At 37.6% G+C, this 72,089-nt stretch overlaps 1 protein-coding gene and 1 long non-coding RNA gene across 2 annotated transcripts in view; one reads left to right on the top strand and one right to left on the bottom strand.

Moving 5' to 3' along the window:
- Window positions 1–122, top strand: part of LOC121990454 — a 1,270-nt gene extending 1,148 nt beyond the window's left edge. The window contains exon 4 of the long non-coding RNA XR_006114601.1: window positions 64–122. This is a non-coding gene — a long non-coding RNA (uncharacterized LOC121990454). The remainder of the gene's footprint in view (window positions 1–63) is intronic.
- A 19,689-nt stretch (window positions 123–19,811) lies between these two features.
- Window positions 19,812–55,055, bottom strand: LOC121993270 (structural maintenance of chromosomes protein 1-like). Its single transcript, XM_042547998.1, has 18 exons — window positions 54,453–55,055; window positions 49,039–49,275; window positions 45,214–45,447; window positions 44,879–45,117; window positions 36,863–37,129; window positions 36,438–36,708; window positions 32,246–32,370; window positions 31,289–31,398; window positions 31,093–31,200; window positions 30,870–31,009; window positions 27,017–27,106; window positions 26,739–26,947; window positions 25,863–26,032; window positions 24,254–24,363; window positions 23,709–24,088; window positions 21,003–21,254; window positions 20,269–20,496; window positions 19,812–20,178 (listed from the first exon to the last, which is right to left on the bottom strand). Exons 1-18 carry the CDS (start codon window positions 54,888–54,890, stop codon window positions 20,133–20,135), a joined length of 3,654 nt encoding a protein of 1,217 aa, XP_042403932.1. The 5' UTR covers window positions 54,891–55,055; the 3' UTR covers window positions 19,812–20,132.
- Between the last annotated feature and the right edge of the window lie 17,034 nt (window positions 55,056–72,089).

The raw sequence follows: 72,089 nt of genomic DNA, 5'->3' as shown, positions 1-72,089 counted from the left end.
GTTTGGGGTTGAGCTAGTTGTTGTATTTGTAATTAGCTAAACCATATATCGTATTAATTGCAGGACGTTGACGCGAGACGAGTATCTCAGTGTCTGATTAGAACCATTCTATTGGAGGCGAGTACTTTTGACTTATGTCATTTGATATACATTGTAGTGAATATAACAAATTGCATTAATTATGTTTTCTCATTCTGTTTCGGTTAATCACTACCCAAAACTTGATACATGCTTGATTGATTGATTGGTTTGCATCTTGTAACGACCCAATTTTCCTCATTAGGAGTTCTAAAAGTTCTTAAAAATATTTAGAAATATTCTAGAGATTTTTAGAAATTTTTAGAGTATTTTTATGTAATTTTTGGAGGTCATTTGGTATTTTTACTAAACGAAAGAAGTTTCGACAAAAAAATGTCCAAGCCGAGAATTGAACCCACGACCTTTGACTCGGTCAAAACCCGGCTGACCAGGTGGGCAAACAATTTTTTTTGTTTAGAAAAGGTAACGAATTTATTTAAGATAGTTAATAGAATATTATAAAAGGGATAAGTTGATGTTGGATTTGTTTGTTTAGAAAAGGTAGCGAATTTATTTAAGATAGTTAACAGAATATTATAAAAGGGATAAGTTGATGTTGGATTTGTCTGTTTAGAAAAGGTAGCGAATTTATTTAAGGATTTAACAGAAATATTAAGTTATAAAAAGGGATAAGTTGATGCTCTGTTTTCCCGTGACTTAAATCATTCTCTCCTTCTCTGCTGCATACGATGGCGGAGCTCGGGCAGAAAACGAAAGGGAGTTAGGACATCATCTCCGGCGGCCGACCAAGGTCCTAGATGCCCTTTTTGTTCGGTTGTGAGTCCAAGAAGCAAGGTAAGTGCTTCTCACCTGCAGTAGGAGTAGTTTCGGACCTTTGTTCTTCTTGAATTCGAAGCATAAGAAGCGCTTATAGTGCAGATTTTTAATTAAACCTATAGTGCAGATTTTAATTAGGTTTATAATGCAGATTTTTATGTAGAGCTTATATTGCAGATTTTAATTAAGCGCTTATAGTGCAGATTTTTAATTAAGTCTATAGTGCAGATTTTAATTAAGCTTATAATGCAGATTTTTATGTAGAGCTTATATTGCAGATTTTAATTAAGCTTATAGTGCAGATTTTTAATTAAGCCTATAGTGCAGATTTTAATTAAGCTTATAATGCAGATTTTTATTTAAGCTTATAGTGCAGATTTTAATTAAGCCTATAGTGCAGATTTTAATTAAGCTTATAGTGCAGATTTTTAATTAAGCTTATAGTGCAGATTTTAATTAAGTTTATAGGTGCAGATTTTAATTAAGCCTATAGTGCAGATTTCAATCAAGTTTATAGTGCAGATTTTTATGTAAGCTTATAGTGCAGATTTTAATTAAGCTTGTAGTGCAGATTTCTTCGAGCTTAAAATGCAGATTTCTTTAGAGCAGTTTCTTTAGAGCTTGTAGTGCAGATTTCTTAAGAGCTTATGGTGCAGATTTCTTTAAAGTTTATAGTGCAGATTTTTGGTGGAACTTATAATGTAGTTTTTAAAGAAAAAGATTATAATGCAATTTGGTTAAGTATTATAGTGCAGAATTTATGTTTGCATAGTATGTAGAAATAGTGTAGCATAGAATGCAGAACCTTGATTAGAATAGTATGCAGAATTTTGATTAGCATAGTATGCAGATTTTTGTTTATGCATTTCAAAGTTAGAATTTGTTTAAACATTTTAGTTTTTAAAGAAGCATTCTTTTATTAGAAGTATTAACAAGTGTAAGAAAGATAAAGAAAAGAAAGAGAAAGGCCAAGGCCTTAAGTAGATCCCAAAGTTAAGACTTTAGGGATTTTGGCACACAAGGTGTTTAAAGAAAATGCCGAAGCATTATATATTAGAAGTAATAAAAGATAACAGGTATTTTACTTTATTTAAGAGGCTAGTACCCGACTTCCGAGGTTGTCGTTAAACAAATCCAGGTGTCCTTTGGCCCTGGTAGACCGAGGTCTGCTCTTTTAGGATTGGTGGCTCGCTACCCCAACCTATTAGGGAACGCGCATAAGATGGTACTACGCCTGGGCTCAAGAAGAAGTTGATTATTATTTTGAAGTATTATAAGTATAAGTTTTTGAACAAGTAAAACGAGTTTTACATAAACATAAAGTATTAAAGATTAAGTTTAGAACAAATGAAATAAGTTTCATATAGTTCTAAAAATCAGTAAGTTTAGTTCTTTATTCTACCATGTTTATCTAGTAGATGAGTAGTTTTTTATGTTTACCTATTAGATGAGCAGCATGATTAGTTATTAGAATTATATGAGTAGATTCCTTAGCTTTTCTTTGCTATTAGTTTGATATGAGCAGATATATTTATGCTTTACTTTCTTTTAGAGCATATAGTTTCTAGTGCTTTCTGTAAACATGCATATTCGTGTTTTTGTGAGTTAGATAGCGCTTACTAAGCAAATTTTGCTTATAGATTGCACTTCCTCTTACTGCAGATACAGGAAAGGAAAAAAATATAGAAAGGAAGGCGACAAGGCGGTGCGGATGGATGTGTGATGCCTGGACTATAGAAGCCTTGGGATCTAGCATAAGAATTTATTAACAAAGAGTTGAGTAGAATGTATTAGATGAGTCATTTAGTCTTCCGCTGCTAGTTAATTGTATGTTTTGAGTTCTCCGAGAGTTTTAGGAATTTCTATCAATATGTGAACAAGGATAGTTAAGTAAAGTTAGTAGTCCCGTAGCTCTCCGCCCTCACATACCAGTAGTGAGGAGGGTGGGGTGTTACACATCTCATGTATACATTACCTGTTTATACATGCTTGTAGGGTAGTGATATACCATGCTTCACCCTGTTCAGGACCTAGGTTTTATACCTTCTGTGTACCTTTGATTTGATTTGACTCGTTGACCTATGATGCACTTTTATATATATATGGATTAGGTCAGGAGATTTTGTGGTTAGTGTCATGCACCATTTGCATGATTGCATGCTATGCGATAGTTCGCTCCATTATTGTTGAGCGCATCGCCAGTTACATGGATCTGCACACACCATCACTCATGGGTTAGTGGTCGATTCAGGCAGAGTGTGTTGCAACAGGGACTTTGTTAGGCACCGTTGGTCCGCTCATGGGTAGTGTGACACAACGTGTTAGCCGACAGGGATTCCTCCCCGTCATCGTGTACCAGGAGTTGAGAGCATTGCGATCCCCCATTTATGATTTGGGGTAGGAGGATAGGTGTACTCCGACAGCATCCCGTCCACTCGGTCACTCATCAGGAGTAGTGATGACAGAGTGCACGAGCACTACCCACTCGGCCTCACTATTGTGTGAGATGATCGTGAGCGTCGGGGTGACCGGGACATCATCGCATCATCGTGATGCATTTATTGCTGTGTTTGTGTTTTATCTGCTTTATATGGATGCATATGTTTGACATGCAGACAGGATTTCTATACCACTCTGTTTGTCCTTATACCGAGTCCTGATTAGTACGGTTTCTCTCCTGTTTACTTCGGATGCATTTTTATTCTTATCAGAACACTGTACGCATGATTAGTGCTAGGTGTTATTTCCTTACTTTGTATATCAGTTGTACCTGCTGAGTGTTGGACTCACCCCGCCTTCATTGTTATTATTTTTCAGATTGATGCTGTCAGGAGAGAGTTCCAGTTGCTAGTCCCCTGTAGACCACAAGCTGTTTTTGTCTTTTGGTTTGTTATTTAGACTGTGTTAGACTTATTCTGTTTGAGGATTTGGATATTGTATGGATTCGTATGATCGATGTATTTTCGTATGGTTTGGATTTGTTCTACTACATGCCTGCCTAGATGGCAGAAGAGGTAAGTTGATCTTATCGTCGGATTTGAGCTTTACGAGTGTAGTTGAGTAGGGTTGATTTCGAGTCATGGTATTATTATTCTGTTTACTTATTATATAAACTGCGTGGGTGATTGTTTATTTATTGTTATTATTCCAACCGCATGTGGCTGAGGTATATGGATATGTAGAAAGTTTCAGATTGTCCGCCGTAGAAGGGAGATGTTGTCGAAATTTCTTCGGACAGGGATTCCTCCGGGGCGTGACACCAGGACAAAAATCGGAGTTGCAGGTTCATTCGACATCGAAGGAGTGAAAGACATACCAGTTGTGTGCGGGGTACCATATCCATGAACAGCCGACGGCGTGAAATACGGATGACTCATGTTTTGCCAATATTCGGCTGGAAGCGGTTGATATGGACCTCAAGGGGTATAATTCAGATGATTCATAGAATTTTCAAAATCTTGGAAATTTTGAAGATTTTGTGGAGGAAATGACATATTGGGAAATGGATGTGGGTATAGATAATTTGGTGGAATTTGTGGATTTTGGGAAGATGAATATTCTTGCGAGTTGTTTATAGAATTCAAGAAATTTGTAAAAAATGCCCTATTATTTTCATCCATTTCGGATAGAAAATAAGATGGTAGGAACTTGAAAAAAATAGATGGGGAGAGAATTTGGAGAGTAGAATTGAAAGAGTAGTGAGTTGGAATGAAAATATGTGTGCATATTGATGGTTATTTATAGATGAAATTTCGAACTAACCGTTAACTAACCGTTAAAAAGTAACTGTTAAATAACTAACCGTTATTTAATTTTTAATTTAAAAATTTATATTTAAAAAATCTGTTATTTAAAAGAGTCGTTGTGTAAAAATAAACATTTTAAAAAAGTGTTACATTTTAAAAAAATTTAAAAATTAAAAAACATTATCTCTCGCTTTAAAAAAATATAAAAAAAAAAGTTTGCACATGGGGTGGGCCCGCCCTGGCCCACCCCATGAACACTTGAACGCGTTCAAGTGTTTTAACGCCATGTCAGCGTCCACAACGCGGCGTTAATGCACAGTAGCATTATAACGCGGCGTTTAACGTCGCGTTGTGGATGCTATAAGATCATCATCTCAAGTATTCTAAACTAAAATTTTATTTTAAATTTTTTATTTTATATAGAAAAAACATCTGTTATCCTATGTATTTCCTAAATATATATTTTATGAATAGTAATTATCTAAATTTAAAAATAATTTTCATTCCCTAAATATTAAATAATATAATATTAAAATTATGCACTCTATTATTTTTTAATTATTAAATCACTTATTAATTTATCAAAAATACTCTTCTCCACTCTCTCCTCCTTGAATCCCTATTGTTAGATTAGGGCTGTAAATAAGTCCAGTCAAGTCGAACTTTAGAATGTTCAAATTTATTTAATAAGGTAATCAAGCCGAACTGAGTCAAACTTAAAATGAACTAAACTTTTGAAATAATTATTCAATCTTGACTTCGTTTATTTTTTATGATCTTGAGCTTGTTTGAAGTTTGGCTTAAGCTTGGTTCATTTAGATGTTATCTAGCTCTCAATTCAAGCTTGGCTTGAATTGGTTCAAGTTTAACTTGAGTTTGGTTTGTTTAGATGTTATAGAATTCTTAATTCAAACTTGTTTGATTGGTTGAAACTTTTAATTGTTTCATTAGTTATTGAACTTAATAACTTAAATTTATTTATTTTATTTTATTATTTATTTAGCATATTGAAAAGAGTTTTATTAATAAATATGGTTCGTGAATATTGTTCATGAACATTGTTTATAAACTTTTTCACGAACGTTAACAGCTGAACCCATATATGTTCAAGTTTATTTGTTTATCTTAACGAACTATTCAAGATTGTTTATTTAATTAATCTTATGTATATTAAACAAACATAAATAATCTCTTACCAAGTCGAAGATTAAATTTATTCACGAACACTTGATTCATTTATAGCCCTAGCAAATTACTACATCCGCTGGTAGAGACAGATCTCTCTGATTGAAGCTACTCTACGCAGGCAAGCACACTAAAATTAGATCTCTCCTCTAACTCTGTTCCTTTAGTTTTCACCCATTTTCATCATCGAAACCGACATGGAGATTTCCTAATCCGATTTTATATATCTTCAAAAGAAAAGTCCTAGATTTTCTCTTATCGACCCGTTTACTATCTCATTTTCCTAAGGTCTGCGAGAGAAGCCGATTGGAGGTGGGTTTTACTTTCGAATTTGACAACAAGATGACATCTTTCATCAGATCTACCTTCTGGTTCTTTATTTTCTTCTGTCGGACCTTACTTTGATCGAGCGACGGGATTTATTTATCTGAAAAATCAAGGTCAACGCAGAAAATATAGAGGAGCTCCTCATAGGGGATGGATATATAGCAGGACTGGGCTGAAGCTCAAGACAGTCCTGCGATAGATCCGTCTCTGGGTCTCGCAAAATTGACTGTTCTAATTATATCAAATTAATCCTTTATTATTCAAATAATTTTAAACATTAATTTTTCACACCTGGAAAATTAATTTGCAGTCTACGAATTTGTCATTCTATCCTTATTCAAGTTACTTGTTACGAGAAACAAATTTTCAACGTTTGAAACCTAGCCAATTGATTGAAATTAATCAAAGGTCTAAAAAAAAGTAAATTTTTCCTACCATATCTTAAGGAAAATTTTACCTTCATTGATTTATTATTTGTCTTGATCACTTTTCTCATTTCAAATATTTTTTATGTTTATGTTGCTGCATGTGAAATTTATTTCTCTCATATTTTAGTTGTTTTTATTTATGCATCAAGCTAGAACTCCATAAGGAAAAGATGAAAAGTTAGGGAGAGGTATTATTTAATATCACTAGCATTTTTCCTAAGTTAAATAGTTGACAAACAGGAGTGGATTTGGTTAGTTATACTATTGGAGATGAAATCCTCTGTCTGAAAAATATTGTGTCCTCATGTCTCAGTATTGATCGGATGAACTAAATCATATTTCAAGGATGTAGTGTACATCATGAAAATGTCACAGCTGTCCGATCGACGCTGAGACACGGGGACACAGCATTTTCGGGACAGAGGATCTCATCTCATTCTAATGTGGTTGATAAAAAGTAAGTCATATATTTGTCAAGTGCGTAGGTATGGATGTTGAGTTTTAATTTAAACTATTTTTTATTTTTTTGTAATGCATAGATGTATGCATTTAGTCACACATTGCTAAGCAAAGAAAGGTTGAAAGACCTTATATATGGAGCTCTTCCATCCTTGCTTAGCAAAGTTAAGGGGACCTACACGCATGCGCGGGCCGAGCCCAAATCAGGTGGTTTCGGGGGGTTCGAGCCGGAAATTCATAAACCGGGCGCGACACACGCGATCATCGTGCGCAAGGGGGTGCAAATCCCCCGCTCGTAGGCCTCACGCTAAACCACACACTCAAGCATTCTGCTTTCTCCTTCTTCCCTCTCTAGTGCGTGCACTGCCTTCTTCTTCTTTTTTGAGTTTTCCCTTGTTCTGAGGCTTGGTTCCACGATCTATGGTTGAGTCCGAGTGCGACGTTCATCTTGGAGTGCACCTACGGACGACGCGAGTGGTTGTCGGATCTTGGGAGAATTTTACCGGAGAGCCTCTGCACCGTGGATTCTCTAAAGACAGTCGGCACGCCGACGCTTCAATCAGAGATAACATTTTCTCGACCTCTCTTTTATTTACATGTTTACTGTTTTGGTACAATTTTACTACTATGTTAGTGCTCTCCTACAACAACAGTGGAAGCTTGATAGGTGACTACAAGTGCAACAATGGAGAAGTATAAAAAATTATGATCAACCAATGAAGAAGTATCAAAGGACATTTTTCCCTTCTTGTTTAATGGCGTAGTCAGGATCTTTAACCCTGGCTAAATTATGAGAGGTGACTATACCCATCACTGATTGTATTCTTATCGGAGAATACAAGAGATCGGTCATTTATACCAAAAAATAATGCCGATAGTGGTAGTGATAGTTACCAACATTTGGAGGATTACATTGGGTTCACTATATTAACCTTAAATCTTAAGAATTACTGAGTTGAACTGGATATTAACTTAAAAATTACTAGATTACACTGAGCTGGACTCAATATTTTAACCCAAAAGTTACTGGGTTACACTGTATATTAACCTAAAGGTTAAAATTATTGGGCTGATACTCCTATTAAGTATGCCAATTTATATATATATTGATCCTGTCCAGAAATTGAGTCGATGGATACTGGAGACGCAGTGCTCTCTGTTATCTTCAGATGATGCGGACCTCCGGCGAACTTGCAACAAAGCCGAGCCGGGAAGGGGTTCCCGGCGACGACCCTTCGACGCTCAAATCAGGTAACGACAAGAAGAAGCAGAGTAACAGGATGAGGACTGTAGCTACAGTAAAGATGAATGCGTACCTCCGTCGAAGTCTGGGGGTTCTTATATAGGATCCCTGGGAGGCACGCGCATGCTTCTCGAGGCGTGCACGCTCCTCAAAGCATATCTTGTAATGAACGTGTCAGAAAAGTGTGTCTGACGCCATACCGCAACTGTCCGAGCATATCTCTGACATGACAGTGGAAACTTCCACCGTACGATTCTCTGTCCGGTCCGGCTGCTGACCATGTTGTCTGTCGGGGGCACATGTCTCGAGAAGGATATCACTAGCTGCCCCTTTTATCCTCTTCTGAGTCTTTTGTTGGTTACTAGGCCGAGCGGGAGGACCGCTCGACCATCCTGGCATTCGGAAGTGCAAGCGTATCGGACCGAGTGAGAAGGTCACTCGGTCACATACTCGGACGGGCTTGCAGCCTTAGTCGATATGTCGCTCAGCCGAGCAGATAGGTCGCCCGGCGGATCAGCTCTTTTATACGAGCACTCATGAGCGTCGGAAACCCGACCTGAGGTCGAGTTGTCGTCGTGTCGGACTGGGCGCTATTCCAGACGATCGGCCAAGTGAGTCTCTTCGCTTGGCCAGACTCTTAGGTTGACCATCTTGACTTCGACCTCCACGTATCGTTGACCCCTACTCGTGCGGGCCCCCCAATTCTTACCACCGGATCACGTGTCTTCCCTTCAAGTCTAGTTGAAGGAGGCCTTACGTCCGACTGACAAGACTATTAGTTTGGTGGCCCGGCAGCCGCTCCGCCGTTAACGTAAGTGCTTCTTTGCTCGGTCGCTATGAAGGTGACACACAACCGCTCGGCGGTCTAACCATTGAGGAACTACGCTGGTCGCTGATTGTCTTGCCGACCCGGTGGCGGTCAATGCTGACGTCTTAAAGATCTTCTCGGAATTCGTGCAAATCTTCGCCATTAAGGCTGGGCACGCGGCCATGCCTGCGTAATGGAGCTCATTAAATGTGCCCCTATGAGTGGGCGACGCGTGGCGATGCCACCGTCGCCGCAAGATCGGATCGTCAGGTTGATGTGACCTTTGGCCTTTTGAATTATATGGTGGGATCCGGTCCTCGGGTCCTGTGACCTGAATCTAACGGCTCGACGGAATCGAGCCCAACCTTTATAAAGCTTTCACCGCCCCCTCCGCTGCAGCTTTGTGTTCATGCGTCCAGAGGCTTCCGATTGCGTTCAGTGCTACGGCAAATCCATTCCTCCGCATTCCGGCAACTCTTCCTCTCCTTCGACCATCCTCTTCTCTGTAAGGATTCTCCGCCTTTTGCCTCTTCATTCTTTTACGTTTCTCTTTGCATTCTCGTAGTGTTTACGCTCGTTTTCTACTGTTCCGATTATCTTCTTCATCAACCCCTTTGCCTTTCTTTGGCTTTTGCTCTTTCTACGGCTCCGGTGATGGCTAGTTCTTCTCAGCCTTCAAAACTGGCTCCATGCCCATGGTACACGACCATAGAATCGCGGTTCGACGCGAGTGACGCAGAGAGCCTGACCAATGCCTTCGATTTTCCTTCTGATTTTGAACTCATTTTGGCCTCGCCTTCCGATTGGCCACATATGCCGCCATGCGGCACGATCTGTGTCTTCAGATATGAGTTTGTGGCCGGACTACGGTTTCCTATCCACCCCTTCATCATCGAAGTCTGTAACTTCTTTCACATTCCGATCGCCCAGCTCGTACCTAATTCCTTTCGCCTCTTGTGTGTGGTTGTGGTGTTGTTCAAAATCCACAACATACCTCTCCATCCTGAGGTTTTTTTACTATTTTTATTATCCCAAGCAGTCCGAGCTGGGCACTTATCTATTCCAGTCTCGGATCGGCTTAGTCTTTTTGATAAGATGTCTTCCTCTAATAAACACTGGAAGGATTACTTCTTCTACCTGCGACTCCCCGAGCTGTCGCCTTCCGAACAAAGTGGCAGGTCGGACTTCCTACTCCTCCCGTGCTGAGGAGATATAAAACCCGACCGGATTATCTCCAAGATGCAAGTATGCTAGCCGGCCTGAAGTTCGATATGCATAAGCTGCTACCAGAGGAAGTGATGTATATGTTTGGTCTGAGTCCGAGCCGAACCAAGCTCCCGAACAGCTTTGGTAAGGAATTTACTTAATTATTTGTTTTGAGTCTAACTGTTTTTCTTCCTTTTCTTTCGCAGCGAGCATCGTGATGGAGTCCGTGTTGTTCGGTATCCTGAAGCAGAAAACCAACGCGATCGAGGCGGCAGCAGCCAAGGAAATGGAGCGACTTGACATTGCTCCGGTCGGCTCTCATGAGGGTGGGAGTGAAACGACTGTGGGGGAGCCCGCTGCTCGGACCTCTCCCGTTGAGATGGGCGCAACTTCTAGCAAACAGCCTGCCGCTCGGGGTGACGACTCTGAGTCGGGGGATGATCTTCCCCTTATCGGGCGGAAACGACGCAGATCGGGGGTGCCTCTGCGATCGGTCGCCTCAGCAGTCCAATCGTCCGAGTAGATGGCCCCGGTCTCCCCCAGAGACAATCCTTCCTCTGTTGAGGCCCTCTCCTCCGATCGGACCCCTTCCCAGCTAGATCTGCCAACGGAACCCATCGTGGCGCAGCCGGTTAGCTCCTTGCCTTCAGCGCGTCAGAGGCTCCGCCGCTCGGGTATACTCTCTGCACCCATCAACCAGCTGTCCGGTCCCTCAGTGTCCGTTCACACAACACCGGGTGGGCGCCGAACAATAAAGGTCGTTCTGCACCTTCCAACGGAGGCATACATGGCGGAATCTGATCGGCTTACGACCCCTAAACACATTATCACCATCCGAGGACCACTCGCCAAAGTATGGGAGGACGCCCGCGCTCGTGTCGCCGCAATGCCTCCCGGTCTGCTGGCCAACAGCTACCTGCAGCACACCATCGGCGTAAGTTTTCTGTCAAGAACTCTTTCGCATGATCTTTTCGAGCGGTATTCAACAACTCCTTATTTGACAGAACTGGGTGGAAAGCGTGGTTGTTGCCAATCGTATGACGATGCTAGAGGATGAGTTGAAGAAGCTCAGAATCTCCGGCGGGCCGTCTTCCTTTAGGGGACCGTCCTATGCCGAGCTGCAGGCAAAGCTGACCAAGACGAAGGGACTGTTGGAGGTCGAGCGGAAGAAATCGGCTGATCAAGCGTACCTGCTGGGCCAGTTCGAGAAGCAGGTCAAAGCCTTCGACCACAAGATAGAGCTAGCGACTACTCAGAAGAATAGTGTCATCGCCGATCTGGACCCGAAGAACGTAGAAGCCCGAGCCTTGGAGTAGCGGGTGAAGGAATTGGCCGACCTGTTAGACGTCGAGAAAAAGGGCCGCTCGACGGAGGTGGTAGATCTCAAGGAGGAAATGAAGACCCTCAAAGATGCACTCGAGGCTGCCCTCAAGGAGTATCAAGAGGCCGAGCCGAGCCGCTTCGTTGTAATGAGGCAAAGTTACATTCGTTCAACCGAATTCGTTCAGAAGGTCTGCGACCGGCTCGTCCTCGCCTTTGAGTTGGCCATCACTGCTACGGCGGATCATCTGAAGGCCAAGAGTCACCTCCCAGAGTCTATGACCATCCCCGTCCGGGAACACGCCGTGCTGCTCCGCACCATAGCTAAACATCTTTTAAACTATCTCGAGTAAGGTCCCAGTGTTCGTGTAATCCCGCCGCTCGGCCGGAAAACCTTATTTTCAATGAAGCTATCCTGTTTGCTTTCTCTCCCTCTTAGTATGCTTTTTCTGGTTGGTGTAAATAGTCATGCGACTCGATAGGGTGCCATGCCAGAGGGTCATGGTTCTTCCCTTATCCCTGAAATTTATGGTCGTCACTTGTCCATCACTAAATGTCGGGCCATATCGTAGCCGCTTGTATGATGGAGCTCGATCGTTCGGCGTGAATTGGTATACCTTTGTGTTTCATGATTTCATTCCTGCAGTCAAAAGGTGCCGCAGAACGGAAATATACAAAATGAATTACATTGGCGCACCTTTCACCCAGCTCGGTACGGCTGGAGATGGTTAGCGCTCCAGGGCCGTTCTAGCTGCCGTCCATCTTCATCTTCCAGGTAGTAGACGCTCGATCGGAGCTTCTCGATGACCTTGAAAGGCCCAACCCATGGAGCCTCCAGCTTGCTCACATCGCCGACCGGCTTCACCTTTTTCCATACTAGGTCGCCAACTTGGAATGCCCTGGGGATCACTCGCCTGTTGTAATTCCGCTTCATTCTCTGTCGGTACACCATTAGCCGAACGACTGCTTTGGCTCACGTCTTGTCTATCAAGTCCAGCTCTAGCTGCCTACGTTCGGCGTTATCCTTGTCCTATCGTCGCACCCGATCAGACTCTATTCCGACCTCCACGGGAACGACAGCCTCTCCTCCATATACCAAGTGGAAAGGTGTAACTCCCGTTCCCTCCTTTGGTGTTGTGCGGATCGCTCATAGTACACTTGGAAGCTCGTCCACCCAGCTACCTCCGACACGGTCGAGCCGAACCCGAATAATACGTAGGATTTCCCGATTGGCGACTTCCACTTGTCCGTTGCTTTGTGGGTAGGCAACGGAGGTGAAGTGTTGCTGAATGTCGTACCCCTCACACCATTCGCTAAGCTGTTGGCCGACGAACTGTCGACCATTGTCGTACACGAGTTGTTGTGGGATGTTGAACCGACATATTATATGCTGCCAAATAAACTTCTTGACCATCTGCTCAGTTATTTTTGCCAGCAGCTCTGCTTCGACCCATTTGGAGAAATAGTCCACTGCTACAAGTAGAAACTTTCGCTGCCCGGTCGCCATAAGGAAAGGTCCCACAATATCCATGCCCCATTGATCGAATGGGTAGGATACCGTGGACGCCTTCATCTCCTCCGTTGGCCGATGGGTGAAGCTATGATATTTCTAACAAGAAAGTCAGGTGGCGACGGTCCGAGCGGCATCTTCCTAGAGGGTCGGCCAAAAGTACCCGACTAGTAGAATCTTCCTTGCCAACGAGCGGCCGCCCGGGTATCCTCCACAAGACCCGTGATGCATTTCTTTTAGTATATATTTCGCGTCCTCCGAGCTGACACACTTTAGTAACGGACAGGAAACAACTTTTTTGTAGAGCTGATCCCCGATGAGGGTGAACCGACCAACTCTCTTTCTTAGCAACCAGGCATCTTCCCGATCGGAAGGCGTAGCTCCCGATCGCAAAAATTCCATGATCGTCATCCTCCAGTCGCCCGGAAATGCAAGGCCTTCCATCCTGTCGATGTGAGCCACTAAGGACACCTGCTCGATCGGTTGTTGGATGACAATCGGCGATATTGCACTTACAAGTTTAGCCAACTCATCCGCTGCCTGGTTCTCCACTCAGGGGATTTTCTGTATAACGACTTCGCAGAAGTTGGCTTTGAGCTTTTCAAAGGCCTCCGCGTAAAGCTTGAGTCTTGCGTTGTTTATCTCGAAAGCTCCTGAGAGTTGCTGGGCGGCAAGCTGAGAGTCTGAGTAGATCACCACTCGGCTCGCTCCCACATTCCGAGCGGCCTGCAAGCCAGCTATGAGGGCTTCATACTCTGCTTCATTATTGGTTGCCCGGTATTCCAGTCAAACGGACAGATACATCCGTTCTTCTTGAGGAGAAAGCAATAGGATACCTATGCCACTCCCGAGTCGGGTGGATAACCCGTCCATATATATCCTCCATAAAGCTTCGGGTTCGGGACTCTGCACTTCAGTGATGAAATCTGCCAAGGACTGCGTCTTAATTACCGTGCGGGGCTGATACTGGATATCGAATTCACTGAGTTCGGTGGTCCACTTAATCAACCGTTCGGATGCCTCCGGGTTGAGGAGGACTCTCCCCAGAGGGTTGTTCGTCATGACGATTATTGTGTGCGCGAGGAAATAAGGTCGGAGCCTCCGAGCGACGAGGACTAGTGCGAAGGCAAGCTTTTCTAGACCAGTGTAGCGAGACTCGGCATCCTTTAGAATGTGACTCAGAAAATACACCAGCTACTCTTCGTCGTCCTGCTGCACTAATGCCGAGCCAACAGCATGCTCGGTCGAGGATAAGTAGATGCGGAGCGGCTAGTCGGCAATTGGCTTAGCTAATACAGGTAAAGAGTTTAGATAAACCTTTAATGCTTCCAACGCCTGATCACATTCTCTGTCCCACTGAAATTTGGTAGCTCGGCGCAGAATCTTGAAAAAAAGCAAGCTCCGATCGGTCATCCTGGAGATGAACCGCGATAGAGCCGTTATACGACCGGTGAGGCGTTGCACTTCCTTCAGGTTTCTGGGAGGTGGCATGTCCTGCAATGCCTTTACTTTGCTAGGATTCACCTCTATGCCCCGCTCGGTAACAATGTAGCCCAGGAAGCATCCACTTTTTGTTCCAAACAGACACTTCTGAGGGTTCAGCTTGACTCCATACATCCTCAGCGTCCGGAAGGTCTCCTCTATATCTGCACAAAGATCGACCGCTTGGAGTGATTTAATGAGTATGTCATCAACATATACCTCCAGGTTGCGCCCGATCTGCTTCTGGAACACTTTGTTCATCAGCCGCTGGTATGTGGCCCCGACGCTTTTTAATCCGAACGGCATCACGTTGTAGCAGTATGTGTCGTCTGCCGTAATGAAGCTCACTTTCTCCTGATCGTCCCGGGCGAGCGACACTTGGTGATATCCCTGATAGGCATCTAGCATGCATATTAGCTCGCATCCAACAGTCGAGTCCACCATTTGGTCAATTCGGGGCAGAGGGTAGAAGTCTTTTGGGCATGCCTTATTTAGATCCCGAAAGTCGATGCAGACCCTCCACTTATTAATCTGCTTGGAGACCAGTACCACATTCACGAGCCAGCTTGGGAACTGCACCTCCCGTATATAGCCGACCTCCAGAAGCTTCTCGACTTCTGCTCGGATGATGACGTTATGCTCGGCACTGAAGTCCCTCTTCCTTTGCTTCACAGGCCGAGCGCCAGGTCGGACATGGAGCTCATGTTGCGCGATACTTGGTGAGATGCCTGGTAGCTCGTGTGTCGACCATGCGAAGACGTCATGGTTCTGCTGTAGGCACGTGATCAGCTCTTCCTTTTGGCCCACTTCCAGGTCAGACGCGATATAGGTGGTGGCTTCCGGTCGGCCAGGCTGAATCTGCACCTCCTCTTTTTCGTCATGAACTAAGGTCTGAGGCTTCTCGATTATGGTGTTTACCTCAAGGCGTGGTGTTTTCCGAGCGAACCTAGATTCAGCTTGGACCATCTCCACATAACATCGTCGGGCGACCAGCTGATCTCCCCGAACTTCTCCTACTTGATCCTCTACAGGGAACTTGACATCCTAACAAAAAGTGGAGACGACCGCCCGAAACTCATTGAGAGTCGGTCGCCCCAATATCACATTGTATGCGGAGGGAGCATCGACCACGATGAAGTTGGTGGTCCGCGTCCTCCGAAATGGCTCTTCTCCTAGCGAGATAGCCAACCTGGTTTGCCCGACCGGCATAACCTCGTTGCCAGTGAACCCGTACAGGGGGGTTGTCATCGGCAGCAGCTCGACTCGGTCAATTTGAAGCTGGTCAAATGCCTTCTTGAAGATGATGTTGACCGAACTGCCTGTATCAATGAATATGCGGTGGATAGTATAATTTGATATTACCGCACTTATGATAAGGGTATCGTCGTGCGGCACTATAACACCTTCTAAGTCTCTGGGCCCGAAGCTTATCTCGGGCCCCTATGCCCGCTCTTGACTGCAGCTGACCACGTGAATCCTGAGCTGTCTGGCGTGCGACTTCCTTGCTCGGTTGGAATCGCCGCCTGTTGGTCCACCAGCAATGATGTTGATCTCGCCTCGAGCAACGTTACTTCTATTCTCCTCCTCTCAAGCGGTCGGCCTTGCTTGCTCATGCGAGGCTCGGGAATTGGCCCTTGGCTAGTGATGATGCTGTCGCTCAGGTGACTCCCTAACCACCCGTCGCCCGGTACTTTGGGGTCGGTTTCGTCGATCAAGTGAAGGCGACCGGCGGCGGTAGCTTCTTGGAGCCGGGTGAGCGATCGGAGCGAACCCCCGATAATCACGGGTGTTGTGGGTTGCAGACTGGTGGAGTGAACAAAACATGGGGGTCCATACCTTTCCTTTTTGCCTGGGTCGATCGGCCGCTACATGTGGGACGGCGTGCGACCTTGCTTCTTGATGAGGACGTACTCCCTTAGCACGGGGTGCTCTCGGTGGCTGATGGCTGACCAGCAACCTCCGCTCGGCTTGTGCTAAAGGCTCGGACGACGCTTCTTTCCTCCTGGTCGCCTGAGCTTCCTCCACATTGATATACTCACTTGCCTTTTTCAGCATGTGGCCGTAGTCGTGGGGCGACTTTCTGATGAAAGAGCGGAAGAAGTCCCCGTCGGTTAAGCCCTGAGTGAAGGCATGCATCATTGTCTCTGATGAGACCGTGGGGATGTCCATGGCCGCTTGGTTGAAGCGATGGATGTAGGCTCAGAGGGTCTCTCTCGGCCCTTACTTCATGGAAAATAAGCTGACGCTGGTCTTCTGATAGCGTCGATTGCTGGCAAAGTGGTGGAGGAATGCCGTTCGGAAGTCCTTAAAGCTCCGAATTGATCCGTCCGGCAATCTCTGGAACCATCATTGTGCCGAGCCGGATAGTGTGGTAAGGAAGACTCGGCACTTAACTCCGTCAGTATATTGGTGGAGAGTAGCGGTGTTATCGAACTTACCGAGATGGTCATCCGGGTCAGTCGGGTCGCTGTACTCCCTGATGGCCAGAGGGGCATAGTGCCTGGGGAGTGGGTCCTGCAGGATCGCCTCGGAGAACTGATGATTAATCCGCTCGGGAGACGACACGGTTTGAGGCGCCTTTCCCTTTTTGACGTCTCGAGCAAGGGCTTCATCAGATGACCCCTGGTTGGCTTGGGCTAGCTCAAAGGGAGTCTGGAAGAGGGCCCGATGGAACGGAATAGAGGCGGGTGACACGTCTCCTGGTGTGCCGGTCTGCCCTTTATTCTGCGCCCAAGTGGAGTGCTGCTCTGGTCGATCTTCCTGCGCCGCTCAGCCACCTGATGCTGAGGCGACCTGCTGTGCCAACCGCTCGGCTTGAGCCTTCTGATGTTGCTCCACTATTTTCGCCGCTCGCGCTTGGATGAGCGCGTCGAGTTCTTCGGGGGAGAGCGTCGCGGTATGTTGGCGTCCAGCTTCCTCCATCTTCTCGGCCCAGATTCAGGTACGTTCCCACAAACGGCGCCAATTTGATCCTGTCCGGGAGTTGAGTCGATCGACACTGGGGACGCGGCGCTCTCTGATGTCTTCGGATGATGCAGACCTCCGGCGAACCTGCAACAAAGTCAAGCCGGGAAGGGGTTCCCGGCGACGACCCTCTGACGCTCAAATCAAGCAACGGCAAGGAGAAGCAGAGTAACAGGATGAGGACTGTAGCTACAGTAAAGATGAATGCGTACCTCCGTCGAAGTCTGGGGGTCCTTATATAGGATCCCTGGGATGCGCGTGCACACTTCTCGAGGCATGCACGCTCCTCAAAGCATACCTTGGAATGGACGTGTCAGAAAAGTGTATCTGACGCCATACCGCAACCGTCCGAACATATCTATGACATGACAGTGGAAACTTCCACCATACGATTCTCTGTCCGGTCCGGCCGCCGACCATGCTGTCTGTCGACGGCACATGTCTCGAGAAGGATATCACCAGCTGCCCCTTTTGTCCTCTTCTGAGTCTTTTGTTGGTTACTAGGTCGAGCGAGAGGACCACTCGACCATCCTGGCGTTCGGGAGTGCAAGCGTACCTGACCGAGTGAGAAGGCCACTCGGTCACATACTCGGACGGGCTTGCAGCCTTAGTCGATCTGCTGCTCAGCTGAGCAGACAGGCCGCCCGGCGGATCAGCTCTTTTATACGAGCACTCATGAGCGTCGGAAACCCGACCTGAGGTCGAGTTGTCGTCGCGCCAGCTTGGGCGCTATTCCAAACGATCGACCAAGCGAGTCTCTCCGCTTAGCCAGACTCTTAGGTTGACCATCTTGACTTTGACCTCCACATGTCGTTGACCCCTACTCGTGCGGGCCCCCCATTTCTTACCACCTGATCATATATATATATATATATATATATATATATATATATATATATATATATATATATATATATATATATACTTATTGGAAAAATGTGCATGCAGTCTCCATTGATAAACATAACTTTGCATGTACTTCTCATTGGAAAAAATCTTTATTTTCACGCCCTAGTCTAATATACTTACCTAATTGCCCTTGATATTTTAAGTATAAAAAGTCTAAAAATGAGTATAATCAGTCTTAAATTCAGTATATTAAACTAGAATCTAGTATATTTTCTATTAAATTGAGTATTATTCTTTTTCCACCTCAATTAGATGGAAAATATACTAGATTTTCTTTAAATGATACTCAATTTGATGGAAAATATACTAGATTTTCTTTAAATGATGCTAAATTTAGAAGGAATTATATTAAGTAAGAAAAAAGTCATGCTCAATTTAATAGAAAATATACTTGATTCTAATTTAAAATGTTGAATTTAATAGAATTATACTTGTTTTAAGACTATTTGTACCTAAAAAATATGAGGGGGAATTTTAATAGACAATATACTTGATTCTAGTATAAAATGTCGACTTTAAGAGGAATTATATTCATTTTAGTATATTTTCTATCAAATTGTGCACGATTCTTTTTCCACCTCAATTAGATGAAAAATATACTAGATTTTCTTTAAATGATATTTTAATTGGAGAGAAAATATACTAGATTTTCTTTAAATGATGTTAAATTTAGAAGGAATTATATTAAAACAGGAAAAAAATGTGCTCAATTTAATAAAAAAATATACTCTTCTAGTGTAAATTATTAATTTTAAAAAGAATTATACTCATTTTTAGATCTGCTGTACTTAAAAAATTTGAGAAACAATTAGGTAACAATATTTACATGAAAAGAGTGGAAATAAAATAATTTTTTTTAGAATTGAAGATTGTATACAAAATTAAAATTAAAATTATGATTAAAATTTTTTTTTCTACTTTACCGATAAGTTAACTAATATACAATTTTAAAATATATACAGAGAGAAAAGAGATATGTAACTTCCATCCGTGACTTTCACAGACATCCGAGTGCATGGACCATTTCCTAATGCCACCACACACCCAAACAAGTACACTAGTCTGACACGAAGATTGATCGACACATCATTTTTCTTATATATATATATATATATATATATGTGGGCACGTTATTTCCAAATAAATAGTTATTCCTTCATAAGGTTGTAGAAGACAATGTAATCAATAAAAATAATTATTTCAAAAAAAAATAGCGGTATCCAATATTAAATACCTTATTCATATGTAAGGCAAATTTGCTGGCTAGAACGTTATAGTATACTTACTATTGAAAACCCAATTGAATTTACATAAAACCAAACAGCAAAATTGAAAATGTTATTAGCAACATTTTCATGCACTTTAGTAATTGCTAGAGGTAAACAACCACCCTCAAATATGAAATCAAAAATCCCAAATCAACATTTGCATACTTATGAACAAGAAGTATCTGTAGCAAACAAAGCTAAGACATCCTAACCGCTAGTGTTGAAGAAACTCTTCCAAATGGTTAGACGAGAAGACATGTAGCTATGGACGAATGGACAACAAAGTGGCAAACAACGCAAGGACATTCTACCTTTTTACAATATATTCATCAGAAACTAACAATTTGTGTTGGATCAGGGTCAATCATCTTAAACAAATAGGCATGTAGCAGCCACGATGAAGCTCTCCTGACGAAGCTTCATTACTCCCTGTACTTGGTTAGGTCAAATGTTAAAGTTCTTGAACAGCTGAAATGGCAATTTAGGACAACAAAAAACTGAGTTAGATGTGCTTGCTGATATATATTTAAATTACTAAACCCTACAAAGTAGACTCACCTTTTATCAGAGTCTCTATAAACTCCAACCAATGCCTCAGCTTTGTCATAGAAACTGTCCTTGAGTGAAATCACGATACTCTGGAAACCACATCCTCCATCACTTTCTTGGCTGCTCCGAGCACCATCACATGATTTGGACCTAATGAACCCAGCAACCTTGGCAACATTCAGGTTATCTAAAGCTGCATCAACTTCATCAAGTATAAAGAATGGAGATGGCCTGTAACTGAACATTAAGAAAAAGATAAGAATGAATTTTGCATTGCAGTGATTCTGCATTACCAGGGCTTAAAAAGAATGTTTTGACCACTAGCTTAGCAGTTGGCATACTGTAGACATTTAATTTAAATCAAAGAATGATTAGTTTAAAAGGTCCACATCGAGTTGCATAAATTTATATAAAATCTCTTAGACAAGAATATTGAAAGTTCTGGAGCAAGATAATCTTAAGAACATACAGCTAGACAAAGTTATCCATCAGAGCAGAAAATAATCACATTACCTCAAAAATAATTATGTTTTAGAACCAATAATTCAACGGGCATTAAAAAGAAATCGAGTAGTTTTCATATAGAACCATACAATTTTCTGTATTGTCTAAAGGTTGAGTAACGAGATTAGTTGGTACTAAGCAACAACCAGCATACTCAGGAGCAAGTGAAATCAAGTCATCATCTCAAGAACACAAAAATTTGCTGCTCAGAAAATCAGAATATTGCTGATGAGAAATACCTGTGAATTGCAAAGAGCAAGGCAAGGGCTGCAACAGTTTTCTCACCGCCTGATAACTGCTCCATATCTCTGAACCGTTTGGTAGGGGGCATGGCTGTATATTTGATTCCATGTAAGAAAGGTTCATCTTCATTTTCTAGGTTCAAATAAGCTGTCCCGCCGAGAGGATGTGTTTGACTCTTCGTCAATTGCTTGTAAATTTTGTCTATACTTTTAGATATATGATCAAAGGCCTCCATGAAATGTTCATACCTGAAAAGTTCAAAAAAGGGGAAATGTACAACAGGTTGGTAAAATGTGATTGATTAGAGGGGAAGAAAAACTTAAACCTGTAAATAATTAAACTGCAAGCAAAGTACTTATTGTTAGTATTAGCCCTAGTACCAATTATGAGATGATTGTAAATGGCTCCTTTTGTATCATGTTTATTATTAATAAAAGCAAAGTTGGTTATTATATTTACTTCAATTCAGTGCCGAACGAATAAGTATAATAATGTCCTAGAGTAGGAGGTTCTAATCTACAACATATCAATTGGTTGAATTGATAGTGAGATATTGTAGATATACATAGAACACTACTCTTAACTGTTCCTAGTCGAGCATTAATATACAAGGACAATATTCATGCGTTAAGACTAGCATGTAGGTCAACGGATGACTTGATCTCATAAGTCATGGATATGAGATATCAGGTTGACACATGGGTATATATTAGAGAATATGTACTAAATGACCCGTCATGAGAATGTTTCATGGATCGTCATATGAGTGTCATAAACATTCTCATATGACTATTGGTATAAATAGTCCTTAGACCTGAAATCACTACAGTTCCCTACATAAGAAGTTGTATACTTTGGTATCGTCAAACGTCACCCGTAACAGGGTGGACTATAAAGTCGATCACTAGGTATGCAATAAGTTATACGGAGGGATGTGAGTGATGTAGATGAGATATATCCCTTCTATATGACGGAAGTGATATCTATGACCCCTTGATTAGTAGGACACAAGAATGCATGACCATGCTTAAATAAGTCAATATATGATATTGAGCTTATTTAATTGAGTGTGTCTACTTAGAGATCAAGAAACATAAAGATTGATAAGAGGATGACACGATCTATGCCTCATTGATCAATCTAGATATCGAGGATAGAAGGATTGAGTCATACAAGATAATAGCCACGGAAAGGTTAAGTCGGATCTCGACATTCTCGTCACTTGGGTAGCAATGATGCCTTGCTAGATGTCACTCATTGCTTATGTATCTAAATGTTGATTTGGATACATTGCCAACGTTACGAGAACCTATTGGGTCACACACAAAGAACAAGTCAATGGAGATGGATTCATATGATGAATCATTGGATTAAGTCTAATTCAAATTGGACTCATTGAGTAAGACTCAATTAAATCCAACTATTGGATTCAGTCCAATTCAAATTAGACTCATTGAATCAATTGGATTGATGATTAATGAGTTGGACTCATTATATGATTTCATATTTGATGATTAATGAGTTGGACTCGTTATATGATTTCATGAATTTGAATTCATGAAGAAAGAGGAGTGTACAACTTTTATTACTCATGCATTGGATGCATTGGATGAAAGAGTGAACAATTTGAATTGCTCATGCATTGGATTCATTGGATGAAGAGTGAACCATTTGAATTACTCATGCATAGGGTGCATTGGATTCATTGGATGAAGACAAATATTAATGTCAATCAAGGCAATTGACATTAAGGCATGAGGCAATTTCATGAATCTATAAAAGGGAGTTTTTGGATTCATTTTCATGATGAATTTTTGTGTTCTTGCTCTTCTTCCTCCTCCTCTCTTCCACTTGGCCGAAACTTCCAAGAAGGGTTGCTAGCACAACCTTTGGTTGTTTCATTCTCCACTTTGTGAGTTTGTGAGACAAACGAGACTTGTTCGTGTGGATACCATAGAGGTGTGGCGACTTGATCGCGCTAAGATCCGCATCTAAAGAAACGTTGCTGTCGGGATTGCGAAGGACACGCAACAAAGGTATAACTTTCTCATGTAGAAAAATTAGGACTTAGTATATGGTTTCCTTTCGCATGGATCTTCTGGAAAGGAACTAGATGTTTTCCGCTGCGCTTTCGCGTGTTTAGCGTCCTAGTTCCTTACACTTATCTCCGACCTAGAGAAAGCACAAAGAGATAGTTCTAGAAGTGCAATTTGTGGGCATCATTCCGTCTTTTTTTAGCTCCAATTATCAAGTCTAGTTGGAGTTCTCTAATATTTTTTTATCCAATTTGAGAGAAAAGTGTTGGAAATTTATTTTACATTATTATGCACGTATATGGGTATGATTTTAAAATTGTAATAAGGAAATATAGGAATAACTATAAAGCATAACCTAAGGGGGTAAAAACCTAGAATAATTTCCCCACATTAACATTTATTATGGATCTGTTCATCAGAATTAAAACTCCACTAGACAATACTTGCATTGGATATTAAATGAAAAAAAAATAATTAAATTGTAACTAGAAGTTCAATCACAAATGCCTTAGCTACAAACTAATTTTGTAAATTTGCCTCACATAGTGCAGACATATCAGACCACATAACTAAGTCGTTCAACAATATGCTGCAGAAGCCAATTATAATACTTGCTAAAGAACTCAAATTACAATGGCATTCATTTTCTGCATACAAAATGTGTACCTTTTTTGTCTAACAGAGTTATATCGTTCAGATATTTCCTTCTCTTCTTTCCTAGTTGCTTCAAATTTATCAATTACTTCCTTTTCTTTCTCTTGTAGTGCTTCATACTGATCAAGTGCTTTTAAGTTAGGAGCGGTTCGTTCAATTTCAACCATCAAATTGTCCATCCTTTTCTTGAAATCTAACTCAAGTTTATCTCTCTCAGAAGCTCTCATCTCCTGCAAATATGTTCTTCTCAGCTGAGTATAGTCGAAGACAGGTTGTGTGCTAGAAGATTCAATTTCCATTCCATCATTGGCCATGGGGAGTTTCAACTGCTCAAGCTCGCACTTATCAAGCACCTCTTGCTTACTAGATCTAAGCTGTTCAAGTCGTGCCTCCTGTTGCAAAAGAAAGCCTTCTTAGTATGACATCAATAGACAAGTTTAATTTACTGCCATGATGTTAAGGATGAACGAAAATCATTTTTTTTTCCCCATAACATTTCAAGAGCAATATCTTTATAGGAAATTGAAAGACAAAGTGGAAAAGAAACATCATCCAACCTTAGAATTTATAACTCGCTCCAGCTTCCCAATAGTTCCTTTGAAACTGTCACTCTTTTTTTTTAGTTCGTCAATAGCATCTTCACACGCATCTGACTTGACCTTCCACTCTACAAGAAAAGAAAATCAATAATGTGTTGTCATCCTAAATTGATAAGCAAACTAGAAATTATCAAAATCTTAAGCATACGCCAACATTGCATTTAGATATCTACTCTCGAGACACTGATTAGAATAAAGCATGGTTTAAAATGTCACACCAAGTCGGTTAACTTAGATGAAATTTACTGTTCCGCCCAGCACCAATGTAACATTCACGATATTACCATACTACGGTGGGTGAACATTATGGTGACGGTCAAATGCCTTGCATGAGTTTCTGCAACATCGATAAGGTCGCATTCTTACTTTCATGGCGTCGGGAGGATCATGCAAGCATTGGTGAGGTCATGTAAGGTCAAGCAAGGGTTTGGCAAAATAACTTCTCTTTTTTGTTCAGAATCTTCCTATTGTTGTTTGTCTTCTCTCGGTTTCGTCACGTCATCCCAAAATATTGTTTGCTTTCTCTCAACTTCATCATTGCATCCTGAAATGGTGAAGGTAATATCCTTCATTCTCCTTTCCTTACCCTCTTCTCCTCCTCAATGCCTTTGGTACTGCACCTCACACGCTCAGCATGGCATGAAACTGTCTTGTTCCGGCTAGGGATCAAAACCCCATTCAAGATTTCAAACCATGGTACAATGAACATTTTGTTTGGACATTTGTAAATTGATGTTGGATTCAAATGTAAATGTAACTGCAAAATGAATTAATCTTGATCTGAAAATTTCAAGTTCTGAAAGCTGATGCAGACACATTTTCCTTTTGAAGATAATCACTCAGTATCCATAAAAAAATTTATCAGAAACAAAAAGATCTAATAAATGAAAACGTATTCAATTTCACAACTAAAGGGCATGCCTGAGTTCACATTATAATTATTTCCAGCTAGTATTAATGGCTTTCACCCTATCATATAGGACAAAGGCTCTGCTTGATGGACATGCTGCATAAGGGGCAGTATATCCTATTCATAGACCTCATGGATGAATATTTTTGTCACTATTTGTTTGAAAAAAAATAATATATATAAGTTGATACAATTATCTTGTGGCATGGCATGTTTAAAGGCGATGCAAAATCATACAGTGACTTTTTCAGACTGCCTTTCTCTTATTTTAAAGATACCATGTGGAATATTCTGCATAATAAACTGAATCTACCCCTCAAGTTGTAGGAGTCACTCTCAAGATTAGATAGAATGACAAGCTTCGAACCAGAGAGACAAATTAGGAAGCCCTTCCAATCCATCAGAAGAGATTCATTCTGTGATTCAGATCTTTTTCCTGAGGTCAAACAAATCCAACTTAATGTATGCATTTCGTTTTACTTGGATAGGAATAAATGTAACCAAAAGGGAGTGATTTGCTGGTTCCTAAATATTATAATCCTGATAAGAAAATTAGAGCAAACAAGCAACAAAAGTAATTACCACTAGCATAGATGACATAGATGCTAAAATACTTGGACATTCATTTGCATAGAGAAATAAAACTTGTAAGGCTACCATCAGCTTTTTGTTCTATTATTTTCATCTGGTCTGTAATTTCTGCTGCTGCTTTCTCCGCATTAGATTCTTTCTGTTTTACATCTTTCAAGTCTTCCTTTAAAGAATCAATTGAGGATTCCAACTTTGCAATTGGGGCCTTCATATCCCGCTTTTGTTCATACTCTAGTCTACAAGAGAAGCAAAGCAATTTGAGTCACTTGACATAACTTCAGCTTACTTACTATCCAAATGCACCATGTTCAGTGACCATTGATGAACCATTCGAAACAATGCAATATAATACAGAACAAATGGATGTAAAACTGAAAACATGATTTTGATGGCCAAACGGTCAAAAACATTGTCAAAAAAAAAAAAAAAAAAAAACCCGCCCTTTTTATTAGCCTACAAGAGAATAAAAGAAATTTAAGTCAATGAGGGCAACTACTCCATATCAAAACACTGCATTTAGTGATGATCAACGAAAAATTGGTAATAAGACAGCAAAGAACTAATGAATTTCAAAACTAAAAAAAGAGATGATTTTGATGATCAATTAGAGGAAAAAAACCTTAATCAAGTGATTCTAACACACTTTTGTTCTAGCCCACAAGAGTAGCAGATCAATTCAAGTCGCTGGGTAAGCTTGGCCTATGATACAGTAACTAAATGTACAGCCTTAAATGATCATTGATGAACGACAGGTAATAGGCATGATAAAACATAAAAATGTTACAATTGAATAACATAATTTTGGTGGCTAATCAGACAAAAAAAAAACACATATAAAATCTGGTTAGTAAAAAAGATAGAGTCGAAAAATTAACGGTAGATTAACTTTGAAAATTTGGATCGATATGTTGAAAAATAAAATGTATAGAGTTGAATGCTTACTGGTACTTCAACTTTGACATTTGATTGCTTAAGCTAAGCTTTCTCTCATACATTTCTTGAGAAGCTTTAAGTTGTTCCTCTTCATACTCACGAATGTTCTTCACTCCAACAGATTCACTGAAATCCTTGTAAATTCGATCAACAATTGTATTGATCCTTTTCTCAAGCTTTTGGATCTCTTCAGATCTTCTAGCAATAGCACTTTTCAACTGCATAAACAAGATAGATCAGCAGCAAACACCTAATATGGGCAAGGGGGCAATGGAAATAGAAATCACCTTCTGAAGCTCAGGTTTTAGGCGATCAATCTCCTCTCTGATATTGTGCTTTTCATCAGTTAGTTTCGAAAGCTTTTCATGAATATTTGCCTGCATGTGATCTTTTAACATGAGAAGAATATAAACATCCAGCAAAGAACAGAATACATAAAAAACCAAGCAAAACATTGAACATGAAATACAGATACTACCTGAAAAAACAAAAAAAACTTAACAGAAAATTCTTCAGCCAAAATATTTGGTGTCATTCAACTAAAATGCCAAGGCAAGATTCAGAGATCATTCTACAACCAACCAATTTTCCAATGTGACATTTTTTTGGGGAAGATAATGAGGTGATAGCAAACTTTAAAAGAGGAATACTTGTCAATGAGAAAGTACATGAGTTACTATGTGTAATTGAGCTTTGAAGTATTGTTTTGTACCTGAATTTTGATTTCCTGTCAGAATGGTACAATTTTGGTACCTTCTCATGCGTTGACATTCTTCATGACCACTCAATACCAAAACCATATTGTTCTTTATTCAGCAAACTCAAAATAATGAGATTTAATCTATATTCCCCTTACACTTAGCTTGTTCACCTCTAAATATAATTTAATTAAAATTTCAGAAAACAAAAAATTCAAAAAAGTTAACAAGCACCATGACTTCTGATTATATTTGCTAATACGAAAATGAAGGACATACATCATAGGGGAGCATTGGTTCTTGTATGATTGTACTAAGATTAATCTCATTATTTTCAAGACTCATTAAATAATGCTACCAAAACATCTAGTAATAGACGTGATTTCTACATATGTCTAGCAATATATTTTGGTTAGTCACTAGGAGCTGCACTTGCACTGACATAATTCCAATTAGAATAGATACAAGTTAGAATAAGATACAGATATATCTCGGAAGCCTTGATGGAACGGTAAAATTGTTGCTGTGACCTTCTAGTCATGGATTCGAGTCGCGGAAACAACCTCTTGCAATACATGATAAGGCTACATACAATAGATCCAATGTGGTCCCACCCTTCCCAGGAACCTGCATTGGCAGGAGCTTCGTACACCAGGCTGCCCTTTTTATATTCTCCCCAAAAGTAGCCAGCAAAATTGGGATAAGTCATGGAATGAGAGAATCTTCTTGCATCAGTCATTTTCGAACAATAGCAACCAAATCAAGTGATGTGAGTTAGGAAGCAAGCTGTGAGTTTTATGTTTGCTTCCATGTGATGGATATAGGAGAGGTTAACCTCAGTTTCATGTGCAAGACACCACCAAGTTAAAAACCAACTAACAACGGCTTTGTCCTGCAACACCCTCATAACGCCATGCAGTGGAGATCTCATAGAGGCAGTTCTATCACCCAAGATACAGAACCTTCTGCATCATACCTCAATTTTGGTAGACCTATAGCATGCTACTTTTGCCTTGCTTGACACCCAGCCCTAAGATCCAGATGCCCTTCATCTAAGACAAGAAACAGCAGTGTTGACCCTTCCCTGCACAAGCAAAATGACAAGCCATCTTCCCCAAGTTGGGTTATATTTTCTATGGACTAGGTCTTTTGATGGATTAAAATCCTGATCTGCTTCAAGTAATGAGTAGGTCCAGCTTTGTTGAAGAGAGAGGAGACAAATTTACTGAATTACATAAGTCATTAGATCTGGTCCACGCTTTGCTTAAGATCCAGTGCAAAGTGAATTGCAAGATTACAAGAGCGAAGAGCCCCTTACCAATTGCATTAGAACCAATTTTATGGAATTTCAGCTCCAGGCTAGGCTTGCAAAATCATGGTAAAATAAGAATCTCCCTTTGGAAATTTTATTTAACCAATTGCACAAATGGCATGGGAGTCGAAACGTGTGGGCCATTTACCAAATGCAGAGTACCCAAAGGACGGATTGTGAATCCATCTACATTGATTTTTGGCCATATTCTAATCCATTCGTGAACAGAAGCCTCTTTCCATCCTTCCACGTTAGTGAATCCTTATTCTCACCCAAGTATCGTCCTTCTCCATGAGCTTCCTCCCAAGCCTGTCATTGCTATTCTTGGCACACATATGACCTACACCACACACCCTAGTTTTGTGACAAGGAAGATCGAGGGCATAATAGGACATTTCCAACTCTTTCCCTTCTTCCGCTCCTAACATGGTAAACTAAGGATAGATTATCTCTTTCCTTTTCCTTCCATAGTTGATCTACATCCAACGTACAGTCTTCCCCTCCACAATCTGCTCCCTTGAGTAAAGACAGCATTAGAGTGATAGCAAGGAAACAAGATGTAGTAGAGGTTACCTGAGTACTATTGCAAAGATGTGGTGAGTGGCAAGATATGGGAAATAGACAAAGGAAAAGGAGGCCAAGAGGAAAAGTAAAAGGGGATACAACACTAGCAGCTAGGGCTCAAGGAAGGACGGGAAAGAAGAAAGAAAATAATACAAAATCATTTGTTTATAAACATAATTAAGGAATTATAATTTTTTAATATATGCTGCTGCAATAGTATTCCGTCTGCCATGTCAGCAATGCATCAGTGAAATTAAAAGGTGTACTTGATTATCGATCTTATTAAGTTTGTGTACAACATTGAAACATATGGGAAATAAATGAACTAAGCCATTTATTTTTCCCCAAAAGCAAGCCTATATTAGATGGAGAGATGTAAATGGCAAAGAACAAGTTTAAATTAGCAAAAACTCACAATGACTACCACAACCCATAGGCAACACACTTAAATTAGCACAAGAACTTAAAATGACTACAAACATCCATAGAAACATGACAAGAGATTATCAAGCATACTTTATAGAATGAATTCCAAGTATACTTTTACAGAATAAATTCAACTTCCATAAATTGAAAGTTCAGCATTAGGGAAAATGCAAATTAGGAATTCATTTATCCAAAAAAGTAGTGATCAGTAACTAGAAAGAATTGTAGCACACATTACTGGTGTTATTACCTTTCACATTCATAACAATATAATGCCACAATTTCTTATATCATCAATTCTCAAATTAAATAATACGACACCGGTTATCCTTTCGACATATTGTTAAGACATGTGATAAACAAAAAAAGGTACAGAAGTGTTCACATATCTCTAGCTAGGTGAATACAACTTTTTTCCTCGAAAAGGCAGACCATAATACCAGCTAATGATCCAAAAACCAAGGTTCAAAATCTCGAGCCGTGCCAAAGTTTCGGTCTTTGATTGGAACAATACTATTTTGGTATTGTGCTGATGTTTCTATGCACGGTGTCAATAATGGATTGGAGTTGAAGAAGGAGATGAAGCATGCTAAGGAGACATTGTTTGTACCAAGAATGATTTTAAATCTTGTACCATGTTGAATGAAACAATCAAAACATATTATTTTGGAAAATTATTGAAACTAAGGAGACATTGTTTGTACCAAGAATGATTTTAAATCTTGTACCATGTTGAATGAAACAATCAAAACATATTATTTTGGAAAATTATTGAAACTAAACTCACTCAACACAGATAATGTCTCCTTCCTTCACTTCATCTCCTTCCTCTGTCAACCTCCAATCAGTCACCAATATCATGCATTCGAGTATCGGGACAATATATTATCTTTTCAATCAATGATCAAAACTATGACACAACTCGAGATTTTAAACATTGGTGTTGCGTGGTATTGAGTTTCAACGATTTACCAGAATGATACGTCTCAACCGTTTCACCCGGCACGGTACGAGATTTCAAACCATGCCGGAAACAAAAAGAGTTCTCAACTTCAAGTTAATCTTATCCAAATCAATCAACTATGGCAACAAAAAATGAAAATGAAAATGGCCTCAAAAGTTAACTAAAACCATGTTTACCTCCTCGATTTTGGCATAATGAATTTTCTTTTCAAGCCCTGTGATCTTTTCAGATGTTTCAGATTCTTTTATTTGTAATGCTCTTAAGGACCCAAGACTCTCCATTTCTGATTCCAGCTGATCCTTCCGTTTTTTAAGAGCTGCATGAAATAAATAATATCCAGGTGGAAGAAAATAAGATTGTTCTTGAACAAAGAGACAAAAAGGCAATGAACAGATTAACCTTCGATCGTGCTATCATCCCACTTATTTGACTTGGCTTCCATTCCACCACTTAACCCGCCAGTCATTGTACCAGATTTTGTGAGGAGAATTCCATCAGTGGTGACAACTAGAGAGACATTAAGAGAAGTAGAATACAACATAATTATACAGCACAGTGAGTAGGAATCATATCATCAGATACATGAAGCACTTACCCTTATACCTCTCTCCTGTCCAGCTTAAAGCTTTAGCTTCATCAAGCTTATCACATACAAGAGTATTCCCAACAGCATACAAGATGGCTTTCTCCAAGGATCGATCAAATGTGAAAATGTTAAAGGAACAGATGACTAGTTCAGGTTCGAAATGACCAGCAGAAAATAGATTTAAATGGACATTTCTGAGAATCCGTAAACCACATCTATATGCACACTAAGAAAATGAATAGAAGAAAAAGCAAGAATATCTGATGCAATTTATTAATTTATTTTGGCCAAAAATAAGACACAATGGACTGCTTTCTTCTGTGCCAATAATAAATTATAAAACAGCAATGGCAAAGCCCTAACATTAAGAAGAAATAATGTATTAACTTACTAGTTTGTTTTGTGCAAAAAATAAGATACATGAACAGCTTTTTCTGCAACAATAAAGATTACAAAACAGAAATGGAAAAGCCTTAGTATCGAGAAGAAATCATGAATTAGCTTACTACTAATTTTTAAAAAAAAATGGTTAACCCAATCAAAAGCGAAAGAGAAAGAAAATTCAGAAACAATTGAATGATGGAATGTGCTTAATTTCTTAACATGCAATAAAAAAAGACAGAAAGAAAGAAAAAGGAGGAAGACAACACCAGACTAATGCACATCCTTGACAAAACTAAATAAAACTGCATATTTAATATGAAATATATTAATAGGATGTGCAACTACATAACAGATTGGAAAAAAAAACGACAGGTGGGGATTCACCAAAAATATCAATTTTATTGTTGCTCTGACCATATATGTAAAGATAGTGTTTCATCACGAGGGAATGAATAAATGATAATAAAATGTCACAGGTAAAGAAAAGATATTGATCTATCATCACAAAAGTATAACTATACATTTTTGCTATTGAATTGCAAAAGATAAATTCAATTTAAAGTTTTTCAACAAATAGGATATTGTATCACATCAAAGACCAACTGTGCAGTTCCGCCTAGATTACGCAATTTCTCGGTTATTGGCTTCACACGGATTGACTGCAAAGGGATGAATGTCTGGGGAGGGAGTCGTTGCTCCTTCAAATACTAATATCAAAAGAAATGTCAGTTAATCTAAGAATAACACTTGGTATATTATTCTTCTTTAAACTCCATACCTAAAGCAAAAAAAGCAATAGATCTTAAACTAGGTTGTGAAAAAATAGTACCAATAGAATAATCAAAAAGCCTAATCGTATTTGTCATATTGATAGGATAATTGGATCCAAATCATCAAAGAACTTTAAAAAAAAGGAGAAAAATAAAGTGTGTTTGGTGTATCAGATAACATAAGATCTACAAAACCATAATAATGATGCATTATGATTCGTTCTTAATCATGATCATGACAAAGTCATGTTTGTCACAACTATTTGAGATCTGAGATTGGCACATAAATTTTATCTCTTCATGAACTCTATGAAAACCAAGGTTTGCAATCTCGTTTCAAGTTGGGATTTTACACTTGGCCAAAACAAGATGTTTTGTTACCGAAAACATCAAAATGCAGGGAAGAAATTGGAGAGCAGAAAGAAAAGGAAGATCAGAAGAATGGAAACACAGAAAACTCTAATGGCCTAACTTCATCACACAGTCGCCTTGTGGAAACTTGCAGCAACATCTCGGCAGCATGTGGAAGACTGGAACTCAGAAACATCATGGAAGCTTCATGGTCATGTCGGACATCTTGTGAAAGCTTCATCATTATCTCGAAAGTAGTAGAAGTTCCATTGTCATCTCGAACAGATCATTGAAGCTCGAACAAGTCATCAAAACTTCGTTATCATCTTCGATAGGTCGAGGAAGCTTTGTCGTTGCGTTCGAAAACTTGCAGTTGCAATTGGTGCCCTATGAGTTTTCTGATCATGGAAGTCTCAAAGTTTTCTATCTCGAATATTCTGCATGCTTAGATTTTTTATTACATTTACTAATGTTTTCTTTGGTCTCAACCTATCTATTGCACCTTACACTCTGATAGGTATAGCTTTTATTCCAACTATAACTAGTGATTTTTGACCATTTCAATCTAGTATTCACTCTGATTTTATTATCCCTTGGAGCTCTTAGATATTGATATTTTTATTTTATCCTTTCTTGTAGCTCTGCACATCCATTTTCTCATCTCTGCAATGTTATATTTTTGTACACAACAGTCACATAAGACAGAATATTTTGACCACCCATTCTTTGTCAGATTAATAAATAAAATATTTCATGATACAAGTTATAACTAAGTTTTACATTGTGTATGTAAGTGATAGCTGACCTAAATGTGATTTAGGATTGATTTGGGATTAATTCTGATTTTGAACCAATGTGGATTATGATTAAAACAGGATTAGTTCAAGTTGGATCTGGTTTGCTCTATATATATATATATATAATAAAATTGGTTTAGACACAATTTAGATTTAATTGATGAAGGGTTGGTTAAGTTCAATAATAATTAGTAAAGGAATGGAAAGACAATGGATCTCTTGGACACTGACTGTCAAGAAAATACTCAAGCATTTCTTTTTCTTAAGCATGAGATAAGTGTGTGCATGGGTGTTATTTTCTGATTTTTTTTTTTGTCTATTAATTGATATTGGGGGAGTGGGGAGTGAATCAGTAAATTACTGAAATTTGCATCAACAACGATCTTACTGGAAATTTAAAAGCTCATTTGGGGTTGATCAGAGTTTGTTTGGATTCAATTTGGGGTTTAATTAGACTTCTATAGGGCAAGATGCAACATCGGCTTCCAATCTGGACTTGAGTTGAACTTCAAATAGATGTTTTATGGATGAGCCAAAGTTGAACCAGATCAAACCTATTCAATGGACTGGTCCAATTTAAGGTTTGTTGGTTATTGAAGTTTAACCAAGTGTGAGGCATTGCCAAGAATTTAACTAGGTGCTAGGGGCCGCAATGAGAACACTTTGCATTTTCTGCAGATTTATAGTAGTTAGATTTTGTTTTATATTGTAGTTCCTCTTTTATTTTTATATGTTAATTTTAAATGAATATCGGTACTTGCTTTAACTCTTTATTTATGCTTTGAGTATTGGAGTTTGATTCGTGTTGATACGTAACTTTCATCGTCTCTTGTAGTCTGTATGTAAATCAACATCAAGAGCATTGCCTATCATATCATTGATGTGTTATCTCTCAGCGCCTTAAATTTCAGTACCTTCAAATTGTATCAATTGAGAAATCATGCTGTGCTACAGCAAAAAAAAAGTGAACCGTAACAAGATGTGGCACCTTGGTACCAACAGCAACACAAAACAGCGTTTTCAGTTTCTTTCTAAAATTGGCATGATTAGTTTAAAGATTCTAAAAAAGCAAACAGAAGCATGCAACCTCATGATGTTGGTCAGATAGGCACATGGTTTATCCTATTGTTGCAACATCATTGTTAAGGGGAAAAAACATTGGCTTCTTCCTTCTCAAGAAATCCTAAAAAGCCCTCTACTTTTATTGATTACTGATGCATAGGAGATATTAAGTAAGTTCTTGACCCCCTTACATATGTACTCTCTCTAACACTTCACCTCAACTTGGTTCGAATATACTATGGAGACTAACTTGTTACAAATACATTCGACTATTCAACTGATATGTTTTGGAATGACGCACGCCAAGAGATGATGTATCCAACTTCAAATGTTTGTACAATGATGCATGCAGAGAGAGGACAGATGCGTTCGCGAAATGATGCAACAGAGAGAGGAGAGATAAAATTTGTGGAATGACACACATGCGAAGTAGGGCTTATTCGCTTGAGATCTGTGGAATGAAGCACATAAAGAGATTGGTCACATAGGCTTGAAATCTGTGGAATGATGCACTTAGAAAGATAAGGAAAGCAGACTCAAGATGCATGAAATAACATGCATGCAAGGGCTTGCTTGCAAAGATAATGCATGAGACATAAGCTTATGCAAGCAAAGAAGTTCACGATGTTGGCATTGCTTCCAACCTTTGACCGACAACTAGAAACGGAAGGACAATATCTGTAGATGATAAAGAGCAACGTGAAGCCCTTTCATCGTATACATACAAGATGGCTGCCACATCATGCAACAACTAAAGAAAGTTACAAATCAAAGGAGGAGCATTGGCAAAGACAAATCGCACGGATTGAGACAAATAGATAGATCGGAGAAAGTGGAGGAATCGGCAGATGGATCTTGCAGCGTGCAAAGTTGGATGAAAGTGGTGGCTCAAATACAATGTGCAATGCTCAAACAAATAACGAAGGCCAAAAGAAAAACATCGGCAGGAGGGATGACGTCGAAGATGAGACAACAACGTGGGCTAGACATGAATGACATTCGCAGTTCATCATAGGCTAAATGAGGAAGCTCACATCAAAGCACACTGATTGGTGCAGAGAGTGGTTACACAAAGGAGAAGATAGACGTGATTCGTATGAAGGATTGCCAGAGAGTGGAATGTGAGGGGTATATTAAATTTTCACAATCATGAGGCATAATACATAAGAAAAATAAGCACATTGGATAACATAGCAATCCAAGTTTTGATTATACATCTCGAGCAATGACTTCAGCATAACCAGCCACTCCTCAGAACCTATGGTTTTTGGTAATTCAGTCTCTTCAGGAATTGGATTGCAGCCTATAAATATCGACCTCTGTGTATTAGATAAATTGAGAAATGTTTTGTTCAAAAGTTGATATTCTACCTATATGTGACACAAAATAAATTAGAAGGATAATATCCTAAAAAATAGAATACTTTTCCTATTTCAATTACATTCCAGAGTACCCTGGTCCTAAAGCATCATGACTGTTAAGCAAGGATTAGCATTTAGCTATTAAAGATTTAACAATGAAATGTGTATTATAAAAAATATATAATAATAATAATAATAAAAACAGTGGTCATACAAGAATACACAATTACTCGATGAAACATGACAGAATACTATAGGTCTTTAACAATTTTATTCATCAGAAGTCTTTACCAAATAGACTATGATTTAGAAACCTAGTTTTTTTAAAGGGAACTGGTAGCTTAGCCATAAGAAATGTATTTACTCAATAGTTGAGACCAGAAAAGACAGCAAAGAAATTCTAAATAGAATATTAACCTTCCATAGGAAATACCTTGATACACTCTTTTCCTGTATTCTCATCTTCAACCACCACAGCATCCATAAATTTACCCATAGCAACCGTGACAGCGAGGTTATATTTCTTCTGTGAGGGACGGCAAAGTTCAGTCATACGACCATGAACCCCAGAAAAAAGCCTTTTGAGACTCTGAACAGTTTCAGAGAGCCGAGCATCTCGCTCACTTTCATGCTTATCAGCTTTTAGCTCACGTAATTGAAGATCTACTTCATCAAGTTTCTGTTTTAGACTCTGATATTTTGACCTGAGCAAATAGAAATGGAAGACAGCATGAGACATGAAGTAACATCACGAGGAATTTATAGAGAGTAAGTGTTTAGAATTTTAATCCATGTTAAATCTCCAAAGGAACCAGAATACAAAAAGCTCAACTTTAGAAATGCAGGCTATCTACTAACCCTGAACTCTGGCGATCTTTTGTAATCTTACTCAGTTCCTTCTTAAGCTTTTCAAGCTCCTTCTTATACCCTGTAACTGAATCGGATAATTGCTTTAATCTTTTATGGGAATCATCCTCTTGAGAGGACAGCTCTCTTTCTCGATTAAGCAACTGCTGAAGATTTTCTTCCAAATTCTGTTCCACCTCTATGTTTGCATGTAATTGCCTATCTTGAACATCTTTTTCATCTCTTAATTTAGCAGTCTTCATTCCCGCCTCTTCCTTACTGTAGCATCAAGAACCACATATATAGTGACAAGAAAACTTAATCAACAAGAGCCAAGCATATCAAGCCAGAAAGAAAATCATATGTTTGTTGCCTTAGCCCCACAACATGAATTACTAGAGTTCAACTGGGTATTTAAAATTTGAAACAAATGCCTAGCAATTGAGATGATACAGTTGTAATCTCTAATGAATGACTTCGCAACTAGTACTGCAAATAAGCAAACTTTGAAGAACAAGATTGATACTCAACTTGTTTATGTTCATATAGTATAAAAATAACAAAAAAAGAAACAAGCTAGAATATTTTTTTAAGCTCAATAAGATAAATCAACATGCTTGAGCAAACTAAGTACATTAGCATTCATGGACATTTTTATTTGTAAGCTTGTCAAAGTTCATTTACAGTCACATATTTATGCAGTATAGTGAAAAAAATCCCAATAGCAATCATCTATAACTGTAAAGTATGGTCAGGTGAAGGCATAAACAATTTTAGCTTATGTTATTAACAGTACTTAGGTGTTTTAGTCAAGGGATTGAATTGTATACTAATATGTGGCTACTTTAGATAGTTTCAGGAGCCTTCTGGAGGGCTAGGTGCATGTCTGAGGATTGAAAAAATAAATATATAAATAAACTAATTAGTTTGTTCATTTGATGATCAAGAACTCAAAAAATAAACTTTTGATGATTTTTTCTAGCCAAAAACTAAATCCTATTATTGTGTAACACTAAGCTTTGCACTAGCACGCAAGTAAAACATTTAGATATTACTATTGTTGCATTATATGTTTTTCATTGTATACTTGTCATATTTTTCTGTGGATTATGAATTGGATGGAATGACTAACATACTTTGTTGGGTATACGTTTGTCGTCAATATACATATTTTAAATATTTTCCCTTGATTATGAATATTCATTGTAGCAAAAGGTTATTATGCTCACCCCAAGCGCCCCTCACAGCCCGTCCCCAGGTCATGTGAAGGGAGGTAAATCACAGGTCAGCTTATAGCTGACCGCCAAGTAGCTAGGAGGTGAGAGGAGTTTTTCCCGAGGTCGGGATTTGATCCCTGCCCTATTGTAGTAAATCTGCAACCCTCTAACCAACTGGATACCCTCGTGGGGACTGAATCATAGTCCATTTAGTAGCAACAAGGCAGATCTTCCTATAAAGAGGATCAGAAAACTAAATCTGAATCCATAATCAAAACAATAGTAGCAACAAGGCAGATCTTCCTATTATTCTTGGCATATGGCATATGAAAGACACATTCTAACAAAACAACAAACATTATTCTAATAAAAAAATTGTAATGAGACTAACATAATGTTTATGTTGAAAACCAAATACAGCCTGTTCCATCTATCCTGAACATAATTCTGAAGCAAGAAGTTCAGCCTTTACACCAAAAATGGAAGGTAAATCTCCCAGTTCTTAGTATCAGTAATGAGTCCAACCAAGCAAAACACTTCAGTATTGGTTGTATCAGATTCATGTTATTGCAATTAAAAATAATATTAAAAAATTAGGAAATAAAGAAAAATGAAAACAATATCAAATAATTAACTATGAGGAAAAATGTATTTTTGCTATATAAAGACACTAATATGTACTACCAATTTATTTAGATAGTCTGGCCATGGTGTCACACTTTATATACACTTATGTGTGTGTGTACTGTTGAAATAAAGAGTTTTTAATATTCATCATATTTCAGGAGAATTACATATGCTTATATAGCCACACAACCCTAAGCATCAACTTATTAACAAAAGATAAAAAGACTTATCTACCCTTGCTTCTCACAACACTCCACCTCAAGTTGAACATATATATCAAACATGTTTAACTTGCTAAGAGAAGAGTCAAACACAACTTGGGGTATAACTTTTGTAAACATATCAGCAAGTTGATCCTCAGACTTAACATAAGGCAGACATAGCTCTCCAGAATCAAGTCTCTCCCGAATAAAGTGACGGTCAATCTCAATGTGTTTAGTCCGGTCATGTTGTACTGGATTATTTGCAATATTGATTGCTGCCTTGTTGTCGCAATACAACCTGAGAGGTAATTCAACCTTTAATCATATGTCTGTCAACAGAAAACTCAGCCACAACATCTCTGCAAGACCATGTGCCATGGCTCGATATTCAGCTTCAGCACTGGACCATGCACAAACATTTTATTTCTTACTCCTCCAAGTTACCAAGTTTCCTCCCAAAAAAGTGCAATAGTCAGAAGTGGACCTTCTATCATCTCGAGAACCAGTCCAGTCTGCATCAGAATAGCATTCCACCTTCAGATCACCACCTCCTTTAAACAGCAAGCCTTTTCCAGGACATGATTTCAAGTACCTTAGAATCCTGTCAACAACCTTCATGTGGATAGTTTTAGGAGCATGCATGTACTAGCTTACTACACTAACAGCATAGGTGATGTCAGGCCTAGTCATTGATAAATAGAGTAATTTTCCAACCAGCCTTTGATGCGTTCCCTTTTCCAAACTTGTAAGATCTTCCCCACTAGAACTAGTAAGATCATGATTTACTTCTATAGGAGTAGACGCTGGCCGAGAACCCAGCTTCCCTGTCTCCTTGAGTAAGTCCAACACATATTTTCTCTGACATACATAGATTCCTTCCTTTGATCGAGCGACTTCAATACCCAGGAAGTACTTCAATGATCCAAGGTCTTTAATTTCAAATTATGATGTTAACTTGGACTTAAGAGCCTGGATTTCTATCTCATCATCCCCTGTAACTATCATATCATCAACATAAACCAAAAGAATGGTAGTGCTGTCCTTTTTCCTTTTTATAAAGAGTGTATGATCAGCATTCCCTTGTTTAAAACCAAACAATATCATGACTTTGCAAAACCTATCAAACCATGCTCTGGGAGATTGTTTAAGCCCATACAAAGCTTTTCTTAGCTTGCAAACCTTTCCTTTTGTTTCAATTCCAAGTGGTGGCAACATGTATACTTCTTCATAAAGGTCACCATTCAAGAAGGCATTTTTAACATCTAACTGAAATAGAGGCTAATCATATTGAGCAACAAGAGAAAGAATTACCTTGACCGAGTTCAACTTTGCAACTGGTGCGAAAGTTTCCAAGTAATCTACCCCATATGTTTGGGTGAATCCCTTGGCAACAAATCTGGCTTTATATCTAATCACTTCACCCTCTGAGTTATACTTGATAGCATAGACCCATTTAGAACCAACCAAGTTCTTCCCCTTTGGGGGATCAACTAATTCCCAAGTACCATTTCTGTTAAGAGCCTCCATTTCTTCGTTCATTGCTTCCTGCCACCTTGAATCCCTTACAGCTTCATAATAGGAAGAAGGTATAGCATGGTTTGATAATTGTGAAACAAATGCATGATATGAAGGAGACAAACGAGAGTATGAAACATGGTTGGAGATAGGATGTTGAGTACATGACATGACACCTTTTCTAACAGCAACCGGAAGGTCCAGCTCGTTCATATTTAGAGGTGCGGTTGGCTCAACTGATGAGGATAACTGCTTCACAGGATCAGGAGCCAGAGCATCCGATTCAACCAGCCGATCAATAGGAGGTTCTTGCTTGTGTCTTCGTCGTTTATAAGTAATAATATCTGGTGAAGACTGTGCTCCCAGTGATGGAGCATCTTTTCTATTTTCTATGACATCCAGTGGAATAGGAGAAGAAACCACTTGAGGAACTTGAGGAACGACCACTTGAGGCACAAAGGAAGAGGTAATATTCTCCCCCTGAGGATGAGACTGAGGAGAATAATAAGACTCAGACTCAAAGAAAGTAACATCCTTCAAGATATATCACGTCCTAGTAATAGGATCAAAGCACTTGTAGCCTTTCTGGCAAGTGGAATACCCTATAAAAACTCCTCGTATAGAACGAGGATCAAGTTTAGAGGATTTGGGACCAAGAACATGTATAAAACAAAGTGAACCAAAAACCCGAGGTGTAAGGGAGAACAACTCTACGCTAGGATGAAGAATAGTGAGAGGACACCGGTTCCCGAGACCTTTAGATGGCAATCGATTGATGAGATAAGCAGCGGCAAGAACAGCATCAGCCCAAAAATATTTGGGTAAGTGACGTTGAAATAAAAGTGCACGGGCTGTTTCAAGAATATGACGATTCTTTCTCTCGGCCACTCCATTTTGTTGTGGTGTGTAGGGACAAGATGACTCATGAAGAATTCCTGAGTCTTCAAGAAAAGTATTTAGAGACTGTGCAAAGTACTCACGGGCATTGTCAGAACGAAGAATCTTCACCTTTGAGTTAAATTGGGTTTCAACCATTCTACAAAAATTTTGAATGAGACGAGGAACTTCTTCCCTGGTTTTCATCAAATACAGCCATGTACAGTGGGTGTAGTCATCAATAAAAGATAGAAAATATCGATAGTCATCCAAAGAAGTCACAGGAAAGGGCCCCCACACATCCTAATGAACAAGATCAAATGGAGACAAACTCTTCTTTAAAGACTCAGAAAAATGTGTTCTTCAATGTTTGGATAACTGACAGATTTCACATTGAAATGACTGAAGAGAAACAGAAAGGAACAGACTAGGGAATAAAATTTTCAAAGACTGAAAAGACAAATGTCCCAACCGAGAATGTCATAAAAGAATTTCTTGATGCTTAGTTCCCAAACACTTGGCTGCAGATTTCAGAGCAGATGTTGTTTCAAGCTGATAATAATAAAGACCCCCTACTTCACGGCCAGTCTCAATCGTCTGCTTGGTCTCGAGATCCTGGAAGACACAATGATCAGGGAAAAATGTTACGGAGCAGTGTAGTTGTTTAGTAATGCTACTAACAGAAAGTAAATTAATAGAGACGGAAGGAACGTGAAGTGCAGAGGATAGGAAAAAATGATCTGTAAGTTTTATGGAACCTTTGCCAGCAACAGTGGCTTTGGTTCCATCTGCAATGATCACCTTCTCCTGCCCAGAGGGTAAAGAATAAGAAATAAAGGAGTTAGCAGCATTTGTCATGTGATCCGTAGCTCCTGAATCAATGACCCAAGGGCTGTAAGAACTGGACCAGTAACACTTAATCTCAGGCCACGGATACCTGTGTGCGCTTGAAATGGAGTAGAATCTGCAGGAGTAGAGGCCGAAGATGAAGCCTGAAGCCGAGAGAGAAGATGCTAAAGGTTAACAATATCAGTAGAAGACAATCCCGTGATAGCGGACACAGAGGAACCAATAGTCTCTTCACTTTCTAACTTTTGGATAGCAATATTACTACTATTAGGAGCCTTCTTAGCATTGTGCTTAAATTTTTCAGGTTTCTTTTCCGGATATTTTTCCCAACAGAAATCTGAATCATGATTAGCTCTCTTGCAGTGCCGACAAAATCTATCCCCTTGTCTTTTAGTTCCCCCAGGCCGAAACTTGTTTGCAGAACCAATAAAGACAGAGGTCTCCCCAATCGGAGGACCTCGAGTGGAAATCCCCTTGTTGTTCATGGTCCTTTTTCTACCTTCTTCGCTTAGAATTTTGTAGTAAACCTGTTCTAGAGGAGTAGGATCAAGACCAAGAATTTGCCCTTTTAAACTCTCAAACTCTGCAGTAAGTCCATCTAAAAATTTAATAATTCTGTCTTTTTCCAGAAGCTTTAAATATCTCTGATGATCATCAGTGGAACTCCAATTTTCCATCCGGTAGTAGTCAAACTCATCCCACAGTCCCTTCAGAGTAGCAAAATAGTTGGTGACTGACATAGAACCTTGTTCAAGTTTGAAAATTTGACTGCTGATCTGATAAGTACGCAGCATATCATGTCTACGTCCATACATCTGCTCCAGTGTCTTCCACATGTCGTACGCTGTTTTGTTATGAAGAATGACTTGTTTGATGCCAGAATTAACAGAGTTAAGCATCCAAGTCATTAATTGAATATTGTCACGTCGCCAAGTGCGAAAACTAGGATCCTTTTCATCTGGTTTCACTTTAGTGCCATGAAGAATATCAAGTTTATCATGGCCTTCGACATAAAGTTCAACAGCAACTGCCCAAGATGCATAATTTGTCTCAGACAATTTTTCTGATACTATCTGAAGACCGGACCCTCCAGTACCTGCCATTGTGAAAACTGGTTGTACCTGTTCTGAAGAAGACATAGGGTTCGCAGAAATCCCCGAGGTTTCGCTAGCGTTGTCCGCCATTAAAAATTTTCTGGAAGGGGCAGCGGCAGTAGACTGGGCTGAAGAAAAAGAATTCGAGAGAAGGTGAAGTGCAGGAATTCACAGCAGTTTGAAGAAGCTGCTGCTCTCCGATGACCAGCAGATCACTGCAACTTTGCCGGTGAAGTTGGGGCGGTGGCAACCTTGTGGGCACCTTCGGGAAGAAGATCTGCACGTGGCAGAGAGAAGGGAAGAAAGCTTGGTCGGCGCCAGGAGATCGCGATGAAGAAAGGAAGAGGAAAGCTTGGTCGGCGCTAGGGCAAAGAGGAAGAAGATGCGCCGACGGCTAGGGTTAGGGTTAGGGATTGGAACTTTGCTCTAATACCATGTTGAAATAAAGAGTTTTTAATATTCATCATATTTCAGGAGAATTACATATGCTTATATAGCCACACAACCCTAAGCATCAACTTATTAACAAAAGATAAAAAGACTTATCTACCCTTGCTTCTCACAACATGCACACATAGATAAAGGGCAACCTAGTGCACGAAGCTCCCACTAATACAAAATCTGGAAAGGGGCATACCACATTGGGTATATTATATGTGCTTACCGTGCATTGCAAGAGGTTGTTTCCGCCACACGAACCCGTGACCACAAGGTCACACAACAACAACTTCACCATTGCACCGAGGCTCCCCTTCATATATATACATACACATAGATATATTATATAAAACTATCATATCATATTATTAATAAATAATTTATAAATATACATATAATTAATATATAGATAATTAAAATAATAAAACATTTTTATTATATTATATCAATAAAAAAATACTTTTTTGTTACATTTGATGTTAATTGTGTATTTGATATAATATTTAAAATTTTAGTATTTGTTCATTAATATGGCTAAGATTACCTATCAATTTCGTGAACCATTGCATTGACCGATATATGCAGGGCTAAACCAATGTAAACATTAGGCACTTTGTGGGAGTTAAGCAGGGCTACACAAACACATGTCTAAGTAGAGGGAAAATTCTACAATAGAAAATAGCTTGATTTCATAGTGATCAAGGAGCCAAATAGCATAAATACGTTGGATAAGTGTTTGCATGCTTTAATGCACATTTGTACAATGTTAAACCAGTACTATTACAAACTCCAACATGGATGATACTTGAAACTTTGCCTCTACATATGCAATAGTCCTCTATTCCTTTTCATCTCCTTGCTCCCCTAACTATATAATTCACTAGCAGAACCATGCATCGACACTTTGGAATGGAACCCAAATTGTCTCATTTTGATTAACCACCAAAACTCCAACTTAGAATGAGATTTAAAGATTTGATTATGGAAATATGATTTTCAATTGTAAGTGACAGAAATTTGAAACTCTTTCTGCAATCCTAACATGAACAGAATTCTCATCATTCACTTTGCTTTATATATATATATATATATATATATAATCAACCACACCACATATCACTTCATTGCCAAGAAAAATTCATATCAAATCGGATGCCAAACATAAGAGTAGAGGCAGTAAAAGTTACTAGAACTAAAGGGTCGGCTTACATTCTGTGATATTCACTTAGTTCATCATCTGCTAGTTGAAGTTTTCCAAAACCCTGCTTACCCTGCTCATTGAGCTCATGAATAGCTTCAGTGATATCTTGCAGATCCTTCTGCAGCTTAACTATTTCCTCTGCATGCTTCCTTTGATCTTTTTTCTTTTTCTCCAACTCTTTTAAGCTGCTTTTAATCTTTGAATTAATGCGAGATTTTTCCTCCTTCAATTTCAGAAGTTCTGGTTGCTGAGAAAGATGTGAAAATTTTAAGTATACAATATACAACTTGACAATATAGCAAATTAATTAGGAAAGAATATATGACCAGCAGACTAAACATACCTTCTTATCAAGCTCAAGTTTCAACTTTGCAATTTTCTTTTCCCGTATGGACAGCTCTTTGAGATAGCCAGCTTGTTCTTTCTTTTTCATGTCTGCCTCAGAGTCACACTCCTTCTGTAATGAGAGAACTTCCTCCAACTTTTTCTTTTCTTTATCAAGTTCATCAGAGATTTTTTCCATCTCATTTTCAATATTGAAAAGTTGCCATAGGAAATGTTCTATCTTCAAAGATTTCTGCAATGTGCATAGTAAGTACATCTTATTTAATCACGAAACAAACAAAAATTGGCAAACAATTGGCAAATGCAGAAATACACTGAACAAGCATTTCGCTGTTTTTATTGAACAACTAATTCATCTGTTGCTTGGATTTTCCTGTAACAATGAGCAAAAAAATTTCTGCTAGGACTGGATGAAAATTATATAGACCTCCAACAAAAGAATGATGATGAAAGTGGCACCCTGCGCCTATCAACTCCAGATTGATCATTTGACGCAGAAAAGAGAATCATTTGAATTATGAATCCCAGTTCTAAGATGTTAATAATTATTGCAATGTGGTTCGTTACTTTTGAACTGGTTTTTTTTTCTGGGATTGGTAGTAAATTAATATGGATAATTGTTTATTTAGTTTTTGGGATCAAGTATATTCAAACGTCACTGTCTTATCTGAAAGTCACCTTTTTGTCTCCTATGTAATCACTCCTTAGTGTATTTACATAATACTCCATGAGACCAACAAGTTAAGACTTGTCATGGCTTACTTTTAAAATTCAGTAAATCCTATCTTTGTGCTAAAACCAAGATCAACAAGCAACTGCAACTGAATGTACTATTCCTCTCAAATCATTTCACTGTTAAATTTTGTGAAAATAAGAACTGCTTCGGTCTTTTTGAATTTGTTGATTGTTTCTGAATTATGTCATTTATAATTCAATTACTTCTTTAGATGGCTTCTTTAAAATTTATCAACTCTTTCTAAGTAGACTTGACTCCCTTGCATAATCCGACTTGAAATTATGAACTAATGAAAGGGTTTGTACATTATAGGCCTAGGATGAATGAAATGATATCTATTCATGTATGCTTATGGCAATTGGGTCTAACATCATTAATGAGCGGATTCATTCTTATGCCAAGTCGCTGCAGTAAGTCTCATAAAAGGCCTAATCTGCATCATGATATTTACTAAGAGTTGTCTGTGAGATGGCAGAACCACCATTAGGTTTGTTTCCAATCAAGGGACATTTCTGGACAATAAGTACCATTTTGGATCCTCAGGACATCAAATTCTAATCAAGGGAGATCATACAATTGATCTTTAAACATAGCTAATTACTAGTTTTTTATCTTTATAATTAATTCAATATTTCCTAATAAAGAGTAACAGCATCATACTAATATTTGATAAGTTTTATGCCACAAAATAGGCACTTGTTGGCATCCATTTTATATTTTTACCACATGTAGGCCAAAAATGTAATTTAGGGCCATTTCTAGTCATGGTTGCATTTATAGATTTATATTTAAGGCTCAAACTGCATGAGTTTGCAATTTGCACACCATTTACAAGTGATCAAATTCAAACCCTCAACTACTAGCATTTTCTATATAACCAAGCTTACCCTTCATGAGTACCAGGTTGGCGTGAAGTCATGCATGACCATACAGCCCTTTCCGAGCCAAGTAAACTCGCTAGCCCTCCCAATCCGGTGCATGTCTATTAAAAAAAATGGCATCCCTAAGATTTAAAATTTAGAGTCGTATCGAAGTTTGGTGTTTGACCAGAATGATAAGGTTTTAGTATTCTATTGTATCATGCCAATATAATTTTAATACTTATTTAATTTAATTGAATTATTATTAGTAGCATAATTAATTTTACTTAATATGCATAATTTGTAATTATAATTAATTGTTTAGTTAATAATTAATTATATTGTTAATACATATTTGTTCTTTTGTTCATTATTTTGATGGCTCCGATTTTAGAATTATAAATGTTTGTATCCTTTACCTTTAATTTTTATCTTTTAGTTATATTTATTTCATTTCATAATAATTCACACTAATTTATTCAATTTTTAATAATGTAATTTTGTTGATGATGTAGTTTTGTTTGGATTGAGATACCTTTATTAATTTATGTAAAAGTGTTCAAAATTTATTTACAAACATTTAATAGAGCATTCAATATCACAATATATTCTTTTGATAAAACCCTAAATAAAAATACACTTAGGAGCATTAAAAATATTTAAAATTTTATCCTTTAACTTTAATTTGATTTGTTTATTCCTGTAACTATAATTATCGGATGGACAAAAAATAAAGAGATTAAAAAAAATTAAACTTTAAGATGTATAATATTATATCTAAATTTCTAAAAAGTAAATATACAAAACTGGATTTGAGCTTGACTCAATTAAATTTGAAAATGTTAGGTTCAAATTTTTCTTTGATAAATCACATTCAAATTCAAAATTTGTTTTTTAAAAATTAATTTTATCTGAACTAAAATGTGTGGAAAAAATAATTAAATTAAATTATTTTTCATTTAATCAAAATGGAATGTTGAATGTTAGTTATTTGTTCACACTTAAATTAAACCTGAACGAAAACATAAAGGAGGACAACATACTCAACATGTAATATTGACCCCTAGCTACTAATTGCTTGCTCAAATAATTACTCTGGGTGTCACCATTACAAAAGTTGGAACATAAAACAATATTAGATATGAAACTTTATCCTATTCAATTTTTTTATTTTAAATTAATTTTAAAATTTTTCAAATAACTAATGAGGATAAATCAAATTAATATTTTAGGTTTATAGTTGCTTTAGGGTTAAATAGATCTTATCAAATAGATATGATAATTTGGATCAAGTGGGTTTAAACCAAACTAAACAGGTTAGATATAGAAGAGTTTAGTTCAACTATATTTAATTAGGTTAATTGTATTTCATAAGGTCAGACATTTTATAATTATTTAATTAAGTTATATTTTTCTATTCTCTCCCTTTTCTCCAAGCATTTTTCTCTTTCTTTTCTACTTTCCCCCTTTTCTTTCCCAAGGTTTCTATGCCAAGTGTTTTGTGTACCAGTAGTTGATGAAACGGTAAACTCTACAAGTGTCAATCAGCATGGCTCAACACTTGAAAGCTTATCCTGATCATAAACAACTTGATTGTTTTGCTCCATCTCACGTTACCCACTTTTTATGGCTAATTAGGATAGCATAAAAATTTTCTAGCAAGCATATAATTATAAATTGTATCTAGATATCTTTTTTAGAAACAATGTTATAGTGACAAACTCTTTGATACTTAAATTCTTCATCTACACCCTTCGTACTCGTGTCAAAATTGAACACTGTCACTCGGAACCAAAGCTTCACACTCATATTCATCATGTGAAAGTTTTAAATGTAGTTTTGTTAATATATAAACATACACAAATGTAAAAGGTCGTGTGTTGACTAACAATACATATACAGGTAGAGGGGGCTATCTACGGCATCCAATTGGGAATAATCCACGTTAAATACAACAACAACCAAGCTTTATCCCACTAGGTAGGGCTAGCTACTCCACCACATTGAATAAGAGTCGTAATTCTTTAAGTCATAATTATTCTCCATCATTGAATAATTGAACAAATAACAATTAAATTAAAAGGCACATAAATAGGTACTAATGATCTAGAAAAAGAGCAACTTTCAGGTTAAGACTTAAGCCTCAAGGACTCAGGTGATATTGAAGACAACTACAACCATAAGACGAAAGAAAAAGGAACAAAGATACAAATACAATTACACGCACCAGCTCTTCTTGTAGAAGCATGTGTTTCTCTGCCTCTTCCTTTTGTGCTTTCTTTTGCTTTCGCTCCATCACGATTGTTCTCTTTTCCTGATAAACAAGTGCTGATTTTTCTTCAGCCTGAGCTTTCTGCTCCTCCAAATCCTCATAATCTTTCTTAAGCTCATCAGATCCAGAAATTTGTTCAAGCAGAGCAGTAAGTTCTTTAGGATTCTTTGAGGCAATTGACTCAACATCACCCTGTCACAGCTTGTGAATGTATAATCACAAAAATAATCATAACCTACACACTAGTGCTAGAGCTAAACACGCTTGCAAGATGAAACCAGTGTTCTTTTTCTAAAATAATTATTGCAGTGAATAACAAGTTCAAGATAAAAGAGTAACAAAGGAAATATTTTATAGTGATAGCATTATGTTGCTAATCATGTGAAAAGTGCATAAATGTCAACAATGGGAAAGGGTAACCAAAGTAGAAGATGCCAGTCAAATCCCATAAAATAATTACAAGTATTTATCCAAGTGTACATATTGTTTTTGACAAATGTGTCAAGATCACATCTGACACATTAGTGCCAAAAGAAGTAATACAAAAATACAATCTCAAGGTAAGTTTTTAGTGTCTGGTATCGGATGGCATGAGAAAAACTCAATTAAAGTTGCTGACACGACAATGGTAAATGTACTATGTCGCCCATGCTGACATAAATTCATTGGTATTATTACAATAGATATAGGAAGATTTCTCTTCTCATAAATGACCTTTCGATTTCATTTGTGGGTCATGAGGAGGAGACTAACCACTAAAATATCAAAATGAGAGGGAATAAAAATACGAGAATCACAATATCATCCAGATAGAAAAATTCTCTTCCCATTACTCATCATTTAATTTTTGCCATCCACAAGAAAGAGATGAAACTAAAAGGAGAGGAGAGAGGAAAAGCAAATGCATCAATTAAAGCACCAACAATAACATAGAAGAGTAACACCGGAGTTGGAGAATCTGAGAGTATAAACATAGAAGAGTAACATTAGAGTTGGAGAATGTGAGAGACAAAACATCATGTACGTATGCATACTCTAGTTTTAGTTGTTGAAGATAAATACTCCAACACTAGTTAGTCCTACATGGACAAGTGTGATACTCCATTATATAAATAAATACTTTCATAATAGTTTCAGTTTTGGGGATAAATAGTTAGTCATGGTATCAAAGTCAGGTTTCCATCTTAGAACCTGTGAGTTATAGGCCCACCACACTTCCACCACATCACAAATGTCAGAGTTTTAGAGTGATATTTGTGCCCACAACTAATCAATCTGGATCAAGATTGGATCAAAGATGTCCTGTTCTTCCCTTGAACAAATTTAGAGTGGCACTGAAAAACTCGCCAACAGTGGAGCTGCACTAAATTGTCCTTCCAGTTGTTGCAACATCATTGCCATTGTGAGCCTTGATTGTGGTGGTCTAGTAATCATTGCTCTTAGCAAAGAGAGAGCCCAAGAAATAGAAACTTTGAATCTAAATGGTAACAAATGTGACAGCAGTGATTTGGTTGGTGTGTTTTCTTATGGACAGCAAATTCAATAGAAACTAGGGATATAAAACATTGAGGATAAAAGCAACAAAGATGAAAGAGAAATATTAGTAATGCCCTTAACCAACTTATTAGTTGTTGCAACATTAGTAGAACTTGTTGGTGGTGTAAGAGTAGAAAAAGAGGATATATTACAAGACATGTGAACAGGCTCTCAAATCTATAATTAAGGGAACTAGAATTAAGGAGATGATCCAAATCCATGTGCCCAAGAGAGGCCTTACACATCACCCTATGCCTCCAGTAGCCAAGGGCGACAAGCAATGGGAAGGTTCCTAAATGGAAGTGTCTCATGATCATAGCCAAGGTGTTCTTTGGACTTAACACTTGGGTTCTTCATCCACCTCCCTCTACATCCATGTCAAATATGGACACCCAGACACCAACACTCTGGTGAATTTGATATTTCTATTGATCACATGTAAAAGTTTTTTAAAATAATTAGTAATTATATCAGACACTAGGATCCACACCTTTTTAGATACTCATATCTAAGTCTGAGTAGCACAACTCCGCGAGGATCTAAATAATCAATTTTAGGCATAGTGCAAATGATGACAAACCCCGAACTGGTGCTTGGAGGAAGATCTTTCATATTTTTTGAGATTCACCCGACAATATAGGGTTAAAAGATAAAATAAGTAATTGGTTTGTCCTTAAAAAAGGAAGACTAATTCTTGAACCTTTTTCACACCCATGTCATGTCGAGATGTTGAAAATACTGCAAAATGAAAACTAATTTATCGTAGTCAATTAATAAACATGTTAATTAACCATATTCTAAAAAAGAAAGTTATCATGTTATGGTTAGCCATATTTTGAAAAATAGAAAAAAAAATGCATATCAACTTTTCTATCAAGTTATGGAAAAGTTTGACAAAAGACAGAAACATCTCCATTGTCTATTCTATGTCAAGCAATATATAAAGCAACTCCTGATATACAATAAAAGTAAGATGTGTAGGCAGATTGACTCGTTAAGTTCCTATTGAATTAAGATCTACACAAGAAAAGCTCCTGCCATCCATTGGTTATTAGAGACATCACGAAACCGTCCAAGTTAAAATATAACTTTCAAATTAAGTTTTGAATTAGTAGATGTTGCAAAAGAGAGTGGTGATATCATATGTTAAAAAAGTCCAAGGCAAATATAGATTTCGCACATTTTTGTTAAATCATGTGGCAAAAGGCGATTCGCTCACCCCAACGCCCCCGCCAACCCGTCCCTAGGCCAACACGGAGGAGGTAAATCACGGATGGCTACTAGTCATTAGTGCAGGTGGCCAAGGCATGGGGGAAGGCATGCTCAGACACGCCGAGTTTCAACCTCAAGACCTCATGTGGCAACACTTCATGCCTCAACCACCGCACTGCCCCAACGAGACACATTTTTGTCAAATCATGATCTATATAGACACAGATTTATACTTCTTTATTGGGGAAAAAAATCAAATGATATCTTTCTTGAAACAAATTAAAGGAAAAGAAGGATAAAACATCAATGATGATCAACTAAGCCCTCTAGGGGGATTTCATAAGCATAAGAAAGACCTCTAGGGGGATTGCATATGAATAGGACAGATAAATCTTATGAAAGCATCATAGAATAAGGTTTTATCCAATTCCTAGAGATTTTGTGAATTCCAAACTAAAACAATAGGAATTTCTAAATAAGCGGATATAGTTACTAATTCATGATCTAGCATATATATAATGAAATCTTCATTCTCAATTCTATGAGAATTTTTATGAAAGCATTTCATTTCTTCTCTTCCATGGAAATTTCATTTCCTAGAATGTAGTCTAATTTTTGGCCTATTTCTCCTTTTGATGATCAAGTCAACCTCTAATCAAAATAATAGAACTTGATTTTATATCATTTCCAACAAATTTAGTAACAAGCATAAAAGCCTTATTGTTGCACCAAAGAGAACCTATAATATAGGGAAATTTCCAAATGAACAATTTTATTGAAATCTTTCAACTTCTTATTTTACTATGTTCAACTCTATGTATTCCTCTACATAGAATATATTGAATGTAAATTATGGAGGAACATAACAATGCTTTTGCAATTCTAGTGACCGTTTATAAGTTATAACACAAGGCGGTTGACTGGCATATCCAATTGTGCTCCATTTGAAGAGATCACAAAAGACTTAGCTACATGATATGACACTGAGTAACTATGTTAGCAGAGAAAGGGGCCACCTAATAAAGAAAATATATCTTTACTAGGCCTTTGGCCTTAAAATGCTTAAGCAAAATTGGTAATTTATTGATGGCCTTGATATTTGTGTCAGCCACCACTTGGAACCACCCAACATAGTAAACAACTACATAATAGCCACACTAGAAATGTTTATAACATTTCTTGTGAATCAATATTGTCACACAACAAATTTGAGGTTCATTTAGTAGAAGATGGGTAGAGGAACAAGCGAACCCATAGTGACTTAACTACCAGCGGCAAAGACTTGAGATGTTAGTGCCTCCATGAAGGAAGTAGCCACACCTAGCTTCAATGTCAATTCCTAATTAGGTATCATAAACCATAATAAGCACCTTATCCAAACCAAGCTCAAGGCAAAGGGAGCACATTACACTCAAAGGTAGTAGAGTATAGGGGTTATTCTTGTATTATTTCACTGGTTATTCTTGTGTTATTTCAGTCTACTGATTGTCACGAGAAACTTTAATAAATCTCTGTGTTCATCTATCACTTTAAGATTAATGCACCACAAGACACAACATATTGGCTTTCGACACACCACAGATGAAATAAAAAAGAATACCCTATCAAAATTGTGCTCTTTGACACATATTGGCTTTCGACACACCACAAATGAAATAAAAAAGAATACCCTATCAAAATTGTGCTCTTTGACACATCAATGTCATCCTTTTTACCCTTATTCAAGACTTAGGAAATTTTCAATGTATATATGATGAAAATCAAAAGATTTTTATTGATGGCAAGCAATCAAGTAAAGCTTTTAAAAATTATATATATATATATATACTTTTGTTGAGTATGTAATAAGCATTCCCAAGAGAACTAGATTTTAGAGATCAACAATTATGATGAATTTAGTAATTATATTTTGAATTTAATGGCTCAAAGAAAATTTGAAGAAAATGAAGTTATGCAAAAACAGATCAGGATGATATTCTTAGTGAAGTTTGAAAGACATTAGGAGACCAACATATATTTAGTCATCTATGCCATTTAACAAATTTTGGGAATCAAGAAAATGCTCAGGAAAGGAAAAAAAAAGTTGTTTAGTACCTACTCATAAGAAAAAAGGTGATATATAATATTTTCAAATTATAACGGAATTATGCTTATGCTAATGATTCATATCATGAAACTTTAGAAAAGAGTTATTGGAAGGAGAATAAACTGAGGCAAAAATTGTGATGGGCTTTAGTGAAGAAGGAATATCTAGCAGCCCCAATTATGTGACAAAAAATACAATGTTATAATTAATATTAGAGCTATTATGTAGTATTAGGTGAAATAACCAATTATATTTTAAGATAAAAACACGTTAGTATATGTTATTTGCATGCTATAATTAGGACAAAATTAAGGTTAAATTATTAAAAATAAAACTAAAAGGCTGTGAGTTAAGGCAAAAAAAAAAATTAAAATGACAGGATAGTTAAGGCAGATATCTAACGGTTTTAGACAACATGGAGCTTAGCATAGATTCCTAATTTATAAAACCCTAATTTAGAGCTTAACATAATTCAACCTCAAAACAAAGCGAGCAAAACAGAACAAGATTCAAAACTTTAGATTAGAAACCGTACCTGAAAGACGAGGAAGTTTCGTGCCTTCACTAGGATGCCAATCGATTTGAGCTTCGCATTATACTCATCCCATCCCACGGCGCGTCCATCGATCCGGTACTCGCTGCTGCCAGCACTAGTGATGGCCCGAGTGAACTGGAGTTCCGCCCCGTTCGCCATGAGATAGACGAGACGGACGAAGGCGCTCCTCCCCTTCTTCTCCTTATCGCTGTCATCGAAAGCGTATATGAGGTCCTTGAGCTGGGATCCACGGAGGTGGGCAGAGCGGACACCAAGCACGAAGCTGATAGCGTCCATGAGGTTGGACTTGCCGGAGCCGTTGGGGCCGATGATGGCGGTGAAGTCGGAGAAGGGGCCGATGGTCTGCCTTCCATTGTAGGATTTGAAATTCTCGAGCTCCAGGCGGTGGATCTTGCCAGGGACGAGGATGGACGGCATGGTAAGCGGAACCCTAGTGGGTGAACTTCCGCAGGTTGTTAGAGTTAGGGTTCGGAGATAAGGGAGAAAGTCTAGGCGAAAGCTAGATGGAAGTACGGAAGAGGGACTCGCTAGGTTTGGACGAGTGGAGAGTCGACGAAGTAGCGATCCAAATGGAAATAGGGAAGAGAATACACTAGTGGTATCCTGGAATAAATCCCAATGGAAAATTCAGTTTGGCAAAATTTCCCAAGCAGAAATTCCTTGCGAAAGCGGAATTTTCTTTTTTCATAAGATATTCAAATTAGGTCGATTAATTTTGAGACGATGAATTCCCGATCCTATAAAAAAATTTATCAATCATCTAAATAAATCGAGAAGATGAATCATATATTAAGAAAAGTTTATGAAATTGGGACATGCACATGTGAAATTTAAAAAACTAAAGCCGAATTTTCTGAATCTTAAAATCTTTGAAAAAATATATTATGTTATTAGTTAAAAATAGTTATTTCGGTCTTTAAAATTTAATTTAATATTCAATTTATTAAAAATTTATTTATATTTGTTTAATATATATAAGATCAATTGAACAAATAAACTTGAATAGCTCGTTAAACTAAATAAATAAACTTATACACATATATGAAATTATATAACCATGGATATAGGTTTCTATTTAAACTTAATATTAAGTTTTATAAAAATAATATATGGGACTTAGCAGTTATAAAATTCATCTAGTATTTAAATAAAAGTATAAGAATTTGTATATCAATTTATACGTCTCACGTGTATATTCATAACTTATAAAATGTATATGTTATAGATAATAACTAAGAACTACAATATTATCACATACAAATTATATATGAAATTTATATAACTATGGATATAGATAAAGGATAGGGATAAAAACTTAGTATGAGATTTTATATAAAATTTATAGGAATTAGAAATTTAAACCAAGTCTTAAAGCTTCCACATTATATAAAACTCTCACCTAGAACTCCACCTTGTTGTCTTATTGCCGCTAGACCTAATCACTCACCTCACCCAATTCCACCGGTTATAGAGCTCCAAGAGAAGATAACTAAAGGAGGGGTTGGTAGCTAAGATTTAAAGGCATGTTTTCAACTATGTTAATGCTTTAAATTAGCTTCTATGTTTTGTGAATTTCGGGTATCATAGATTGAGTTGTGATGTTTTAATTTAAGTTCTTTCCTTAAAGATCTTAAAGGTTTGTTTAAACGGAGGATTTCATATTTTAGAGCTTGTAATGATTGGCTTGTTTTCTTGCTAATGACATCATGTTTAGGTTCTTTTCTCATGCTTTAAATAAAATTGGGAGGTTTTAGATTTTATAGCTTGTAGGGATTGGCTTGTTGTTTCTTGCTAATGACATCACGTTTAGGTTCTTTTCTCATGCTCTAATTAAATTGGGAGGTTTTGAATTTTATAAGCGTGTAGGGATGGGTTTATTTATCTTGCTAATGACATCATGTTTAGGTCCTTTTCTTATGCTCTTAATTGATTGTGAATAGGGTGGGTTTCGGATGTTATAGGGTGTGTTATAAAACCTATGTTTAGCTGTCACATCATGGTTTAAACTTTATTTTTAGGAGTTAGTTATATGGATGTTGTACCCTATAATGTTACATGCTTCTACTTGTTTTCCCTTGGAAGGTAGAAGACCCTTTTTATGCTCAATTCGAATTATAATGTTTGTGAGTTTCAGAGTTATAGGAGGAGTTGAACCACTATTTTTAAGAGCTACTTAGTTGGATGATGTACAAAAATTTGTTTCACGTTTTGCTATTGGTTTATCCTTAGAAGTTAGGGAACTTTTCATGCTCACATAAATTTGTAGGCCTAGGAAGTTGTGGATTATATAGGTTTGGTTTTAATCACTATTTTTAGGAGTTTATTCATCATGATGATGCCCTATAATTGCTTCATGTTCTTTTACTTGGTTTCCATTAGAAGCTAGTGAACTATGCATGCTTAAATTGTGTTATAGACCTTGCAAGTTTCAGATATGATAGGAGTAGTTTTAAATTCTGTTGTAAGGGTTTGTTTATCATGATGCTACTCTACAATTTCTTCATGCCCTTCTCATATCATGTTTTATTTGAGTTCCTCAAATTAGATGCCACTTGCTCTCACCATGAGGACCATATATGCTATATGTAATTTTGGAAATTGCCTTGTATGCTTGTGTTTACTCTTACTCCACATCATGGTCGGTTAGTAGGCGATAGATATGATATGAATTTGTATGCTTATGTTTAGATTCATGATTACGCCATGTTTATGTTTATGCATGCTCACCCTATGTTTACGCATAGAATTACGTTGAAATTCATGCTTAAGCTTAGGTTATGAATCTATATGTTTGTGTTTAAGTTTATGTTTATGTCCCTCTTATGTCTGATTACGATACCTTAAAGTGATAATAATGATAAAAATTTAATGAGGATATCATGAGGAAAAAAGGTCCCAGAGGGAGTCTGTTTATGGGAAAAGGCCCCAGAAGGAACCCAATATCGAGTAAGCTGACTATAATAAAGTGATTATAATGATAAAGATGTAATGAGGATACTGTGATGGAAAAGACCCTAGAAGGAGCCTAATATCGAGTAAGTTGACTGTGACAAAATGACAATAATTAGATGGGAACACTGTAAGGGAAAAGGCTCCAGAGAGATCCTGTTTATTGGGCAAGGCCCCAGAGGGAGCCCAATATTAGTTTTCCATGTTAGGCCACGACCCAGTGACAAGAGTTGTTGGCATCCCGCCACCAGGTACCATGGTTTTACAGCTGAGATTAATCAATCGACTATATGATGATAGCTAGTCACTTTCAATGATTCTTACCTTAAAAAGATTTTATGATAAATTATGCTTAGGTTATGCTTATGTTTATGCTTATATTTATGCTTATGTTATGCTTATGTACATGCTCATGATTATGTTTATTCATATGCTTATATTTATGCTTATGTACATGCTCATAATTATGTTTGTTCGTATGCTTATGTTTATGCTTATGTACATATTCATGATTATGTTTGTTCATATACTTATGTTTATGCTTATATACATGCTCATGATTATGTCTGTTTTATGCTTATGTTTATGTTTATGTACATGCTCATGATTATGTATGTTCATATGCTTATATTATGCTTATATACATGCTCATGATTATGTCTGTTCGTATGCTTATGTTTATGCTTACGTTATGCTGATGTACATGCTCATGATTATGTCTGTTTGTATGCTTATATTTATTCTCTCATGCTTATGTCGATGCCTATGAGTGCGTTCGTGGTATGTTGGTAGGAAGGTTCCTAGTTATCTAGAACGTGATTTTTCCTTAGTACACTAGATTATAGGTGCTAACTGTTGCATGACATGATTCTGAATATGCTGAGTCTCTCAACTCATAGACTTTCACCTTTCTTTTTCAGACAATGGAACAAGTGAAACAGGAGAAGTTGACCAGTAAGCCAGCTCGGAACAATGACAGTACAACCCGAAGACATTCCAGTTTAATTTCTGCATTTAGCTATGTTATTTTTTGAACTGTCTATGTAATTTTATTTGAACTAAGAACCCGCTATGGAAGTATGAGCAAGTGGCATCCGTAGTTACATTTATGAATTGTAAAAAAAAACAAAGGAAAAAAATAAGGCCGTTACAATATCCCTTAAGGTGAGCTCATATGTGGTTTAAGAAACTTACGATACTAAAATCCATTAAGTGAGATATCTAACTTAAGGTTATTAGATTTCACGTTATTCAATGTATAGAACTCTTTAACCCAATCCGTTATTATTTATGGGCTAATAACGGATTGGATTCCTATATAAAGGGGAGGCCCCTAAGGATTTAGGTAAGATCTTGACCTAGTTTCTTTTTCCCCATTGACAAGAAACTTTTCGACGTTGTCATCCCCTAAGTCCCTTGGGAGACCTTCCTTTCCGCTACATCTTCTTCCACATAGATCAACCCGACGATGCTAAAGACAAGGACATGACTCTTCAATAAGGTTTTGTTTATTATGCTTTCTTATACTATGTCATGCTTACGATGTAACTAAATCTTGATTAGGTTTATTGCTATCTCTTTGCATTTCTTTATTTTTTCTTAGAAATCATGAGGTTAGGGAAAACAATTAACTCTATTAGCTGTTACAACCTGGAAACAAATTTTACGACTAAAATTATTTGGAGCTTCTGAAAAGCCTCTAAATGATATGTTTTGAGTCTGAAACTGGGTCAGTATGGGTTCCACCCCAAAATTAATTGAGATCTCAGAATGAGATTCAATTTGATATATTGTGTGTCATGTGGTTTAACTCAAGTCAAAAGTTATGGTCTATCAAAATTTAGGATTTAACATTTAAGTTGTAGTAGTTATGTAACCATAACTACTACAACTGGGTAGCAGTTATGATCGTGTAGCTACTATAACATATCCCAAATTCAAGATTTAGGTAGAAAATACATGAGAGATAATAATGAGAACAGTGTAGTGACAATCGTATCATTTTATAAGGGCATAGAGTGTCCTTTTGATAAAAAATCAAAGCAAGATGCCCTTTTGACTATTTGGAAAAGAAATATATATATATTCGATGTTTATGTGAGGGAATATATTTTCGATAGTTATGTTTTGGAGCAATAACATCATCAGGATGATATTTAAGTATGTAGGAATTGACTATCTACTAACTTGAGTAAAATGTTTGATGGGAAACTTTTAATCTCAAATTGTAGTTTGTGAGTAGGCCTAGTTTTGTAACATCTTGTAGACATACAAGAGATAAGTTGAGTGAAGGAGGGACCTACAAATAGCTTCAATTCACTAAAGAGTTAGCCTCAATCGACAACACTAGTTAGTCAACAAAGGAATGTAAATACATGATAGTTTAAAGAATATAATATTTTTATTTGAGCTGCAATTAAATGAAATGGGCTAGATCCAATAGAGTGAAGGTTTGAGCAAATGGTTGAAAAGAATTTTCAATCGATTGCCCAAAAAGTCATTGGATGATCAATAGCTATATTAGCTTGATCAGTCAACTAGGTGAGTTCTAAATCAATTTGAAACGAAAAAAATTTAGCCATTGAAATTTTTTCTTATATAAACCGACGCCAAAATTTCTACTTGAGAAAATCCAACTACTCGGGCGACGAGCCTTCTTTAATGCCACTGCATGCTCTTTTTAGGCAAACTTTATTCTCGAGTCTTAGAAAATACAACTCATTTAATGAAGTCTTAGGAACTCTAAGGGTCATTTAAAATAGTTTGACTCATCTTGGCAAGTGCTCCAAGTTTCCCCTATAAAATGTTATCATTTGTATTGTTGAGGGGAGTTTTTGGATGATAAAAAATATTGTGAGCTTTTAAGCTTTTGAAGAGTGATCTTCTGATTACCCTCTAAACTCTTCGATGGATTCCGTCGAGTGTGAGTTGAGAGTTCGCCTTGTGTTTTCTCCTATTTCTCCGATACTTTCCGGTGTCAAGTGGTATCAGAGCGAGGTTCACCATGGTTAGTCGAAGAAGACAAAGGTCAAATGGTGATGATCCTATAGCTTGTCAAAGAGATCTTCGTGACATCGAGTTGGATGACTTACGGAGACAAGTGCAACAACTCGAGCAGCGCCTCGCCCGGGGCGAACCTGTGGATCATGATGTTGAGGGTCATGGTTCGGAGACTAATTCTACAACGCATGAGATGAGTTATAATCCATTTCATGGTAATGGAGGCGGTGATTCCAGTGATGATGCAACACGAGATCAAAGATATCGAAGGAATAATGATCGTAAGAAATCTTTTAACTTTAAAGTTGACATTCCAGATTTTGATGGACGAAATGATCCGAATGAGTTCATAGATTGGCTTAACTCTGTTGAAAGGATCTTTGAATTTCAAGAAATTTCAAAAGATCGTACGGTGAAATTTGTTGCTATCAAGTTGAAGAAATATATATCTATTTGGTGGGAGCATTTAAAGAAGCAGCGAGCTCGTGATGGCAAACAAAAGATTACAACATGGGGCAAGATGAAAAAGGTATTGCGCAGAAAATTCTTACCAGATAATTATCGTCAAGATATGTTTCTCAAATACCATAATTTCAAACAAAAAGATTTGTCCGTAGAAGAGTACATCGTCGAATTTGAGAATCTCATGATGAGATGTGATTAGGATTAGGTTAAAAAAGGATAAAAGTTTAACTTGAAAAATAACACTGGAGAAGTTTTGGATGATAGTAGGTTATGGAAGCTCTGTTTATGCATGTCTAGGAAGATATGACTTCGACCTGGTGCATTTGTCTTAGTGGAACTAATTGAAGCTACCTTACTAATCTTAACTAGTTAGACCAAAGTTTTGTTAATAAGTTAGTGGATAGGACTATTTAGAAAACCTCGAAGGCGTGATTACTCTAATGATGTCCAGATGACTCACCACAACTTAGAAATTTATCCGAAGAATGTCTATGTGTTGAACCCAAAGCTAAACTTGAATCTAATATAAAGTTAAACCGAACCCTAAAATTCAACCTAATTCATCTCACAAAATTATAGGATTCCCTGATTGAAAAAGTAGATCGAGTGAGATGATTAAAGATTCAAAGTTCAAAATTCAAATTCAAAAATAAATTAAATTAAATCAAATTCAAAATTAATTAAATTAAATTAAAATTTTAAACTTAAATTCAAAATTAAAATTTTAAACTTAAATTCAAAATTAAAATTAAACTTAAATTAAAAATGTAAACTTAAAATTAAATTTAAAATAAAGATTTAAACTTAAAAATAAACTTAAATTTTAAAAAAATAAACTTAAAATTAAAATTAAACTTAAACTTAAAATTAGAAATAAAAAATTTAGCTCAAAAGACTTCTACCTTTTTGTTGGAAATCAGGTGGATTTTAGATAATGGTTATTTCAGACACATGATTGGCGATCACACAAAGTTCACTCAACTAACATACAAAATCCTAGGAATGATTGTCTTTGGAAACAACGACAAACTTAAGGTAATTGGGATAGGTAATATCAAACTCAAAACTGATTTTATTGTTAAAAAGGTAATACTTGTTGATAATTTTAAATACAATCTACTTAGCATTAGTCAGCTGTGTGATTCTGGATATAAGGTTAGATTTCTATCTTCTGAATGCTTAATCAAATACTTAGATAACCCTAACATAAACCTAAAAGGGTTTAGGAAGGACAACATCTATGCAATCAACCTAACCATCTTTTCACTTAAGTTGTTAGTTAGAGCCCTAGAGCCAATCATTTGATGATTGTATTATGGACTTGTTGTATCATATTCTTATATAAATAAAGGCATTTGTTTTTGGTTATTATACTTACTTGTATTGGTGCCAAATAAACTAAGTATAATAGCGTCCTTGAGTAGAAGATTCTTACCTATATCAATCGATTGGCTGAATCGATAGTGAGATGATATAGGGAGCACTACTCTTAATCATTCCTAGTCGAGTATTAACATTCAGGGACAATGTTAATGCGACGAGACTAGCATGTAGGTCAACTCGATGACTTGATCTCACAAGTCATGGACATAGAGATATCAAGTTGACACATAGGTATGCATTGGAGAATGCATACTGAATGACCCGCCATGAGAAAGTATCATGGATCGTTATATGAGTGTCATATACTTTCTCATGTGACTATTAGTATGACTACTAGTCCTTAGACCTGAAGTCACCATGGTTCCCTACATAAGGAGTTATGTACTTTGGTTTCGTCAAACGTCACCCGTAACTGGGTGGACTATAAAGGCGATTACTCGGTATGTAACGAATTATACAGAGGGATGTGAGTGATGTAGATGAGATCTATCCCTCCTATATGACGGGAGAGACATCGATATTCTTGATAAAGTGAGACCACGAAGTGCATGACCATGCCCAAATGAGTCAATATGAGATATTGAGCTCATTTGATTTAGTGAGTCTACTTGGAGTTCAAGATTTAGATTGGTCAGAGGATGACACGGTCTATGCCTCACATTAATCAATCTAGATGTCTAGGATAAAAGGACACTTGTCATATATTGTGAGGAGTCACAATTAGTAGTCACAAGGTGATGTTGGATCTCAACATTCTTGTAACTTGGGTAGTAATGATGTGTTGCTAAATACCGCTCATTACTTATACTCCTAAATGGGTTTAGGGGCATTGCCAACGTTACAAGAACCTATAGGGTCACACACTAAGGACAATTAGATGGAGATTAGGTTCATATGATGAACCAAGAGGATTAGATTCATGTGATGAATCAAATTGGATTAAGAGTAATCCTAATTGGGCTAATTGAGTTGGACTCAAGTTGATTCATGTGTTCAATGAGTCTAATTTAGATTATGACTCATTGAATCAATTTAATTAAATGAATTAGATTCATTATATTAAATTGGCTTGAATTAAATGGTTGGATTAGATCAACCATGAGAGAAATTAAGTCAAGTTTGACTTGACTTGAGAGGAAGAGGAAGAGTCAAGTTTGACTTGACTATTTGCCACCTCATTTGTGAGTTGGCATTAGGAGGACTAATGATGATGTGCCACATCATCATAGTTGGCACATGTGTGTGCCACCTCATGGAGGTTACAAGTCCTCTCTTTAATGGCCTCCACATTTAATGAAAAGGAGTTACACTCCATGAAGGTGGCCGACCACTTTTGATTGTGAATGGAATTCATTTTTCATTCAAGGCTCATTCACATCATCTTCTTCCTCAAGCTCTCCCCCTCGTCTCTTGGCCGAACCTTACCAAGGTGCTAGCACACCTTTGTGTTAGGTTTTCTCCACCTATTTGTTTGTGTGGATAGTGGTTTTCACGGCCCGAAAGACCCAACATAAGTGTCACCTAACACAAGAAGAAGAAACCTGGTTATGACATAGAAGAATGTTCCACATAAACTTTAGAAACTTAACAAATTAAATGGCTTAGTTAGAGGCTTACCAAAATTACCTAACTTAGATTCAACAATTTGTAATGTTTGTCAACAAGAAAAGTAAACCAAATCAACCCACAAATCAACTAATCAAACTCAAACTAATTCAATACTAGAATTATTGCACCTGGACCTATTTGACTCATATAGAATCAAATCTATAAATGGGAGTCTCTATTGCATAGTAATAATAGATGATTACTCGAGATTTACTTGGGTAAAATTCTTAAAAAATAAAGATGAGATGTTTGAAGTTTTTAGTAATTTTTGTAAACAAACTGAAAATGAAAAGAAAAAAAAAATCAAACGAATTAGAAGTGATAACGAAGGTGAATTTAAGAATCACAACTTTAATCAATTTTATCTTGTAAATAGTTATCATCACAAATTTTCATGCCCAAAAACACCTCAATAAAATGGAATAGTAGAAAAAAAATAGAACCCTACTTGAAGTCTCCAGGACAATGCTAAATGAATATCAACTTCCAAAATACTTTTGGGCAGAAGTTGTTAACACAGCCTGCTACATACAAAACAAAACCACAATAAATAAAAATTATAATAAGACATCATTTGAACTCTATTATAATAAAACCCCCAATATTAAATACTTTAAAGTGTTTAGATGCCCAACTTATATACTGAACACAAGAGAATACTTAGAAAAATTTATCTCAAAAATAGAAAATAAAATCTTTGTAGGATACTCATTAAACAGTAGAGGTTACAGGGCATATAATACAAATACACTAAGAATTGAAAAAATCATAATGTAAAGTTTGAAGAATCTACCATTAACTTAGGACAAACTCAGATTCAACCAATTAATTTCATAAGAAGCAACACTAGTCAAGGGGAAACAAGTGAAAATCTAAGTCAAGAATGTTGGAGTGTATACTAAAAGCCTAGCTTTTGTAAATATTTATTTTTGAAATAAAAGAATCACATTGGTCAATATCTGTATTTATTTGTTAAATGTGATTGTTCAATTAATTTTTATAGTAGATAACATGGAGTGTGGTGTCACACTCAGAAGATCATGTTGTCGGTTCTTTATAAATTATAAATAGTTGCTCACGACTAATATGGAAAGAAACAAACCATCGGAATAGTCGTAGTGTAATTAAGTATTAGTTTATCTTGATTAATAAATTACACTGATACATTCTAAGTGTATTGAGTAGGACCATTTAGATAAGTTATTTTTGTACTGACTTAATAAAAGAACTAAACCTTAGTTATTATGGAAGTGTGTGCTCTTAATTCTAATATAATAACAAGCATATATGTTTAATATTTATTTCTTGACTTATCAAAGGGTGAAGTTTAGCTCGATAAATCAATATGCCCGATACGTTGGGAAATGATATTACTTATAGTGTGTATTTTTGATTATAGAAGGAATCAGTGTCCTAGTTATCTAGGTTGAGAATGTCCCCAAGAGGAGCTCATAAGGATTGTCATGTTAAACTCTACAGGTGGACTTAGTCCGACATGACAATAAAGTTGAGTGGTACTACTCTTGGAACTAGATATTAATTAAGTGAGTTGTCAGTAACTTACTTAATTAGTGGGCATTCGTTATTTTAAACACAGGGAGACTAACACACTCATGATAAGAAGGAGCCCATAATGTAATTTGGGATTGGTGCGATAGTGCGATAATAACTCTCTAGTGGAATGAGTTATTATCGATGAACTTGAGTTGTGTGTTCGGGGCGAACACGGGATACTCAAGCTCATCGGAAGGCCAAAACCAATTTCTCCTCTAGGTCCCTGTCGTAGCCTCATTATAGTCTCAAGTCCATCGAAATATAAGCCCATCTTGGTGTCCAAGAAGGAGGCCGGTCCAATGCTTGGTAATCAAGCAAGGGCCGGCCACATCCTCTTCTATAGGGGCCGACCCTTTGCTTGGTGACCAAGCATGTAGGGGCCGACCATAATAATTCAAATAAGGAGGGGTGTTTTGAATTTTTAAAATCTTCTCTTTATAGAAAACTATAAGTTTTAAAAGAGATATTTTAATTTCAAAAACTTTCCTTATTTGAATTAGGCCACATATTTTAAAAGAAAGTTTAAAAGTTTTTAAAACTTTCATTTTTTAACCATCCTCATGGTTTAAGAAAAAAAGGAAGATAAGTTTTAAAATTTAAATTTTCTATCACCATGTTAAAAAAGGAAATTTTATAAGAGAAGTTTTAAATTTTAAAACATGGTTTTAATTTTCAGAACTTTCCTTTTTTAACTTCTACTTTAGGAAAGAGAGCTTGTAAAATTTTATAAGAGTTTTTCTTCTTGTAAAATTTTATAAAAAAAAAAATTTATTTCCTTCCTCTTATAGGGGCTGACCACCCTTGCTTGGTGCCCAAGCAATGTGGTCGGCCAAAACAAAAAAAATAAAATCATCATCCAAATTGATTTGGTGATTGATTCAATCAAGAGGAAAGAAAAATAAAAATAAAAGGGAAAAGGAAAAACTCTTAGAAGATTTTAATTTTTGTAAAAAATTCTTCCCTTATTTGCCTTGGGCAAGTATTATAAAATAAGGGGTGAGTTGACTTCATGAGACACAATTCTTATTCTCTTGGAGGAGTCTCTCTTGGTGGTGGCCGACCCTCTCTCTTCTCCTTGTCCCTTTGCTCTCTTCTCCTTGGTGGTGGCGGTGGTCGGATTTTAGAGGAAGAGGAAGAAAGCTTTTAGGTGGTGTTTATCTTGGAAGATCGTCACCCACACGACATCCAAGGCGAGGTGAGGAATACGGCAGAAGATCTCGAGATCATTAGCATACAAAAAGAAGGTATAATTAGCAATTGTTTTCCGCATCATGCTAGTTATTTCTTTTTGTAAGAATTCCAAACACAAGAGACATTAGATCTAGTTTTTCGAATTAGTTTTTCGAGTTTGTGTTTTTTTCTTTTTCGAACTTGTGATTCGATTGTTCTTTTTGGTTAACCTAGAGTTATTTAAGGAAATTAAATATTAGCTTTCCTTAAAAGGCTTTGTCTAAGTGGTGGTGGTTGCTCCCATATCCAAGAAGGCCATGTGCCTCGTCATGCAGTCCTGAAAGCCAATTTTAGAAATTAATATTTAATGGAATTAATAACATAGGTGGATTTGAATCAATAGTGTTAAATTCCGCTTGCGATTCAAATCTAAACCATTAAGAACAGATAAGTTAAATTTGGAATCAATGATGTTAAGTTCCATCTGCGATTCCTAATTTAACTTCTAAAGAACACAATAGGTTATTTAAGGAAAGGTTCAACACTTGTATAAAATTTTTGTACAGTGGAACCGGTACGTTTTCCTAGGACTAACCAACAATTGGTATCAAAGCTAGAGTTTGCCTCTGTGTGTTTTAGTTTTCAAATTAATTATGCACATGTTATACATAATTTAGGCAGGATAACAGTAGGATGTGCTAACTTTGTGGCTGCAGGCTCCAACTATTATGACATTTAGATATTGTGTGTGATTGGACCCTTGGACATGTCAAGAGCATTATTTTGTGTACATGATTGTATGTATTAAATACAGTAGGAGCTGTATTATTTTTAGAATTTTATTTTTGTTCAATCTAGAATACATGTACATTCCTTTATGGAATATAGGATCGATATTTGTAAAATTCTATTTTTGTCGCGGATCGGATGCTTGCAAGGCGTGGTACTTTTGGAGGACCAGAGGCGCAGCGGAATAAGAAGCAAGATAGATGCGACAACTCGATGGCGGTGGCTAAAGATGGCAGCAGCTAGGGTTGGAGCATATTGAAGACAGTGATGGAAAAGACCATAATAGTTGGAAAATTAATTTTCAAATTTATTGCTTTTATTTACTGTGATGTTTATGTGCATATGATGTATGCTAGCATAGGTTAAAATCCTCATTTTAAATATTAAGTGGGAGAGAGATTTTAAATAAATCTCATGGTCTCCGTTACTGGTTTGTAAGTGATGCAACAAGCTTGCGTGTTGGCTCTGAGTGCCGCCCTCCACAACGGATGTGTTTGTTGCGGATCACTAGATCAAACTTCCTTTTATGGATGGTTATAGAAAATTATTTAGGAGCGTGTGATCTTCTCCAACTGAAGGGGCACAATCCTATTTAATGGACTTAGTATCAAGTAATGGTATACACTTAGACGCATTCAATAGTATTCTCCCCAACAGAGTCACTGCTATTGTTTTGTGTGACCAAAGTGAAACCAACTATTAATTTTATTTGTCATAAAGTTAGGATGACAAGATAATAAAATTAATGGGTCACACCCTCCTCTTACAAATGTTGAATTTGTATACGTCCACACTAATGTGGCATGCAATATTCACGGTGATTTGAGGTGTTGGTTAATTTAAAATAGTATTGTTTGAGGAATCAATATTATTCTAAATTTAGAGTCTTGACCAAAATTTATTTTTGTGATTCTTAGAATGACTTTCAATCCACTGGCCATTATACTGAAAGAAAACAAACTTACTGGTCCCAACTATATTGATTGGAAAAGTAACATGGATATTGTTCTTACTGCTGAAAGATATAAGTTTGTACTGACTGAGGCTTGCCTTGATGCACCTGACGGTGACTCTACCCCAGAGGCGATTGAGTATCATAAGAAATGGGTAAAAGTTGATGAGATGGCGCGGTGTTATATTTTGGCTTTAATGTCAAATGTATTGCAACATCAGCATCAAAATTTACCAACAGCTTATGATATAATGAACAAATTTCAAAGAACTCTTTGGGCATCAGAGTCGGACTGTTAGGCAAGAGGCAATGAGAAAATTAATGACAACCACCATGTCTGAGGGGACACCCGTAAGGGATCATATCCTCAAAATGATGGCCTAAACGAAATACAAGTTTTTGGAGGAGAAATCGATGGGGAAACCCAAGTCGATATAATTCTCCAAACGCTACCCAAAAGTTTTAAGCAGTTCCGCCTGAACTATAACATGAACAAAAGAGAGTATACGTTGGCGGAACTTCTGACAGAACTACAGGCAGCAGAAGGTATATTTCGTCAAAGTTCTCAGATTCACTATGCTGAAAATGGTTCTACTTTTAAGTCGAAAGGCAAGAAGAAGAAGAAACAGGTCTTTTTAGCAAAGAGAGTGAATAAACCTCAGGGACAAAAAGCTGGAATGAAGAAGCCGAAGGGAAAGTGCTTCATTTGCAAGCAGTCAGGACATTAGAAGGCGGACTGTCCTCGTAGGAATCAGAACAATAAAGGTATATCTCATGCTCTAGTAGTTGACATATGTTTAGCGGTGTTATCTAACAGCACCTGGTGTGTAGATACGGGAGCCACTAATCATATCTGTAATTCTTTGCAGGGGTTCCAGGAAACCCGACGGCTATTTGAAGGAGAGATAACCGTCTACATGGGCAATGCTACTAAGGTGGCGACTGTTGCAAATGGGAGACGTCTACTTATCTTTTGATAGGAATAGAAATTTGGTTTTAAGAAATTGTCTTTATGTACCCAGTTTTAGAAAGAATTTAATTTCAGTTTCTAAACTGTATTTGGATGGATATTCAGTTTCCTTCAGTAACAATATGGTTATAAAGAGAAATAAGGTGATTATCTATTCTGGTGCATTGGTTGGCAATTTATATACATTAAATCCAATTTCTCCCACAAAGTAAAATATGGAAATTAATAACACATCTTCTAACTCTAATAAGAGAAAAGAACCTTCGGAAATGAACCAAACATATCTTTGACATCTAAGGCTTGGTCATATTAACTTAAGTAGGATTCAAAGGCTTATAGCCGATGGACTCTTGGGTTCATTAGAGTTGGAAAACTTTCCAACATGTGAATCCTGCTTGGAAGGTAAAATGACCAAGAGACATTTTAAGGCCAAGGGGTATAGAGCCAAAGATGCGTTAGAACTAGTTCATTCTGATATGTGGGGTCCTATGTCTATCCAGGCAAGAGGTGGTTATGAATACTTCGTTTCCTTTATAGACGATTATTCAAGATACGGATACATTGACCTGATGCGCCGCAAGTCTGAATGTTTTGACAAGTTTAAAGAATATAAGGCTGATGTGGAGAAACGTCTTGGCAAAAGTATCAAGACACTACGGTCTAACCGTGGTGGCGAATACCTCTTTGGAGAGTTTAGGAATTACTTATCAGAAATCGGGATTCAATCCCAATTGTCTGCACCTGGTACACCCCAATAGAATGGTGTGGCAGAACGAAGGAATATGACTCTTATGAAAATGGTTAGATCGATGATGAGTTATTCAGAATTACCAAATTCGTTTTGGGGATATGCTCTGAAAATAGCAGTGTACATTCTGAATATGGTACCTTCTAAAACAGTTCCTTCTACTCCCATGGAATTATGGAATGAGCATAAGCCTAGTCTGAATCATATCCGGATATGGGGTAGTCCAGCACATGTGCTGAAGGGAGGTACTGACAAGTTGGAATCACGTACAAAAGTTTGTCTGTTTGTGGGATATCCTAAAGGAATGAAAGGTGGTTTGTTTTATAATCCTAAAAATTGGAAGATCATTGTTAGCACCAATGCTCAATTTTTAGAAGAACATTATATAATGAACTATAAGCCCATAAGTGAAATAGTTCTAAAAGAAATAAGAGAGGACACGTCTACTTTAATACCAACAGTACAAGATGAAGTACCACAAGAAACTGCAACACGTGTCACACATGATACACAACCAGAGACAGTGCCTCGTCGTAGTGGAAGGGTTGTAAGGTAACCTGAGAGATTCATGTTTTTGGGAGAGTCTTCGGATTTGATGCCAGGTAAACATGAACCTAATCCCCGGACATATGACAAAGCACTCCAAGATATAGATGCAGTATCTTGGCAAAAGGCAATAAATTCTGAAATAGAGTCTATGTATTCTAATAAAGTCTAGGAGCTTGTAGAACCACCTGATGGTATAAAAGTCGTTGGATGCAAGTGGATCTACAAAAGAAAAAGAGGGACAAACGGGAAGGTAGAAACCTTCAAAGCAAGGCTTGTTGCGAAAGGGTATACTCAGAAAGAGGGAATCGATTATGAGGAGACTTTTTCGCCGGTAGTCATGCTTAAGTCTATCTGGATACTCTTATCCATTGCCGCTCATATGGATTATGAGATTTGGCAAATGGATGTCAAGACAGCTTTCCTTAATGGAAGTCTTGAAGAAAACATCCATATGAAACAACCAGAAGGGTTCATTGAAAAGGACAAAGAGCATCTAGTGTGCAAGCTCAATCGGTCCATTTATGGACTGAAGCAAGCTTCAAGATCTTGGAACATCTGGTTTAATGAAGTAATCCAGTCTTATAGATTTATTCAATGTCTGGATGAGTCTTATGTATACAAGAAGTGTAACAGAAACGTGGTGGTATTTCTTGTACTATACGCAGATGATATTTTGTTAATTGGTAACAATGTCAAGGTATTATCGGACGTAAGGGTATGATTGTCCAAACAATTTGATATGAAGGACTTAGGAGAATGTGCACACATTCTTGGGATCAAAGTTATAAGGGATTGCAAGAAAAGAATGTTATGCCTATCTCAAGCTTTGTATATAAATACAATCCTTGCTCATTTTAACATGCAGAACTCCAAGAAAGGTTTCTTACCTTTTAGGCATGTAGTAGCCTTATCTAAAGAGATGTCTCCGAAGACATCAAAGGAGATGGAGGATATGAAGGTAGTTCCTTATGCTTCGGCTGTAGGAAGCCTTATGTATGCAATGCTGTGTACGAGACCTAATATTTGTTTTGTCGTGGGCATGGTTAGCAGATATTAGAGTAACCCTAGACAAAGACATTGGACTGCTGTAAAGCATATATTAAAGTACCTGAGAAGGACTAGAGATTATATGCTAATCTACCAAGCAGACTGATCCTGTCCGAGCGCTGAGTCGATGGACGCTAGGGGCGTGGCATGCTCCGCTGTCTCCGACTGGTGATGTAGCTCTCCGACGATCCTACAAAGAAGCCGAGCCAGGAGGGGTTTCCCGGCGACGACCCCTCCGAAGCTCAAGTCAGGCAACGAACGAGGCAGAGTAACGTGGCTACAGTATATAGTTACGCATACCTTCGTCGACGTCTGGGGTCTTTATATAGGACCCCGGGGAAACGCGGGCACGTTTCCCGATGCGTGCACGCTTCCCCAAACATACCTTAACAAGTCTGTGTCAGAAAAGTACTTCTGGCGCCATTCCGCAAT

This window comes from Zingiber officinale, chromosome 6B, assembly GCF_018446385.1.
Source record: "Zingiber officinale cultivar Zhangliang chromosome 6B, Zo_v1.1, whole genome shotgun sequence".
Lineage (NCBI taxonomy): Eukaryota > Viridiplantae > Streptophyta > Magnoliopsida > Zingiberales > Zingiberaceae > Zingiber > Zingiber officinale.
This window is presented reverse-complemented; position numbering and strand designations above follow the sequence as displayed.

What these genes read in the sequence shown, in the direction of transcription:
- LOC121993270 (XM_042547998.1), bottom strand. Translation starts at nt 54,890, where the DNA reads ATGCCGTCCATCCTCGTCCCTGGCAAGATCCACCGCCTGGAGCTCGAG. An exon ending in GAAACTTCCTCGTCTTTCAG is followed by an intron (nt 49,276 to 54,452) that starts GTACGGTTTCTA and finishes AAGCTGTGACAG; the next exon opens with GGTGATGTTGAGTCAATTGC. An exon ending in TTGCTCTTTGCAATTCACAG is followed by an intron (nt 20,497 to 21,002) that starts GTATTTCTCATC and finishes CTTAATGTTCAG; the next exon opens with TTACAGGCCATCTCCATTCT.